Below are 66,124 nucleotides of genomic sequence, written 5' to 3' on the forward strand. Positions count from 1 at the left end.
TATTTACAAACACTGTGGCCTGAGTGTCATCCCATCAGAAGGGACAACTACCTTCAGCTGAAGGAGGGTCTCAGAGGCCCCACTGGGTCAGATATTGGGGTTCTGGCTTCTGGATCATGGGACCCAGACCGAGAAAAGCTATTTAACAATGGAGAAGAATCTTAATATTCCAGAAAACAGGTCCACTGGTGCATCCTGGTGACCAGCCACCTTGCCTCACTAGGCCCATATCACCAGCTGCTGCAAATGCTCCAAGCCGTGTGCATGTGTGTGTGCCCACAGGTTCACTAATTAGCAAGGACGGCCCAGTCTCTGGGGTCCAGCACACTCACTTCTTCCCAGTTAGGGATGCATAGGGTGTCTAGGGGCGGGGGACCATCTCTTAGCCAAGAGGCCCAGCACCTACTCCAGCTCCCTCTGGCATGGACAAGAGCCCGAACTGTGAGCCACTCCCCCGCTCCCAGTTTCAGGCAAGAACCCTGGATGGGGCCATGAGGTGCCCGTGAGTCCCTGCAGCGTGCCAGGCATTGTTCCAGGTGCTGATAGCTCTAGCTCAGAGCCCCCTCTAATAAACTCTGTTGGGAGAAGAAATCAGGGTAGCTGCCTGGAAGCGGCTGGTGCCTTGAATCCTGCTTAGCCAATGGCTTCTCAGAAATGGGGGAAGGGAGGCTTGGTAAAATATTCCCATTTCCAGAGATATCATTCCCACCAATTGGGTTTCTGCACCAACCACTCTCAACATCCTGAATCCCCTTTTGCTAAGAAAACTCCAGAGTGTTCTACTCCCCGGTGTAAGGAAGGAGCACAGCCTTTGGGTCAGGCTCAGTCACACACCTAAGCTCATTTCCCCCTCCATGAAGTGGGGATGCCCCTGGCACTGTGTGGAGCTGTTGGGAGGATGGAGGAGAGTGATCCATGAAGGCCCTGTACACAGCGGGGGGCACATAAAGTGCTCGATGGGGCAAGGGGAAGTTTGTGCTCAGTGGGATTTAGTCTCCGCCTGGCTGCTCAAATCTGACCTTCAGCAGGCCCAGGCTCACCTGGCTGGTACAGTCGAAACGGGTGCCCAGGATGGCCAGGTCACATGGCACCCAGAGGCTGCTGCTGCACTTCACTGCATTGAAGGGTGAGACCTGCGGCAGTACTTGGAAAAAAAGTACTGGGCGTGGCAGTACCAGCACACCCAGGTCGGCCACCATGAAGGCGTCTCAGCGGTCCCGCCAGGACAGGGAAAGAGGGAGAGAAGCTTGTTAGTAGGTTGTCTCACCTAATCCTCATGTACCTCTGTGAGGTACAACCTACCTTAAAGTTGGAGAAACAAAGGCCAGAAAGAGGCAGTCACTGCTCCAAGTCACATAGCAAGTACATGGCAAGGACAGAATTTGAGTCCAGGTTTCCAAGTCCAGGGACTTGCTTTTAACCACTTTTCTCTACTGCCTTTTGACTTATGCCCCTCTCCTTGGTAGGAAGGGGAGATCTGTCAAGCCAGGGAAAGGCTCTAGGCTACTTATTCTACAATCATTTAACAAAGATTTCCCAGCACCTACTCTGTGCCAGGCTCTACCTTGGCTGCTGGGGAAAGAGCAGTGAAGAGTACAAAATAAAATCCCTGCCCTGTGAAGCTTCTACTAGCTGAACCCGAGACAGGCAGGTATGAACTCATGCAACGTGTGCTCAGGCACGGCGCCAGGGGGCAGAAGTACTGTAGAAATTATTCCCATTTTGCAGATGCGGCCACTGAGGCTCTGAGGGCTGGTGTACTTCCCCCAAGTTCCCACTGCCAGGGAGCAGCACAGTGGAGACTCAATCCCAAGAATAAACGTCTTCAGCTGAGACCTGTACATCAATCTATTTTGAGATGTTGTCTATTTTTTTCCCCCGCTTCTCTCCTCCTCATTGATGCCAGTGGCTATTTCTGTAATTTATGCCCTCAGAGAGGTATGTGGCCAAGGTAAAAAGAGGCTGCAAGCCTTTCTGGCTTCCTTGGGGCTTAGCCCTTGATGAAAAAAAGTTGCTGAGCTGCAAAAAGAGTGTCTTTAGTAACCCTGATAGACGGAAAGAATGAGCCTATCTTCGTCACTCAGTGTTCAGGTCACATCCCCCCTCCCTGGCGCCACCCCCGCTCTCTGTGTGGACTGCTGAGGTCTCTGTGACCTGCTGGCCTTCCCAGGCTAAAGCCACCACCTTGGGACTGCGTTGCCCCTGGGATGTCAGCCCTCCTACGGGCTTACACCCCACCTCTGTGCTCTGACCAGAGCCTCTCCTGCGTGTTCCAGGAAGGCAATTCAGCCAGGAGCCTGCTCCTTTTCTGATGCTTCTGCTAGCCCTGCCTGGGCAGGGGGTGGCAAGGACCCAAGGATAGCAGAGATGGCAAGTCTCCTACATCTTGGTGGCAAAGAAATTGATCTCCACCCAGAAATGAACTCGCTGTGTGACCTGGACAGTATTCTCCCTTTCCTCTTGCTGCCAAGTGGCCTGGTATAGCAGAGGAGTTAATCTCGTGGGCTTGAAATCAGCCTGGTTTATTGCTCACTACCTGTGGCGCTGTGGGCAAATTACCTGACAGCTCTGAGTCTCAGTTTGCTCATCTGAAAAATGAGGGGCAGTGACCTCAAGGGGCAACGATGAGGATCAAGTGAGATAATGTACATAAGTGCTTCACGATTGCTGTTGGTGTCTGTGTTTGCCTTTCTGTCCCTATGAACTGTCTTCACCAGATTATGATGGCTTGAAGACAGGGACCGCATATTCTGCATTTCTGGGTCTCTGGTAATGCCCTCTAGGGTAAGACTTGGCACAGAATTTGCTTCAGGGAGTATTTGTAGAATAAGTAAGTAAAGGATGCCATAGCTAAGATATGTGAGATCTAGGATACAGATCAAGGTCTGTCTGCTCTACAACCCGTTTGGGATCCAGAAGAGAAAAATCAATAGGACAGAACTGACAGCCCAGAAACAAAACTCAGAAAAAAACATTTCACATACCACCAAGCCCTGAAAATCAAGTTTTTGTAGAACAGCTGGTATCGAGACAACAGATAGCAATACGGAAAATAAAATGTATTTATAACCTCACTTCTAACCAATACAAATGTGACATGATTTAAAGAGTCAAATATATGTTTTTAAACAATCCATAAAATATATTAAAAATATAGAGTCAATTAAGTGTCATATATTTGGGGGAAGGTGATGCTTTAAGCTTGGATGTGACAAAAGAGATCATAGTGTGAACATTCAGATTTGATGGCATCTGATTTATAAATTATGCACACTCATACACTCAGAACTCATTCTTTCTAGGAATCAGGAGACCTGTGAAGGGGTGCTGACGTGCAGATTAGCTAATGTGGCAATGTGACTTGAATAAGCCTGCCCTCTCAGGTTTAGAGTCAACTGTGAAACCCAAGAAGCAGTATAATGCAAAGATTAAGATGGATTGAACTCCATCTCTGGTCAAATTACTTTACCTCTCGGATCCTCTATTTTCTCATCTGTAAAATGGAAATAATATTAGGATAGGACCCTAGGGCTGTTTTGAGGATTAAATGAGACAATCCAAACCAGGCTCTTAACTTAAACCGGTTGGTTTAAATTACTGGGATTTGAGGACCATTTCTGGGGCATAACCTGGCCTCGAAAGGCACACCTTACCTTAGTATAAGCAGGTCCTCTGCAAATGGCTCTGACCGCCCTGCCTTCCTCTGCGGGCTGGGACCTGCGGGTGCAGAGGTCAGGTGAATACATGACCCTCCACACAGCCTGCCTGACCATCTGCATATTTTTTCTGGAACATCACTGTGGACAAGGGAACAAGTCTGGTACTCTGAACTCAGAATGGAATTGGAATATAAGGGGAATTACTGGGGTTAGGTCCTGTTAGATCCTGGAGTGGCCATGTGGAGATATGCCAAGGTACTTCAGATAGTCTTTGTTAAAGGTCATGAAGCTTCATGAAGCTTCTTGCCTTAAATATACCAAAGCCATCTGGTTTGTAGCAAGTCTAGAATCAAAGAAAGATAAGTCAGACCCAATGTTTCCATGATTCCCACAGAGGGGTTTATGAATATTTATGGAAACAAGAATGATTATCCTACCAATGCTAGTATGACTCAGACATCACTGAGAAAGAAAGCTAAATGACTTATTTTTTTTTAATTGAAGTACAGTTGATTTACAATGTTGTGCCAATCTGTGCTGTACAGCAAAGTGACTTAGTTATACACATTTACACATTCTTTTCCCATTATGGTTTACCCTGGGAGGTTGGAGGCAGTTCCCAGTGCTGTACAGTAGGACCTTGTTGTTCACCCATTCTAAACGTGATGGTTTGCATCTCCCAAGCCCAAACTCCCAGTGCAGCCCTCCCCACACCCTGCCTTGGCAACCACGAGTTTGATCTCTGTGTCTGTGAGTCTGCTTCTGTTTTGTCACTCGGTTCATTTGCGCCCTCTTTTAGATTTTAGATCCCACATGTAAGTGATATTGTGTGGTACTTGTTTTTGTCTTTCTGACTTACTCTTTTTTTAGTATGATCATCTCTAGTTGCATCCTTGTTGCTGCAAATGGCATTATTTCATTCTTTTTATGGCTGAGTAGTATTCCATATTGGAGAAGGCAATGGCACCCCACTCCAGTACTCTTGCCTGGAAAATCCCATGGACGGAGGAGCCTGGTAGGCTGCAGTCCGTGGGGTCTCTAGGAGTCGGACACGACTGAGCGACTTGACTTTCACTTTTCACTTTCATGCACTGGAGAAGGAAATGGCAACCCACTCCAGTGTTCTTGCCTGGAGAATCCCAGGGACGGGGGAGCCTGGTGGGCTGCTGTCTGTGGGGTTGCACAGAGTCGGACACGACTGAAGCGACTTAGCAGCAGCAGCAGCAGCAGCGTTCCATATATATGTACCGACTCTTCTGTATCCATTCGTCTACTCACGGACATTTAGATTTCTTCCATGTCTTGGCTGTTGTGAAGGGTGCTGCTGTGAACATAGGGCTGCATGTATCTTTCTCAACATAGTTTCACTATTTCTTATAGTCCTTGTAACAACCCTATGAAGCGCTGATTACCATCTGTATTGTACAGATGAAGAATCAGAGGCTCTCAAATATATGTATATATATGTGTGTGTGTATTTTTTTTTCAGTTCCCAAGCTTCTCAGAAGTGGCACGATTCAAACATGGGTCTGTCTGCTTCCAGAGCCCAGGCATTTCCCACTACTAGTTAACTCACTGAATATTCACAACATTGCAGAGTGAAAATTATGATGTTGGCTTTACAGATGGAAGCCTGAAGGTCAGAGAGGAGCAGGCCCTCACCCACCTGGCTTCCAGAACTCGCCGAAGTCATCTCAAGGACAACCTCAGATCTGGGTCTGATGAAGATCAGGGCAAACAGTCAATCTTGGGGGACTAAAATGGCATTCTGTCCTTGCCAGTCTCTCCTTCCCAACACCCACCCGACCGCAGAAGACTCTCCAGTCCCACTTAGCCCGCTTATCATATCCTTCTCTGTTCCAAACCTTTGCAGAAGTTTCCTGCTGCCTGAAACCCTTCCCCTCCAGCCTCCTAAGCTAATGTTCATCTCCAGTGTCCAACTCACATGGCTCTGGGTGGTAGTCATTAGAGTGAGCCATCAGCCATTCCCAATTCTCCTCTTATAATTGGTGAAATTATACTTCCCCACAGAATCAATCCATTTAAGCTAAGTTGTGCCACAATAAAAAATCATCCCCAAATCATACAAGTTCATAAACATAAAGATTTGTTTCTTGTTCATCTTATGTTCCCATCATGGGTCAGCTCTGGGTCTGTCCCATCAATCCAGGATTCATGCTGAAGGAGCAGGCACGTTTCTACTCAAAGATCAGTAGCCAAAACAAATCTCATGGTTAAGCTGGATGCCAGTGGGGAGAAGATCCCAATCCTTCCACAGAGCAAGACAGCAAATATCTTGGCAATAATGCAGTCCATCACAGCCTCCATTGCTTTGAAATTAGGCCATGTGCTTTGCTTTGGCTATTGACCTATATGCAGGTCAGGAAGCAACAGTTAGAACTAGACATGGAACAACAGACTGGTTCCAAATAGGAAAAGGAGTACGTCAAGGATGTATATTGTCACCCTGCTTATTTAACTTATATGCAGAGTACATCATGAGAAATGCTGGGCTGGAAGAAGCACAAGCTGGAATCAAGATTGCTGGGAGAAATATCAATAACCTCAGATATGCAGATGACACCACCCTTATGGCAGAAAGTGAAGAGGAACTCAAAAGCCTCTTGATGAAGGTGAAAGAGGAGAGTGAAAAAGTTGGCTTAAAACTCAACATTCAGAAAACAAAGATCATGGCATCTGGTCCCATCACTTCATGGGAAATAGATGGGGAAACAGCAGAAACAGTGTCAGACTTTATTTTGGGGGGCTCCAAAATCACTGCAGATAGTGACTACAGCCATGAAGTTAAAAGACGCTTACTCCTTGGAAGAAAAGTTATGACCAACCTAGATAGCATATTCAAAAGCAGAGACATTACTTTGCCAAAAAAGGTCCATCTAGTCAAGGCTATGGTTTTTCCAGTGGTCATGTATGGATGTGAGAGTTGGACTGTGAAGAAAGCTGAGCACCGAAGAATTGATGCTTTTGAACTGTGATGTTGGAGAAGACTCTTGAGAGTCCCTTGGATTGCAAGGCGATCCAACCAGTCCATTCTGAAGGAGATCAGCCTTGGATTTCTTTGGAAGGAATGATGCTGAAGCTGAAACTCCAGTACTTTGGCCACCTCATGCGAATAGTTGACTCATTGGAAAAGACTGATGCTGGGAGGGATTGAGAGCAGGAGGAGAAGGGGACGACAGAGGATGAGATGGCTGGATGGCATCACTGACTCAATGGACGTGAGTCTGAGTGAACTCCGGGAATTGGTGATGGACAGGGAGGCCTGGCGTGCTGTGATTCATGGGGTCGCAAAGAGTCGGACACGACTGAGTGACTGAACTGAATTGAACTGAACTGAACTGAATGACATGTGAGCTAAAGCGATATGTTACTGGCTTTAAGAGCCAGTACAAATCACCATCTTTTCTTCTATATGAACAATCAGCAGACGGTGACTACTCTACAACCTAGGTGCCAAAGTGAGAACTGTGTAGAACGGAGACCCCAGCCAACTCTTCCTGGACATACAGTTTGAGGAGAAAGCAACCTTATCCTTTAAGTACTGAGGTTTGAGGATTGTTACTGCAGCCTAAGCTAGACTGTTCATCTCCATACACACCTCCTTTGATTTCACTGTGCTGACAGAGGATGGTGGGGGATGCTCAGAACTGGACCCAGGGATTGACCAGTCAGAAAGCTGATAATTTTTAAAGGGGACTAAAACACCACAGAACATGTGACAGTTAAGCACATGGTATTTGCAGAATTACTATGCAGGCGTGTACAACATGTAATTCATTCGTTCATTCCTATATTGATCAATTGACCATATGAAGCTGCTCAGTCGTGTCTGACTTTTTGCAAGCCCATGGACTGTAACCTACCAGGCTCCTCTGTCCATGGGATTTTACAGGCAAGAGTACTGGAATGGGTTGCCACTTCTTTCTCCAGGGGATCTTCCCAACCCAGGGATCAAACCCGGGTCTCCTGCATTGCAGGCAGATGCTTTACCGTCTGAGCCATCAGGGAAGCATATCTTAATCAGTTAATTCAACAAATATTTATCAAGCACTTACTATGGGCCTGAAACAGTGTAGGCACTGAGGATACAGCAGTGAACAAACCAAAGTCTCCTCCTTCACGGGACTCTCATTGGAACGGTTGGAAAAGATGCATTGTTAAGTTACTTAGGAGAGGGGCATACTTGATGGCTCAGACTGTAAAGAATCCACCTGCAGTGCAGGAGACCTGGGTTTGATCCCTGGGTTGGGAAGATCTCCTGGAGGAGGGAATGGCAACTCACCTGGAGAATTCCATGGACAGAGGAGCCTGGTGGGCTACCGTCTAAGGGGTAGCAAAGAGTCGGACACAGCTGAGCGACTAACACAAACACAAGCGTCCTCAACATGGGTAAAGACAAGGCCTTTCCTCTGCAGAAGCAAGTGTAGGGAGGACCTGAAGAGAGAGAAAGCTGTGGGGAACCCCAGAGAGGGTGGAGAACCAGGGCATCTGGTGTCACAGAGTCTCTTTACACTACATACCCAGGGAGTAGCAACGAAGGGGCAATATGGACCAGATCTTCAGCATTTTTCAAAATCCTCTTGACAAACCAAAACTTTAAAGAAAAAAAAACAAAACCAATTGTCTAGTAAGCAAATGAAACAGTGCCCAACATCACTGGTCATCAAGAAACTGTAAAATAAGGTCACGTGATACCACTACATTCCTGCTTCATTTCATATTTCAAATATGAAATATCAGCTCAAGGAGCAAGCACTTCCTCAGAGAAGCTGTCCATCCCCTTCCGGGCAGCTTGGATCTTCTTGTCATGAAAAGTCATAGCTCTGGCTACTTTCCACCATAGGCCTTGACACATTTACAACTCCACATGTGTTTATGTGGCTGTTGGGTTTATGTACTTCTCCTCCACTGGATTACCAGGCATGATAATTATCAGACATCACTGTAGGCATGATGTCTGCTGCTGACCAGTGTGTCCTCGGCGCCGAAACAAGGCCGGCAGGCACAGGATAGGCGCACAATACATAGTTGGTGAATGAATGGATGGATGAATGGAGTGAGTGAGTGAATGAATGAGGAAGGCACTATCATTGCCATTTTACAGGTGAGAAACTGTGTCTCCAGTTCTTCAAGAAATGTGTCTAAAATCACCTTACTCACCTGTACGCATTACACACCTCAGGGTTCACGTCCTCCCAGAGAGTGGATCAGTTGTCCTGCCTCATTATTGAATGTCCTGAAGACTCTTAGCTGAGTGGAGGCATCTTAGACTGTGATCGGTGATCTTAAGCATTCTTAGAAAAGTCTGAACAGTACAGTAAGATGAGGTCAGGGCTCAGGCAGGCCTGTCTCCAGGCATTAGTTAAGATCTTAGGATTCAACTCAGAGAGGAGACTTACCCCGCATACATTCTGGCTTACTGCCTGAGGAGAGGTGGTACATGAGGCCATGGAGTCCTTCCCTCTTTCTCTGGACAGCCAGTGGCATGGTGTAGCCTCGTATCAGAGGGGGACATTCACACATTCACAAACACAATTTTAGTACCTGCTCCCACATGTGTATATACCCAAGAAATATGAAAACAAGTATTTAAACAATACTGTACATGAATGCTCATAGCAACATTACTCATAATAGTTTAAAAGTGGAAACAATCCAAATATTCATAAATAAAATGTGGTATATCCATACGCTGGAATATCTATCATTCAGCTGTAAAGAGAAGTGAGGTACTGATATATGCCACATCATGGATGAACCTCAACAACATTATGCTAAAGTGAAAGAAGCTAGACACAAAAGGTTGCATATTTTATTTCTACAAAATGTCCAGAATAGATAAATTCATAGAGACAAAGAGCAGATTAGTGGTTACCAAGGGCTGAGGGGAGGAGGGAATAGGGAGTGACTGCTTAATGGAGACAAGATTTCCTTTGGGGAAAATGAAAGTATTTTGGAACTAAATAAAGGCGATGATTGCACAACCTTGTGGATGTATGAAATGTCACTGAAACAAATACCTTAAAATTGTTTATTTCCTGTTATATTAATTTTACCTCAATTTAAAAATTTTAAGTATCTAAAATCCGACCATGGCTGTTATTAAGGAACATGCAATGAATTAATATATTCAAAGCATTTAGAAAAGTCCTCGTTTTATATTATATACTCAATAAGTGATTATTATTATTAACTACTTAATTTTCTATCCATTTTAGAGATGAAGAGACTGAGGCAAAGAATGATGAGGTGACTTCCCCAAACTTGACACAGCTGAAAAATGGACAAGCCTGGATGAAAATCCAGTCTTGCCTGGCTCCAGAGTCCCAGCTCTTTCTGTAACACAAACCTGTGACTCCCTGAAGGTTGCTATAGCAACCAAAGTTCCATCCAGAAAACAAAAGCCACTCTAGGAATTTCAAGCAGAAAGGAATTTAACACAGAGAATTAGGTGTTTGCAAAGAGGGAATCAGGAGTAAAGACAGGAGATGCCACCAGCTTCTAGGGTCAAGAGTCACTGCATAGCTAGATATGAAGAGTTAGAATGTTAGTGCTGGTACCTGGAGTCAAGAACTACAGGCCACCCTGGCCCACGATGCAGTCAGCGCTGCCCCTGCTGACCCGAGGCGGGAGACTGACAGGGGGATGGAGTCATCCAGTCGCTGTAAAAACTCACCTGCAGAAACTCAGACATCTATCCTGGCTACCAATGGAAGAAGGATGGATTCCACCCTTTTCCACCTTCCAAATATCATGTGAGCATATTTCTTCAAACACTCTGAATTGTACTCATAATCTTGCCGGTAGAAGAGTCTGGAACGTCTAGCTCCTGAGCTTAGAGACCAGGAACCCAGCAAGAGCACAGAATGGGGTGGTGTGGCTGCCAGGTGCCAACAGTCAAGTTCACGCACAGATTCCAAGGCCAGGCTCACTCTGTGACCACCCCTGAGATAGGCACATTAGTAAGTATCCTTTTACTCTTTCAACTACTGCTGGGATTCACTGAGGGCCTACTGTGTGCCAGGCCCTGTGCTGAGCCCTGGGAGTATAGCGGTGAAAGGGCCCAAGTGCCTGAAAAGGTTCCATGTTCCGTGGCCAAGGGAAGGAGGGACTCCCTCTGGGAGACTGACATGGTCAGGCATTGTCAGTCTAGCCAGCAGAGGAGTCTTCTGTCGAAGGAAATTCATCCACTCAACAGATATTCATGGAACATCTACTATATACAGACTGTGTGAGGTACTGGGGACACAGTGGTGAATACAACAGCATGCATGTCCATGTGCTTTTCTCTATTCACCCCCAGGAAGAATCATCCAGTCTAGCAACCGCACATGTATCTTTCATAAGTCATTGGCTTCAGCCCTGGCCTCTCTCCTAAGCTTAAGACTCACATCTATTAATAACTGCTGGCTTGGCCTCATCATCATAACAATAACACATATAATACATACTTGTCCCAAGCACCGCACATAAATTCACTCATTTCAATCCTCATTAATCCTATGAAATGAGTACCGTAATTACTCTTCATTTTACAGATGATAAAAGTAAGGGATTGTTTTAAAGTAGACTAAAGTAACTTGGCCTTACAGTTATTAAATGGTCAGAGACCCAACCCAGCCAGGCTGGCTCCGGAGCCCTTGCTCCCAACACCTGAACTACTCAGTCTCTCAACAGCTCCCCTTGGATGTTCTAACATCCCACACGGAAACGTGATGTCCTCTCCTCTCTGAATCCAACTCCAGTCGTCCACACTGTGATAGATGACATTCACCCGGCTGGTCAGGTCAAAAGCCGGGACTCATCTTTGATTCTTCTCTTTTATTCACACCCTCTTGTCTAACCTATCAGCAATTTCTATTGACTTTTCCTCCAAAACATTGCCCAGCTCAGCTCACATTACACCATCTCCTTTGCTGTCACCCTAGTTAGCCACCTCCTTCCCTGACTTGGAGAAGGAAATGGCAACCCACTCCAGTATTCTTGCCTAGAGAATCCTGTGGACAGAGGAGCCTGGTGGGCTGCTGTCCATAGGGTCGCACAGAGTTGGACATGACTGAAGCGACTTAGCATGCATGCATGCGTGTATTCCCTGACTACTCTGGTCATCTCCCGGATGGCCACCCTGCTCCGACTCTGACCTTCTTCCACCCCTTAAATCCTGCTGTCTTTTAAAATATAAACCAGGAACTTCCCTGGTGGTCCAGTGGCTAAGACTCTGTACTCCCAGTGCAGGGGGCCTGGGTTCAATCCCTAGTCAAGGAACTAGATCCCACATGCCGCAACTAAGAGTTTGCATGCCACAACTAAAGATCCCATGTGCCTCAACTGAGACCTGGTACGGCCAAATAAATAAATAAAAATAAATATTTTTAAAAATAAAACAAACTAGTCACATAATACCCTGCTTAAGGGCTTCTGATTTTAGGTACAGAAATGTGATTAAATATATGAATTAAATCATTTAAATGTGATTTTATTTTCATACTTTAGCATGATCTCCAAGGCCCCACAGATGCAACCAAGCCTATGTCATCCCCTCCCCTCTCGCCCACTCCTCTCCAGCCCACCCTGTCCTGACAGCTGTTCCTCAAACACTCCAAGCTCCTTCCAGCCTCAGGGCCCATACACTTGCTTGGAATTCTCTCCCCCAGGCCCTCCCTCCTCTACCTGCCTTCTTTTCCTTCAGGTTTCAACTCAAATGTCACTCCCTCAAAGAGGTTTCCTCCAACTCCTTCCTAACCCTGGCTCAGGAAGACAGTTTTCCAACTCTCCATCTGTTCCTTTCCTCCGTTTATTTTCAGAATGCTTTTCATTATCTGAAGTTGCCTGTGTGTGTGCTAAGTTGCTTCAGTTGTGTCCAACTCTTTGCGACCCTATGGACTCTATTCCACCAGGCTGCTCTGCCCATGAGATTTTCCAGGCGAGAATACTGGAGTGGATTGCCATGCCCTCCTCAGGGGATCTTCCCCACCCAGGGATTGTACCCACATCTTTTAAGTCTCCTGCATTGACAGGCGGCTTTTTTACCACCAGCCCCACCTGGGAATCTGTTGACCTGCTCGTGTGTTTCCTTAATGTTTACTGAGCCCCTACTTTGTGTCATCACATTATTGAACTTAAAAGTCAAACAGTCAGCTATTTTATCAGTAATGGTGGGTTTATGTGGGAAGAACAGAGAACTGCAATTCTGGATAAGCAAGCCACAGCAAAAATCACAGGCAAATCCAACAAAGGAAAGGAGCTTTACCTTACAGAGATAAAGGAGGAAACTAGGAGGGGTTGTTTTGAACCAAAGTCCACTGGAAAAAAAGTGAGAGTTATGGTGATGATGGTTTCTCATTGGCTGAGTTGCTGGAGTAGTTGGTTTCTTTTCTTTTCTTTTTTTTTGGCCACAGAGCATGGGGGATCTTATTTCCCTAACTAGAGGTCGAAGCTGTGCCCCCTGCACTGGAAGCATGGAGTCATGACTACTGAACTGCCAGGGGAAGTCCCCGTAGTTGATTTCTTCTAGGACAAGGGTCAGTTCCCAGGCCCCAGGCTACAGACGTTTCCCTCCAAGGCCTGTTAGAAACCTCACACACAGCAAGCGAGGGGACCTTCCACTGCTGCTCCCCATTATTCGCATTAATGCCCGAACCACCCCACCCCACCCTCACCTCGTCCATGGGAAAATTGTCCTCTGAAACCAGTGCCTGGTGCCAACAAGTTTGGGGACCACTATTCTAGGAGATGCAATGTACATCTTTTCCTGTTGGGGCCTGTAATTGAAGATTCTTCCCCATTGAAGAGAGTTCTGTAATTGACCTGGAGTGGTACTGCAAGAGCTCCCTCTTCTGGCCTCCCAGCTCCAAGCTGTGCTGTGCTGTGCTGAGTCACTTCAGTCCTGTCCAACTCTGTGCGACCCTATGGACTGCAGCCTTCCAGGCTCCTTTGTCCATGGGATTCTCCAGGCAAGAATACTGGAGTGGGTTGCCATGCCCTCCTCCAGGGGATCTTTCTGACCCAGGGACTGAACACGCAGCTCCTGTGCCTCCTGCATCGAAGGTGGATTCTTGACTGCTGAGCCACCAGGGAAGCCCTCCAAGCCGTGAGGTTACCTTTATTCATTTCCACAGTGTGAAGGGCTGTTATCTCCAGCAGCAAGAACAGAGCCATTAAATCTGTTGAGAGGAAGTGGATTTGTCCAGGCTCTGAGAGAACAGACATTGGTCAGATGTCAAGTGTCACTGGAGAATGAGAAGCACTTAACAGAGGACTCAGTCTAACTTGGGGGTCTGGACATTTGAGCCAAGACCTGAAAGATTTAGGTACAGAGATCAGAAAGTAAATATTCTAGCTAGTTTAAACTGAAAAGAATCTATTACAGAGTGTTCAGTTCAGTTCAGTTCAGTCGCTCAGTCGTGTCCGACTCTTTGCGACCCCATGAACCAACCGCAGCATGCCAGGCCTCCCTGTCCATCACCAACTGCCAGAGTCTACCCAAACCTGTGTCCACTGAGTCGGCGATGCCATCCAACCATTTCATCCTCTGTCGTCTCCTTCTCCTCCTGCCCTCAATGGGTTGCCAAGAGTCAGACATGACTGAGCAAGTTGCTCAGTCATGTCTGACTCTTGGCGACCCGTGAACTGTAGCCTGCCAGGCTCCTCTGTCCATGGAATTCTCCAGGCAAGAATGCTGGAGTAGGTTGCCATTCCCTTCTCCAGGGGATCTTCCCCATCCAGTGATTAAACCCAAGTCTCCTTCATTGCCAGCAGATTCTTCACCGTCTGAGCCCCAAGAGAAGCCCTAAATAAAAGACCTGAAATAAACAAATTTCAGACTGAGCTTTCAGGACTGACTCCCAAAATCACACCATGGAACCAAGTTACCAAGATAGCTGCCCTCACTGTGTACCCCTGCTGAAGCCACCAGGATCAGGGAGCCCCTGCATCACCACTGCAGTCACGCCATGCCTGTCACCATGGATTGGCACCACCAGTTGACCCACTGCCAACAGCACTGCCCAGCCCTGTCTTGAAACCTGGTGCCCACAAGCTGGAAACAGCCACAGAAAAAAACAAACATCTGTAGACAATGCTTGCCTGCAGAAACTCACTTCCACCTTCCAAAGGTCACGTAAGTGCTTCCAATTGGCTGAAGCGAAGTCACACCCAGAACTCTAGTTTTAAGTGGGAGGGAGTCTGGGAAACGTGTTCTCAGCTTTCTAGCTCCCGCACTAGAGCAGGTCCAGAGAGGAGGGGTGAATGGATACGAGTGACAGTCCATTGCATGCATCACTGTGTGCATGCATGTGTCCGTGCATGTATGTATGCTGTGTATGTTTGCATACGTGTACATTTGTGCCTGTCGGTTACATGTGTACGTGTGAGTACATGCTTGTGTGCATGTGTGCACATGCGATGGGCCACACACAGCTGGAGAAGTAACAGGCCCTCAAGACCAGAAGGAGGAGGCATTAGCAAAGAAGCCATCACAAGCATTTCTTCTGTGCGGACCTGGACCAGAGCTTCTGAGGGCCATTCCTCCAAAGTAGGAGAACAGGCTCTAACTGTCCAGTGGTTTAGTCTTACTTCCTTATATTACTGATGGGAAAAACAAAGCCAGAGGAGTTGCGTCCTCCCCTAAGTTTTGTCCTCCACACTGCAAGTTGAGGCATTGGCCTAAACCAAGCTTGGGTCTAATTAGCCAGAATATTTTCAGGCGCGCGTGTGCATGCTCAGTCGCTTCAGTCATGTCTTACTTTGAGACCTCATGGACTGTAGCCCACCAGGCTCTTCTGTCCATGGGATTCTTCAGGCAAGAATACTGGAGTGGGTTGCTATGTCCTCCTTGAGATCTTCCCGATCCAGGGATCAAACCCGCGTCTCCTACATGCCCTGCATTGGTAGGCAGGTTCTTTACCACCAGCACCACCTGGCAAGCCCACTATTTTCAGGTACCCACTCCTAACTCTCAGGGAAGCTGCAAAGTGACAGTTGACTTTCCTCATCTTTGTGAGGAGACAGGAAAGGAAGAGGGTTTTGGGAATGTCTGTTGGTTAACCACAGTGTTTGGCTCATGAAAGCACCATGTTTTGTGGTTTACAAACCAGCTACTACCGCCGTTTTACGGAAGCTGCAATGGAGGACCAAAGAGAACAACTGCGTTGCCTAAGTTCAGGCGGTGAGACAGTGATGAGATAGCTGTGGAGACAGAACTGGAGTCAGAGCCCTTCCAGCCTACCACCCTGCCTGTTTCCCCATGTGATCTGTGAGCTCTGCCCTCGCTCTGCCCAGATATTTGTTCCAAAACTGGGTCCAAGGTTGCTCCAGGGCAGGCTGGCTGAGGCTGCACCTGGTATCTCTGCAGGGACCGCAGCCCAGGTGTTGGGCAACAAGTGTCCAGGGACAGAGCATAGGCCCTGGGGGTTGGGAGCAGCCACTTCCTCATGAGCAGTCCAGCAGCGAAGCCCAGCCCAGCCCCACAGACCGAGAAAGTGACAAAGGAGAGTGAGAGGGGAGAGAGGGGAGAGAGGATATGAAGAAAAGTAGGAAGGACCTGAGGAACGAGGTGATGGAGAAGTAGGAAAGATGGGGGAGGATAGGAGAAAGTCACAGTGCTGCAGCAGGGGATGAAGGGGATACGGAAAACGGGCCAAAAGGCCGAGTGGACTTCCAAGCCCTGGGCAGGCACTGGCTCGGACCTGACACCACACTGACCACCAGCTGGTGGAGCGTGACCACTGTCTCCTCAGAGAGAACAGGGGCAGAGAGAACATGGAGGGAAAGCCCTCCCCACCTGGGGGGATCAGAAGTGGCTTCTCAGAGCCAAACTGGGGCCTGGAGCTCCTTTACCAACATTCAGGCTCTTCACTCCTGCCTCCTTCCCTGCCAGGTCCAGCCCAGCCCAGACCCCGGGACAACTCATGCTCAGTATGTGTTTGTTGAATGAATAACTGAGCAACAGAGATAAAAAGAATAAAAGTGCCCACTTAGACAAACGCTTGAAAAAGGTTATCAGGAGCACAATGTGGGCTTTTTCTCCCAAAGTTGAAATAAGGAAAGAAATGAAATCTTTTGTGTTGTGGGGAGGAAGGCCAGGCTGCTCCATGGAGAGGGGTCTCCTTCAGCTGAAAGCTACCAGGGACAAAACCATCCCTAAGGCGTGTCTCAGGGGTGAGAGGTGGCTTCCTCGGGCCCCCGCCCCACTCCAGGCTCCCACCGCCTCTGCCCCGGGCCTTGGTACCTGCCGCCAGCGGCTGCACTCTCCATTTCATCCCAGAAAATCTTCCCAGAATAACCATCTGACCATGTCAGTGCTCTGCTCTGCACCTTGCAGCACCACCCCTTGAACAGCTCACACCTTCACCACCTCTCCCCTGCTCAGAAACCCTCCATGGCTCCCCTCTACCCTGAGAATTATCTGGTCTCCTGTGAGACTCAGGCCCAGCCCATCTCTCCAAAGCCCACACCCGTTCCTGGCCCTCACATACTCTCAGCACACCAGCCTCCCTACTTTCTCACTGGTCTTCAAACACCTTGCTCTCCTTCTCTGGCTCACACGCCATGTCCTCTCTCTCGTGGGCATTTTCACTCTTGATCCAGCCGACTCCCGCTGACAGGTGCCGTGGCTTCACCTGCTTGGGGCTCCCATGCACTGATGCTGACCCCCCAGACTTCGAGCTCCTTAGAATTGGCCCGCGTCCCTGGCCCATCACATCCCAGCCCCCAGTGAACTACCCCAGCACATCAATATCTATCTGTTTTCCCCACAAATGGAAGGGGCCAATGACCTGGCGATGGACATCACGAGGGCAAGAACCAGACTCAGCGGCCCCCAGCCAGGAGCTTCTTCGTCCCCCTGCACTTGGCCGTGTGCCTTCAGAGATGAGCAGGCTGTTTCATCTGAGCCCGACAGCTGCCTTTTCCATCTGCTGAATGAGGAGCCAGGGCCTATAGGGGAATGACTTGCCCAGGCCCACAGGAGCCCCATGGCTTCTGCAGTTCAGCGGATCCGGGCCAGCTTGGCCAATGTTAGAGGACATACTCTTCCCCACTGCACCCTGGGGCCCAGAGCAGGTGCCAAGTCTGTAGCAATTAGTGGAGTGTGTGACAAGTGCTTCAGCAGACCCTGGAAGACCTCAGGGTGGGCGCTGGTAAGACGAGAGGCAGCCTCTCAGCCACCCACACGACCCCTCCCCCACAACTTGACTCTGGCCTCATCACTTAACACCGCTCCAGGGCCCCTTTTCTGACCCCCCAAGGCTCCCTTTCCCCAAAACCCCTCCTTCCTCTATAACCCCACCCTCAGGCTCTCCATGACCGAGTCGCAGAGCCAGGACCCTTCTGTCTGATCTTTGAGGTCCCCCATGGTCTGGCTCCTCAGCCCCCTCTGCCCTGACGTTGTTCCCAGCCACCAGAGTGGTCCCCAATCAGGAAGGGGCCCACCTAGAGGGGGAAAGGGCAAAGACATGGGAGGCACACGCACTGGCTTCTTTATTGGCAGAGTCTGCGAGACTCAGTAAGGCACGGAGTCCAGGAAGGGGATGGGCCGTCCCGGGGTGTGTGGTCAGGAAGACCGGGGCCTCAGTGCCGGGCACCCCATCACAGTGAGCACTTCCGCTCTGAGCAGCTCTCAGTGTTTCTCTCCTTCAAGACCCTCTCCTGGGGAGCTTTAGAACAAGGGGCCCTTTTTTCTCAAGAGGGTGAATGTGGGCAAGTAGGGGCAAGGGGAAGGAGGCGGCAGCTTGAGTGGAGAGCTGGGGCAGTGGCAGGGAGGGATCTGATGCTTGTCCTCCCTGAAGGCACTAAGAACAGAGGGGCCCAGCTCAGGGGCAAGCCCTGGAGGCGGGTGGGGGCTCAGCCTGCTATCACCAGCCCCAAGGCACCAGGTTGGACCAGCTGCATGGGGCTGCCTCAGCTGAAGTCGCGGTTGGGCAGGAGGAGGGGGGCTACCAGGGTCCACAGATAGAGGAGTAGCCCCGTCCAGCTGGCGCAGATCTTCACCCACACGGCAGTCCATGTGCTGATCATCTTCCGGGTCTCACCAGGTCTGGAACACACCATCATCCCAGTGAGCCTGGCCTCGACCTTAGGATCCAGTTGTGACCCCTGACTTCACCTCTGGCTCTCACCCTGTAGCTCTAGTCCTATCTCTGATATATTTGACACTTGGCCTTGTTGTGGTTGCCGTTCAGTTGCTAAGTCTGACTCTGCAAACCCAGGGACCGCAGCACGCCAGGCCTCCTCTGTCCTCCACTATCTCCCAGAGTTTGCTCAAATTCACGTCCGTTGAGTCAGACCATCTCATCCTCTGCAGCCCCCTTTTCCTTTTGCCTTCAGTCTTTCCCAGCATCAGGGTCTTTTCCAGTGAGTAGGCTCTTCGCATCAGGTGGCCAAAGAATTGGAGCTTCAGCTTCAGGCCTTAAGACTCCAAACACAGTTCTTGACCTTGTACTGTAGACCTGACCCTGACTTCAGTTACAACCCTGACCCTAGTCCTGGTGTAATATTGTGACCTGACTCTGGTCACTAACCTTGTGATCCTGATTCTGTGACCTCATTCCTGGTCCCTGACTCTGGGACCCTGAAGCACCTGACTTTAGTCTTGACTCTGAACCTCAATCCCATAATCCCAAGCCTGAGTTTATGACTACAGTTCTGGTATCTCTGACCTCAATTCTGACCCTTGGCCCTGTCCCCGGAGTCCTGGCCTCTAATCTTGTTACTCTGATCTTCGCTCTCTGACTTGGCTGCTTCAGTCCTGGCTTTCTGGCCTTGAAACTCCAATTTTAACCAAATGACCAAATCTGTCATTTGAGACAGAGTTGAGAGTCCCAACTTTCAACTTCATGACCCTGTTCTTGACCCTGTGACTTTGATTCTGACCCAACACCCTGCTCCTAACCCTCCAACCATGAATCCCAAATGTGATCCCACAACCCCAAACACTACGCCTGATCTGCAAACTTGGTCTGCCCTGCCCAGGCCCAGCCTCACCTCCCGTGAGCCCCACTTCTCAGGCATTCAGCGGAGGTACCAGCTACTGAGCAGACCAGGCACTGGCAGGGAAACTGAGGCAGAGATGGGGCAGGCTCCCTGGAGGGTCCTAGAGAGACACCTCCCTGCCCAAGTCTTGAGCAGGGGCCAGGAAAGCCCCAGCACAGGCCGGAGGGAAGGCATGTGGCACACACGCTGTGGGCAGGGAGGCTCCGTCCACGTACCTGTACCAGTTGGTGAGCGTCATCATGATATGGACAGAAGCGAGTACCAGGCACAAGTGGAAGAAGGAGTAGCTGTAGGTGACACCGTCCTGCTCGTTGTCGAAGGCCCGGCCCTCGGAGACCACCTGCTGCTGCGTGGCGTCCAGCACAGGCGGGCACTCCTCCGTCTGCATCAGGCTGTTCACCTGCCGGTGGTCTGAGGAGCGCAGACTATGGGAGGTGGGGGGAGAATGTGGGTACAGCTGTCGGACCATCACCACCAAGGTGAGCAACTGGGCAGCGCCAGGGGGCCTCACACACCATGGCACTGGTCACAGTGACCATGGGCACCAGGGTCCCTGAGCCTCGGGAGCCAGTGACCTGGTGGTTAGGCCCACAGCCCTGGAGTTAACAAATTGCCTTGACTCTCAACTCTACCCCTACTTCCTGTGTGACCTTGGGCAAGACACTTAACCTCTCTGAGCCTCTGATTCCTTGTCTATAAAATCAGAGGCAACAGTACCTCCCTTACAGGGCTGGTGAGGATTAAATGGAGTATCACTGTGAACTCCTAGCACTGTGCCTGGCACAGAGTAGACACCAAATAAACAACCTCTGTTATTCTGATTGTTTATCTGCCATTTCAGTAAGCATGCGTGGAGAATCTAGTATTGCAAAGGCTCATCCCACGTATTATATAGTGTTCGCAGTAATGCTCACCTGCTGTTACATTTGGTTTCCTTTTATTCATTTTAAGTAAGTAGGGTTACCTATTGCCTGCTTTTCATAATAAAAATAACAGTGATGATTTTTATCATTGCTTTTCTATAGTGAGGTCTTGACATTTTTAACTATATTGAATAGTTCGAGACACATATACATTTTGAAGACCCAACACATATCTTGAAAAAAAGTGAATGAAGACCTGGATTCCAGCCCATTCCATCACATTGAGAAAGCACCGCCTGCTGAGCTTGGTGTCCTGGCTCCCACACCCTCCCGTCACTTGTGGCTCAGGGCTCCCAATCATGATTCCTTCCCAGAGACCAGCCCCTACCCCCACCCTCTGCTTACCTGATGAAGACAGTGCACAGGATGAAGACGACGAGACCCACGATGCTTGGCGCGTCCCACCAGTGGGTCTCATAGCCCTCGGGGCCTGCCAGGACCGTCCCGTTGCCAAAGTGGGTCAGCAGGTGAGGGTTGCATTTCTGATCTGGGGATGGGAGCATGGTCACCCTCAGCCCACGCAGGCCAGGTCTGAGCAGCCAGGGAGCCCAGAAGATGGGCTCAGATGGACAGACAGGCACACAACCAACCGTCCAAGTCCTGGTGACAGCACTTAGACAAAACAACAGAGACAGCTCCAGTAATGATGGGGTCCTCCCCACTCCCAGAAGGACTGAGTCTTGGAATGGGCGGGGGCTGGGGTCCCTGACATCTTTGAAGGTCCCCAGCCTAGGAAGAAGACCAGGCCTCCCGGAACCCAGGCATCTACTCACCGGGGACATTGGACAAGGCCAACCAGGTGACAAACATGGTGTAGAGTGTGATGATCGAGGCCTGCAGCAGACCCGAGTTGGGCTGGGCATCCTGGGGAAAGCGGCCCATCAGTGTGACTCTTGCCAAACCCGGTACACCCCACCCCACCCCCACCTAGCCCACTCACACCCAAGCGGGGGACCTCAGAAACCCCCACCACCCTGGCACCATCCCACCCCACACCTTTTGGGAGAACATACCATCTGGGCCACCCACTGCCCAACCTTGCCCACCCAAAGGTGAAGCCCTAATTTTTTCTCTTAACCGATTACCCGACTTGTTCCCCCGCTGAGAAAACCCTTCAAGGGCGGCATCTCTTCACACTTCGAGTTAAAGCTCTCTTCCCTTTACCCCACCTCCATCCTCACCTGGCCACTACATCCCCCACGGCCCACCCTGTCCCCGCCACCCCCTCCCTGCTGACTGCTCCTCAGCCACAGCGGCCACCTCTCTGTCTCAGCCTCCGCCTAGTCCTCACCAACCTCAGGGCCTTTGCACTCACCATGCCCTCCTCCCAACATGCTGCTCCCTCACATCTCTGCACTGGCAGCCCCTCTAGAATTCAGGCTTCCGCTTACACAAGACCCCCCAGAAGGCCCTGAAAACCCTGACTGCAGAAGCCCTTGGCCCTGCCAGCCCACCTCCCTTTCAGCCCGCACTCCATTTATTTCTCTACATAGCACTTTCTACCCAAAGTTATCTCACCTGGCCTCATTTCCTCCCCTGGCTTGTTCCTTCCCAGTCCCCACCATACACACACACACACACACACACACACTTGAAAATATGAATCTGAACTCTACGATTAATAGCATAGGCCCTGGAGCCAGTCTGCCTGGGTTCAAATCCCAGTTCCACCCCTTACTAGCCATGTGACCTTAGGCAAAGTCTCTTTCCTCGGTTAAGCCTCTATTTCCTCATCTGGAAAGTGGGGATGACAATGGTGCGAGGACTGAATGACATAATAGATGCTGTTAACTGTCAGCTATTATTATTCCTCCTCTTGCTCACAGCTGTATCCCCAACATCTAGAAGAGTGCCTGGTACACAGTGAGTGCCCAAGAGGTATTTGCTGAATGAGTACTGATTGCTGTGTGACCTGGAACAGAGGCATCACCCTCTCTGGGCTTCCAATTTCTCACTGGCAAAAGGAAGCTCTGGCCCAAAGGAAGGTTCCCAACCTTTCTGCTGAGGACCCTCAAAGACTATCTAAGCTACCTCTGAAACCACCGATGGGCTGATATCCCAAAATGAAATACCACTGGACTCAGAAGGCCTCCTTTCTGAAGAACAAAAGATGGCCTTGGCAGCCCCCACCCATTATCCTAGACAGTCTGAGACTGGAAACTGGAACTGCACCTTCTACCACCACTTCTTGAGGTCACTTAGTGACCTTTCCTAATATTCTCCTGATTTGCATAAAAACTGATAGCACTGAAATAATGATAACAACAGCCAATGTCTGATGGATATCAGTAAGCCAGGCACTGTTTTGTGTTCACAAACACGGTCTCCATCTTGAGAATAAATCCAAAAACTGTTATTGTCCCCATTTAACATCTGAGATGAGAGAGGCACAGGGAGGTTAAGGCACTTTCCCAAAGACAGCCAGCATGTAAATGCAAGAGTCGAGACTCTCACCCAGGGAGGCTGACCTGGGAGCCCACGCTCTTGGCCCCAGCCTCTGTGATGGAGAGACCCGGCTCCCACCCCCCAAGGTTCCTACAAGAAATCCCACACACCGAGGGGCCTGGTTTCAGGTTGGGCAGAGACAGGCCGGGCTCTCACCTGGATCTTGGGCAGAACGGCAACGATGGAGACACAGACACAGAGAGTGAGGTTGAGGCCAATGAAAACCTTGCCCTCGTAGCAGGCACCGGGCTGGGTGTAGTAGACGAACAGCAGCGCCACGGCCGTGATCGACAGTGCGTAGAAGAGGAGGGTGAAGAAGAAGAGGCCTGGGAGGGAAGGGCAGCAGCAGGTGGGTCTGGAGGCACAAGGACCCCCGTCCCTCATCGGGCAGTCATCTGGTCTCGGGTCCCAGCTTCCTCCTCCAAGGAGTGCCTGCTAAACTTCCGTCCTCATCCAGTCTTTGTAAGCACCCACCCCACCCTGAACTAAAATGATTCACGTGCCACAAATAAGGTCACCATAAGTATAAAGACAATGAATAGAGAACAGTCTTTCAAAGCGTGAACTAGATGCGTGGTGATCAGGGAGGTGGGACAACCAAACCAACCCCAAGTGAGCCTTTCTTCTCGACCGATTCAGAAAATCGATCTGAAGAAGGACCCATTCTGCTGCTGGGGATTCAATAACCAGGGGTGATTTGAAGTCTGGTCTAGCTGGGTGTGGTCAATTCTGCAGGGCTTGCACCACCGGCCCCCTCCAGGGCCCTCCAGCGCAGCTCTCATCTGATCCACCTCAGCCGCCTGGATCAGCTGCCCTGCCCACACATACCCTTCTCTCCATCTGCCACGGATGGCTCCGTTCCTGTCCTAAGGCAGGAGGCAGCCTGAGATGCCCTCCAGGTCGCCGTCCTTCAGGGACCCCCCTCCTCAGTTAGCTCAGCCCCTGCACGAGGCCACGGGGTAGCACTGACCTGCGTACCAGGCGCGGGAGTCACGCTCCTCGGCCTTGCACAGCCAACGCTGGTTCCAGGAGTGCGCAAAGTCAATGAGCAGCAGTAGCTGGATGAGGAGGAAGATGAAGGAGCCCACGACACCGAAGTAGAACCAGACTGGGTGGGGAGAGGGGAGGGAAGCAAGGCGGTCCGGCTGTAGGGCAGCAGCCTAGGGCAGGCACCCTCCAGGGTCTCTTCTCACGCTCACTTTCACACATTCAACAGTCATTCATGCCACACCCTGTATTGATGTCCCCTCCCTCAGGGAGCCCCAGGCCACACACAGAGATGCTTTGTAGCAGGGTCAAGGCAGGTCCCCTTAACCCCCAGAACTGCCCAAAGGCCATGTGGCCAAGCACCAGAGTCCTGTCTCCTGGGTGCAAACAGCAGTACCCACCAGTGCTTGTTCCTCTTGGTAGCCCCCATCCCTCCCCACCAAGGCCACCTACTGTTGGAGAAGCAGCCATCGGGGATGTAGAAGGCACCCACAGTGATGCCCACGAAAATCAGGAACTTAAAGAACCAAAACCTATGGTGCAAAAATGGGTAGGTCAGACTAGAGAGCTGAATAGGGAGAGAGGAAAAGCTGGCCCCCCAGAATCCCACCCCCACAGGACAGGTACTGGGAGAGATGGCAGGGACTTTCTGATGATCTGATGGGCACAGAGAGTCTGTCCTGGCCTTAAAAAAAGTCCCGAGGGGCAGAGGGAAGGACCAATTAGGGGTGAGGATGGCCACCCGGGTTCTAGCCCTAACTATGCCACTGAATTGTTGTGAAACCGAAGGCATGTATCATCTTTCCTGGGCTTTATTTCCTCATCTGAGAAATGGGTATTGCTCAATGAACTGATCTCTGTGCTGCGTCCTCCTGGCTTCGGCAGCTCCTCAGTCTGAAGGTAGGGTCTGGAGACAGGCAGAGAATGGGGAAATCCACTGTGGGAGGGCCTCAGGGTGCAGGTGGGGCCCCCTCCTCACCCGTTCTGGATAGCAGCCCTGGGGTCTCGACTGCTGCGCACGCAGACCATAAGCAAAGAGAAAAGGAAGAAGAAGGCCGCCATAGCAAAGCACATGCGGTAGACGGCGCGGTGGCCGAGCAGGGAGCCACAGTCGATATGGCCCTGCAGGACGACGTGGGATCCGGTCCCCTCGTTACACACCCAGGGCAGCTGTGGAGACAGACAGAGCAGCTGGAACACCCCACCCCACCCAGTACCCAAGGTGACTCTGCCCAGGCCTCCCCCCACCAAGGCAAGAGGTTCTCCAGGCCTGGGCTAGACGGCAGTCTGTCCCTCCCACCTCCATCCACCACCCATCTCCATTCCCACCCACCTTTGCCGCTCAAGTCCCGTGAGTGAACCCCCCAGGGACAGACGTCCAGTTAGATCTTGTTAATTTCCCTACTATCATCTCACAATCTCAGGACTACACCGCACTGTCCAAGGCAGGATTTTCCAAAGCGCTCTCCCGTTACCAGTTACATCAGAATCCACTGAGGTCCCCTGTCCTATGGAGCTAGAGTCTCTAGGGTGGAGTTTGAGATTCTGCATTTCTAGCACACTCCCCAGGGGATTCATGCCTCTGTGCACACTAGCATGTCAGAACCTCTGGCCTCATTGTGTCACTGGCTATGAAATATTGAGACGGAGGGAAGACAAGACCCTCAAAACTGGGCTTATGCATCAAAGTGGGGAGAGCCTGCCCTGGGCCACTGTCTGGCGTGGGGGCAGTAACGATTCATGAGACTCCCCAAGGGGACCATGGCTTATGAGAAACGAGGCGGATCAAACCCTCCTCCCAGTGTGAAGAAACACCCCCCTAATGTCAAGCTTGGATCATTGGTGCGCTGGACACTCCTGCCCATCTTTTTTGTTTGTTTTTTTTTTAACTTTTTGGCTTTTTTATAAGCAGTTGCACCGCGGGCTCAAGGTTAACATGTTCCACCAAACATCAAACTGGTGTTTCTTGAAAACTGGGCGTCTGGCTAAAATGAATCTCCAGGTTCCCTGGTAATTGACAATAGTGTTCCTTTATGGATGGGGGGGCTAACAGCCAAGGATGGTGCCAGGATGGGGGTGGGGTGTGCAAATGGAGCTAAGGGAGAGGTGGGCTTTGGGGAACACGGAGGGGGTTTCATCCTCAGCGGTCCACTGGTTTTCATTTGTGATTCACTCCAAACCCTCCCTGTCCTGCCCACCTCTTGATCAGCTGGGCCCCCTGGTAGCTGAGCCTTTGCCAGGTCCCGCGGGCAGCTCACCTTGTAGAGCTGGCTCTCCACGCCAGGACTCAGCATGATGACACACACCAGCACCCCGAGGAAGAGGAAGACCGTGAAGAAGAGGCGGCTCAACGTGGAGTTGTGGCTACAGGGGCAGCAGCTGCACAGGATGCAGGGGGCAGAGCCGCAGAGGCAGGACGCCTGCAGGGAGGGCGGGGACGGCACCTTACTCTCTGCCTCCTCTCCCTTTTCCCGCCCGAGCACGCGGCATCCTCCTGGGGCCCACTGCCTGCTGCCTAGTCAATATCTCCAAACCTACACAGAGCCCTCCCATGCCACGCTATGGAAGGATTCCTATTCCCCACATGTCATCCCATTTAACTTTCAAGCCCAAGGGAAGAGGCAAAGCAGACAAAGGCTGGAAGAGGCTGGGTCGCCCAAGGACACACAGCCAGCAAGCAACAGAACGCAGATTCAAACCGGGCTCTATCCTCAGGGGTTACTGTGGCTTCAGAGAGAGAGCTGAGGTCACACTGTTTCTTATTTCAGATGAAGCAGAGTGGAAAAAAAAGTCCAGAAGGCCAAGCCTGTCGCTAGTTAGCCATGTAACCTTATACAGTTCATTTACTCTCTCTTAACCTCAGGTTCCTCTTTCATAAAATGGAAATCAGAGGGTAGCTGGTTCTCACATGGTAGTTTTAAGAATAAAATCAGGATTTTAAATTCTAACTCCCTCAGGCTCCCTGTCCTCCTTCCCTGCTTTTCTCCAAAGGACTTAGACAACCACCTGATTGGCTTCACATTGACTCACGGTACCTGCCTCTCACTGTTAACCTGTGAGCTCCACCAGGGCAGGGGGGTTTGTCTGTTTTGTTCATTGTGGAGGTGCCAGAAATGGGAACCAGGCCTGACATATCATGGGGAGTTCAGGGACTATCTGTTGAATGAGAGTTAAGTGTCTGGCATGGTACCAGACATATGTTAAGACCTCAAGAAACAGCAGGTGCTGATCACTCAACATCTGCTGAATGAACGGAATGAAGGATATGAGAGGTTGGGATTCCCGCCCTGGGGCTGCACCAGTTTGGACAGCAGAGACGTCCAACCCCTTCTGTCTCAGGCACCTCTGCCCTCTGTCAGCCCCTCCCTTCCAGGGCTTGGCTGAAATCGCTTAGGGGCTGGTGATGCCACTCCATTCGTAGCTGTAGCCTCACCCCACGGAAGCCAGTTCCACAGCCCAGCCTTGGAGGAAACGGGGCCACATCCAAATATCTGTGGGTCACAGTTTCTCTTCCTCCAAACAGCTCTGACTCCTCATTCAGGTATGTGAGAGTTGGGAGGGCAAGAGACACAGGTCCCACCCTCCTGGAGTTTTCAAGGGTAGGAAAGCGACTCACCACTTCCTTACACCTGTCATGGTAAGTGCTGCCATGAGAGTGACCAGCGGGGGCCTAGTTTAGATGGGAAGTGGCGAGTCACTGCCCTGAAGGGATGCCATTTAAAACTGAGAGCTGAACAGTGAGGACTCACTCTGCTGGCCAAGATGAAGAAAGAGTGTTCCAGACAAAAGGAAGAGAGCCTGCAGTGGCTCTGGGGGCAGGCAGGAGCTGAGTGTTGGAGGAAGGAAAAGAAGGCCTTGTGGCCAAAGCTTTAACAGCAAGTGCGTAGTGAGGTCAGCCAGGCTGGTGGGGCCTGGCAGCCACGTACAGGACCCTGGTGTTCTTCCTATGAGCAACGGGCCTCCATTGCCGTTGGGCACCACGTCCCAAGGAGGAGAGGGACAGGAACAGCCTTCTACTAAGTGACCAGCTTTGCAGAGAGAGGCTGAAAGGGTCCCTTGCTCCTCTGAGGCCCTGTCCCCCGCTTTCTGGACTGGTCTCAGGGGCACCGCACACTCTGCTCGTGGTGCAGCTGCCTTCCCGTCTCCTCCCTCCTCTCCCCTCAGACTGGAAAGGCCCCTGGGAATGCCCCTTGTAACCTATCTCTCTCACCCACAAAGCCAAGCACAGCATGGATGCTAAATGAAATGCCTGCAGAAGGAAATTCTCCCTTGGGGTCCAAATCATAACAATCCACCCATCCATCAATTTCTGGTTGTATCTTGCAAACCCCGCCCATAGCCCTGACTCCTATCCATGGCTACCTGGGGGGTGGGGTGGTGAGAAGATAAGCAAATGACAGAAATAGTGTTTTATAAGCCATAAAGAGCATTCTGAGATCAGAGAGATTAATAGACTTGCCAGAAATCACACAGCAAGTGGATGGCAGTAATAATAGTGATGGCTTCCGTTTATGATGAGTTACTCTGTCCCAGACACTGGTGAGCACTTTGTCTAGACTAAGCCTCACTGACACTATGAAGTATGCTGTAACCTCCCATTTATAAACGGGGAAACTGAAACTCAGGGAGATAGCACGACCAAGGTCACGTTGCAAGTAAGCTGAGGAGCTGGGATTTGAGATCAAGTCTGTCTGCACCAGGGTCTGCTAAGTCATGGATGGCAGTCTCATTTAATTTCAAATGAAAACAATGAAAGTTTTTTTTCACCCAGCAATGAAAACAATCCCTCCAGTGCCCAAGAAAACCAAGGGAGGCCAACAGGCACTGTTCATGGGGTTAAAAAGCAGAGACATTATTTTGCCAACAAAGGTCGTATAGTCAAAGCTATGGTTTTTCTAGTAATAATGTATGGATGTGAAAGTTGGACCATAAAGAAGGCAGAGTGCTGAAGAATTGATGTTTTTGAACTGTGGTGTTGGAAAAGACCCTTGAGAGTCCCTTAGACTGCAAGAAGATCAAACTAGTCAATCCTAAAGGAAATCGATCCTGAATATTCACTGGAAGGACTGATGCTGAAGCTAAAGCTCCAAAACTTTGGCCACCAGATGCAAAAAGCTGACTCATTAGGAAAGACCCTGATGCTGGGAAAGATTGAAGGCAGGAGGAGAAGGGCACGACAGAGGATGTTATGGCTGGATGGCATCACCAACTCGATGGACATGAATTTGAGCAAGCTCTGGGAGACGGTGAAGGACAGGGAAGCCTGGCGTGCTGCAGTCCATGGGGTCACCAAGAGTCGGACTTGACTGAGCAACTGAACAACAACAGGCACTGACCTCAGGAACCAAGTACCCAAGTACCCAGGTCAAGCTGGGCTCTGGCTTGTTACCATTTCCATCTGAGATGTTTGAGACACAAGAAAAACTGCCACACTGCAGTCAGGGAGGCTGCCTTTCAACTTACTCTGGTTCTTAGAGATCAAAATCCAGGTATTGCTGATACCTGAAATCTCAGGTTTCCAAAGACCTGGCTGGTAGCCAGAGAGACCAGGTTTGGGAGACAGAAATACACACAGCCCCTTCCTCCCACCCTGGCTGCTTCTGGAGCATCCTTGCAGTTGTTCATACATTCTGATCTCCACTCCCCACCTCTGGGGATCACTCCGACACAACTTCTTCCTATACAAATACCAGCCCACGGAGTAAAAGCAGACACCTGCACACACATATACACACGGATGTTCACAGTGACACTGTTCACATGAGGAAAACAATAGGGGGAAGCTGAAAATAACTAAATGCCCATCACTGCACCATGGTACTCCCCTCTTAGAGGGATCTCTCTATGGATGGAGCAGATGTGTTGGTAACACTTAAATAGGCACATGAAACTAAATATAGTTAAATGTAAAGTATATCCAATAAAGTTGATTTTATTATTAAAAAAAACCCAAAAATTTTAAATTAAGAAAAAAAAACTAAAATAGGCACGAAGCTTTACGTTGCATGAACTTATCAGAATATCAAGAAACTGCAAATGACCTCTTTGCCCCACACCAGCAGACAGTGGTGGATGACTGACCCCATGGAATGGTACAGAAGCAGGAAAGATGACAATCTCTAGATTGACAGCAACACAGGCTATGCTTGGGATGCAATGTGAAAGGCCAAGGCAGACTATTACACCGTTCCTACACTCAGATTACAACACAGCCCTCCCCAAATGCACTCAGGGGCAAGGCAGCGATGGAAAAGCACCAGAACTTAGACTGGTGGAATCATAGCACCAGCCAGACTCTCAGAAAGGAGAACTCAGAACTCAGGAAACCCTGGGCCGGAGCGTCTATAAGCTGCAAGGTTCCGCGGCACCCCTGAACTAGCTGAGCCACCCTGCTACTGCTGCTAAGTCGCTTCAGTTGTGTCCGACTCTGTGTGACCCCATAGACGGCAGCCCACCAGGCTCCCCCGTCCCTGGGATTCTCCAGGCAAGAACACTGGAGCGGGTTGCCATTTCCTTCTCCAATGCATGAAAGTGAAAAGTGAAAGTGAAGTCGCTCAGTCGTGTCCGACTCTTGGCGACCCCATGGACTGCAGCCTACCAGGCTCCTCTGTCCATGGGATTTTCCAGGCAAGAATACTGGAGTGGGGTGCCATCGCCTTCTCCGTGAGCCACCCTAGCCCGACATAAAACACAGGAGAGAAGAGGGCAGCCCAAAACTACTTCAAGCACACTTCTTTCCCCGACGCAATGTGAAGAGGAGAGGGCCCTGTCGTGCCCCTGCCACCAGCTGGCAGGATGACCTTAGACAAGTCTCTTTTCTCCCCTGTGGGACTCAGTTTCCTCAGCCATAAAATGGGCTTCCAGGCAGGGCAGTGAAGCAACTTGGAGCCCATCAGACAGCCATGGGTTTCAGCAGCTTCCCCACTTCCTCAAATGTGGTGTCTGGTGCTTTACCACTGGCAGGCACTTACAGAGCTGCCGCTGCACACCAGCTTCAGGCTAAGTCCCACAGAACCCTCCCGACATGCTGAGAGCTGGTACCACTGTGCACCCCACTTCACAGATAAGGAGAGAGGTTCTCAGTCACGCAGCTGAGAACAGACCAAGCCAGGATCCAGACCAACCAGTCTGATGTGAAGGTCTTTCATACTCCCTCACCTGTGGAAGGCCATCCCTAAGGATCTGCTGACCATCCAGCTCACCCTGTGCTGACCTGCTTGGTGACTCCCATCCCCAGTGGGTCTACCTTATCCCCTCCTGGCCAGGACTCACCTTCAGTCCAGCACAAACACTGACCAAGAGGGCCACTTGTGGACTTCCCTGGTTGTGCAGTGGACAAGAACCCACCCGCCAATGAAGGGGACACGGGTTCGATTCCTGGTCTGGGAAGATTCCACATGCCACGGAGCAACGAAGCCCATGTGCCAAAACTACTGAGCCGGCGTTTGAGAGCCCGTGAGCTGCAACCACTGAAGACCGCTTGCCTAGAACCCGTCCGCAACAAGAGAAGCCACCACAATGAGAAGCCCTTACTTGGTGACTAGAGAGTAGCCTTACTCTCTGCAACTAGAGAAATGAAGTTGCAGTTCAGCAATGAAGACCCAGCAGAGCCAAAAATAGATACATAAATAAAACTCTTTTTTTTTTTTTTTTTTTTATAAAAGAGAGAGCCACTTGCATTCCCTACTTGCTGTGACAGATTTGCATCTGACCAAGGGGACCCATGTATGCCAAAATGTTCCCCCTAAAGATGCCTGACAACCCCTCATTAGAACTTCAGTCCTCTCAGGCAAGTGTCCATTGAAACACTGTTATTGGTTATCCAGCAGTGCCCAACAGCACCACTTAGTACTACGTGGCTGTGGGAAAATTGTCTTCTCTCACTGATCCAGCTTCCTCAGCTGTGAATAATGTTAACTTCCTCACTGGGGTCGCTGTGAGGACTAAATGAAAGGATATATACAAAATGCTCACTACACCGCTGAGCTCTGAATTCTGGGCCTACAGTAAGGACCTAGTCAATGGCGGCTATCATCAGTATCACAATCTGCAAAATAAGTTAACTCTGTCATGGTGGGGGGGGAGTGGGATGGGTGGGTAATATGGCATGGGTGAAGGGCTCAGCACAGCACTTGGCATGCAGTAAGCAACCGGTAAACATCAGAATGCCAAGGGGAGGCTCCTAACAGGAGGGGCAGGTCCCTTGCAGACATTAGATACCTGCAACCTCCCGAACCTCCTGATTCTACTCTGGGCCAACCCTGCCCCTCAGCAGCCAGAATATGAAGGGAGGGGAGACGTGGGCAGAAGCCTAGACTAGGGATCAGATATTAATCCTGACTATGCAGATCTTCCTCCTTTCGCTGTGCAACCTTAAGCAAGTCGGCTAAACTCTCTGGGCTGCAGCCTCCTCATCTATAACCCATGGGTTGGCGCTCACCTGTCTGGTGCCTTCTGATTCAGCATTGCAGGAGCCTGACTCAGAGACCAGCAACTGGTTCCAGAGGGAATTCTCCACCCACCTTTTTAAAATGATAATAACAATAGCTCCGGTTTGGAGAGCTTACTGTATGCCAAGAACAAGGTGGGGCACTTTTAAATCTCGAGGGAGGCAGATGGAGAGACAGACGCACCCGGAAATGGCAGGTTTCCTTTCAAAAACCTCCCCCGCCCCCAGGCTAGCCCAGATAGAAGGAATTCTAGTCAACTCCAAGGAAACTCTCCCTCCCCAACCAGGAAGCAAACCCTTTCGGGCCAGAGCTCCAACCCAAACCTTGGTGTCACTGGGCAGGAAAAGACCTCAGGAATCAGCTCCTGCACAAGCACACGTGCATGCACACACACACATACACCCTTCACAGATGGGAACATGGAGGCCCAGAGGGGACAAGGGTCCAGGGACCCACTCTATAGCCTCTCTGTGCAGACACCCTTCTCGGAAAATAGCTGTAAAGTACATCTCTCTAGATCCCCAGCTGTGGGCCCCAACACCCCCATCCTATCATTCACACACATCGGGGACAAAGGAAAGTTAAGTCTGGGATTCAGCAGCCACCAGAACCCCCTCCCCCTTCCTCTCCGCTCCTCTTTGTGTAGGGCAGAGGGGGAGGGGGCTGCCTGAATGAACCTCAGATTTAATGAAGGGAAGAGGGAAAGGAAAGGGGGCTGGGAAAAGGAGAAGGGGCCTCCCTGCCGGGGTCTGGCTGACACTCCTCCCCTCTGCTGGCAGCAGCGCCAACTGAGCCTGGCTGCTCCCCAGGTCCCCGAGCAGACGACCAGGTAGTCCCTCCCCGCCCCCACACACCCCAACCTCCCTCAGGTCCTGGGTTTCCCCACCCAAAGTTGGGCGGGTGTTGGCCTAACCCGTAAGACGGACTCAAGCTCGCTCAAGATCGGCTTAGAAAGGCAGAGAGGGTCTTCCTCCCCACCCCCGACTTCGGCCCTGGGGCCTAGGAGGGAAAGGTCTGGGGTTCACTGGAAAAGTGCCCAGGAGTCTGGCCTGAGCCAGACTGAAAAGCAGGGACAAGGCACAGAGAAACTGACAGCCCGGACAGACACGGAACCATAAAGACAAACAATGACAGATGTTAAGAGGCTTCGGACGGACAAAGACAGTCGGACGAACGAACGGACAGATATGAGACACATACAAAGGGACAAACTGAGGCAGACGGGCAGGGACAGACAGCCTGACTTGACACACACAGAAACAGAGGACACCCGGCAGAGAGGGGCAGGGACCGGCAGGCACACAAAGAGAGCGTCCGGGAGGCAGACGAGAGGCTCACTGCCAGGACGACTCCAAGTTGGGCCAACTGGGGCTGCAGCGCCCATCCCCTCCCCGAGCTCTGGGCCTCAGTCTCCCCAGTTCCCTGGAGGGGCGCCCGCCCAGGACACTCCCTTCCCCCCGCCCCGGGGCGCCCCACCCGTTCCCCCGCGGTAACCCGATCGCCAGACACCAGCCGTCTCCGGCGCCCGCGGGCCCGGGATGGGGGTGGGGGGACTCGATGAGCCGGGGTACCCGAGGAGCGAGGAGGCGGGGTGCGGGCCCATAAAGACAAGTTTGGAGGAAGAAAAAAGAAGAAACTATTTGGAGGAAGAAGACAAGACAAAAGTGCGAGCCCGAAGAAGGGGCAGGCGGCGCGGGCGGGCGACGGGGTCAGGACTCACGCAGCTGAGCAGGGAGCAGGCGCCCAGACAGGCCCCCATGTTTGCGGCGGCGCGGGTCGCGGGGTGCGGGCCGAGGGGCGCCGGCTCCCGTCCGGCTCCAGGCGCCCGGGGTTGGCCCCGCCCCCCCGGCCCCGCCCTGGCCCGGCTCCGCCCCACCTGCCGAAACCGCTCGCGGCTTTCCGGCGGTGTTCGGGGCCTCCCGGGACTCACCTGGGGCAGGTGCGCTGGGCTGGACCATAAGGAAAGTGGGGGTACCGGGGATTCCAGCTGCCGCGCAAGCCGCGCAACTGGACTCACGTCCGGATACAAAGTGATGGTTTGGAAATAGGGAGACCTGGGTTCGATTCCCGGAGAAGGCAATGGCACCCTACTCCAGTACTCTTGCCTGGAAGTACTCATCCCATGGATGGAGGAGCCTGGTAGGCTACAGTTCATGGGGTCGCTAAGAGTCGGACACGACTGAGCGACTTCCCTTTCACTTTTCACTTTCATGCATTGGAGAAGGAAATGGCAACCCGCTCCAGTGTTCTTGCCTGGAGAATCCCAGGGACGGGGGAGCCTGGTGGGCTGCCGTCTATGGGGTCACACAGAGTCGGACACGACTGAAGCGACTTAGCAGCAGCAGCAGCAAGGTTCGATTCCCGGCGAGGCCACAACACGACCTCAACAACACTTCTCCCTACCCCAAGAGATGGTCACACGGGACTCCTCGGCGTTTGGCATAGCCTCTGCCCAATATCGAAGTGTTGCATGATTGGACAAAGAAATGGGCAAGTCACTTCTCCTCCCTGAGCCTCAGTTTCCCCGTCTGTGAAATGAGGATACCGTCTTCAAAGAGCCAAGTGTGTGCTCCCTGCCCCCGCTTCTAGGACACAGCCTTGCACCTGTCCTCCCCTCCATCCACCTGTTCTTCAAGCTCGACTCACTCCTGGCTTGGACCACATGCTGCCCAGAGCCCCTGCGCCTGGTGATTCATCACTCCCCAGAAACACCCAAACCTGGCCCCCAGCTAAGGAGCTCAGAGGGATGGGTGGGTCACATTCCTGCCAGACCATCCCGCAGGGAGGTGGGAGAAACCCAGAAGCAGGGCTCTGTAATTACACTCACTTCACCCTCCAGCCCTCTCTCCTCACCCAACCACAGGTAAGAAAATGTTAGGGAAGAAATCTGTGTGCCTCGAAGCTGGCCCCAGGGTCAGAGATCTGGGCCTGCCTACATCTTTGATGACTCAGCAAGCGCTAGCCTGAGCCATTCATTGTGTTGCAAACAAACCCTACACTTTCCCTCCTCCACACTTTTGTTCACAGGTTACCCTCCTCCTGAAAATTCCTTTTTATCCTCCTCTCAGCCCTTCAAACTCTTGGTCCTATCCCGTGTCTTCTCAGTGAAGAGGGCAGCCACTGCCCTGAAACCATTACCTGGCCCCAGTAGGGATAACTAGCCTCCTGCATCTCTGTGTTTCTAAAACATGGGACTCCTTTATGGCCTCACAGATAACTAAAGTTACCACACAGCTAAGCTCATACCAAACTCTTCCACCAGCGTGCTGCGTGCTCAGTCATGTCTAACTCTTTGTGACCCTATGGACTGTAACCCACCAGCTGCTCTGTCCATGGGATTATCCCGGCAGGAATACTGGGGTGGGTTACCATTTCCTCCTCCAGGGGATGTTCCAGACCCAGGGATCAAACCTGTGTCTCCTGCGGCTCCTGCATCAGCAGGCAGAATCTTTACCACTGAGCCACCTGGAAGCCCCAAACTCTCCCACCTATGTGGTCCCATTCAAACCCTACAGTAACCCTGAGAAGTAGATTAACTCCCACTTCATCCCATTTTACAGATGAGGAAACAGGTTCAAAGAAGTAAAGTGACGTGCTAGATGTAAACTGAGCACTTAATACAAATCAGCTATGACTACTGTGGTTGCTGCTATTGCTGCTTAAAGCCACACAGCTCAGAAGGGCAGCACTAGAAGACCACCCAATCTGGCCCCAGTCTCAGAACCCAAGGCCTGTCTCCGACATCCTATTGCCTCTGGGTGAAAGCAGACAATACCCATTGTGCCTATTTTTCTGTCCAATCATGTCTTCAGCCCTAGTCTGAGACCCTTAAGCGACGTTGAGCCACCCAAGGACTATTTGATTCACCTCTGGTGGGTCCCTCCCCTGACCTGGGCACAGCACAGGGCTTGGCACAGTAAGGCAGTGAAAGTGCCCCAAATGAATGAACTCCTGAATGTTTCCCAAAAGCCCAGTGTCCTCATTCTGCCACTCAGCAGTCTGAAGTGAATCCTTCTCATGGCCACCCTCCCCAGAGTCATCTCCTTTTGACATTTCTGCCCCAAGCATCAAATTTTCCATCCCTCAACCTCTCCCTTTCCAAGACCTGGTCTAGTAGAAAATGGCTAGTGGTCCAGTGGCTAAGATTCCACGCTCCCAATGCAGGGGGCACCGGTTTGATCCCTGGTTGGGGAACTAGATCCTGCAAGCTGCAGCTAAAAATCCTGCATGCCACAATGAAAAGATCCCACGTGCCGCAACTAAGACTGCTGCTGCTGTTGCTGCTAAGTCGCTTCAGTCGTATCTGACTCTGTTCGACCCCATAGATGGCAGCCCACCAAGCTCCCCGTCCCTGGGATTCTCTAGGCAAGAACATTGGAGTGGGTTGCCATTTCCTTCTCCAGTGCATGAAAGTGAAAAGTGAAAGTGAAGTCCCTAAGTCGTATCCGACTCCTAGCGACCCCATGGACTGCAGCCTACCAGGCCCCTCCATCGATGGGATTTTCCAGGCAAGAGTACTGGAGTGGGTTGCCATTGCCTTCTCCGGCAACTAAGACTCAGCACAGCCAAATAAATAAATAAAAATATTCTCTAAAAAAAGAAAAAGAAGGGCTTCCCTGGTGGCTCAGTGCTAGAGTCCACCTGCCAATGCAGGAGACACGGGTTCAATCCCTGATCCGAGAAGATCCCACAGACCTCAGAGCAACAAAGCCCGGGGGCCATAACTATTGAGTCTGTGCTCTAGAGCCTGGGAACTGCAACAAGAGAAGCCGCCTTGCAGAGAATCCTGCTCACTGCCACAGAGAGTAGCCCCGGCTGGCTGCAACTAGAGAAAAGCTAGTGCAGCACCAAAGACCCAGCACAGCCAAAAATAAATAAATATAAAAGAAATCGCCCAAGACCTCAACAAGCAACACCTGACACCCTGGTTCTGTCACCGCCTCTCATACCCTCTGCCGTCATGGAGGTCACTTCTCCTCTGAATTGGGCGTGATTATCCTGCTTAACCTCACAGAACAGTTGTGAGTGTCTGGAAAGCATTTTAAGAAATAGGCAGTCATCTGAAAAGAGGGAGGGATTAATATGCTTGCAAGTGTAGAGAGACAGCCCCTTCTGACTTTTTTAGATTGAAGCTTTCCAGAACAGGAAAAACAGAGGTCGTGCCCTCACCCTGCCCAAACTGGGCTCTCACATCCCTGCGTTGCCCCGGACAGAGGGGCAGACCCCTCCCCACCCCAAGCAATAAACTCACTGTGTTGCCTGGTCCTGGTGCCTCCTCCTCTTTCAGCCTCATCCTTCTCATCTGTAAAATGGAGATAATTGTTTCTGCTGCAGTTATCTCAGGGGACCAGTGAGGAGGTGGATAAAGAGGCTTCATTCCTCGGTATCCTGACCAACCCACCCACCTTTCTCCCAGTCTTAAATCTCTTGCGAGGGACCAGAATCACTCTGTCCTTCACACCTCCAAGGGCAAGACTAGAGTCAGCAGCTGTGTGATTCTGGCAAATCACTCATTCTCTTGGAGCCTCACTGGAGGGTTGGGATTCTGGATCACCACAGCTCTTCCAACCATATAATGCCATGTAAACTATGTCCATTGAGAGAAAACTGCAGTCATCATTTGGTCCATCCCCCTGTGCCCATCACCCAGCCGAGACAGATGCTAAACTCTCCAGATCCCAAGGAAGCAGGCTCTGGCTTCTTGGGCCACTCACCCCAAGAGTTCTCTTATCTGATCTCATTGGGGCTCAGTTTTCAAATGTGCAATATGGGAATAATCCCCTGATCAAGCCCCTGGTGCCCCCTAGTATCTCCCAACCATCCTTGCCCGTCTCTCTCACCATCCTCCCGTCCATGGGGACTCAGATGCACTCTGGCTTTGAGCCTCCTGTCCCCTTGCCTTCGCTCTCTGCACTGGCCTCCACTTCCTGCTTCTGACCCATTTACAGAGCAGGACTGAAGCTATCCCTTATGAATATTCACGTAGGTAATGAGGGCTTGGGATTGGGAGAGCATCTGGGGAGAGGCATTAATGAGACACCATCCACCTACTGTCCCCACACACAGCCCCCTGTCAAAGCTGCCCTCCCTCCCAAAGGGTGCTCGGGAGTTTGAGGCAAAGGTTGAAGTAACCGCAATAATAATATCCACAGCAACCATTTTCAAGTGCTTACAACATACCAGGCACCCTACTAAGAGCATCTCCTGTAAGACGCTTTTCAGATGGGAACTATTTTCCCATTTAACAGATAAGGAAATCGATGCTCCAAGAAGTAACACTCACATAAGTCATATGTGAAACCTGCACAGTGATTACATGCAGAGCAAGGATGGAACCCAGGTTTTGTCAGACTCCAGAACTGGTACTGTTAACTCGTGCCCCCCGTATGCACGGGGCCACACCTGGACCTCCCATCCCAGCAAATGTGCTCACGGTGGTCTTCAGTGACCAAGGCTTTAGGAAAGGGCTCAGGTGCTAGAAGTGACTCCATCTGGATAATGGGAAGACACGCAGACAGGCGTGAGACTGTGTGATTCACACACACACACACACGGTGCACTGTGAGTCTAGAGTGCGTTGATACAGGTAGAGTGTGTTGTATGTGCCTGGCAGTGAGTGTGTGTGACACAGATGCCCCTGAGGTTGCCCAGAGACGCACTGTTCTGCCACTGTTCCTTTTCCAGTTGACCAGGGGGCCTGCTGGGTGCCAGGTCAGGGCATGTGGTATGAAAAGGTCAACACCATCCGTGCCCTCCTGGAGCGACAGTGTGGTGGCTTTGTACCCAAATGTGGCAACACCGCAGAAGGAGCCTTTGTGGGAGGTCTTCTTCATTTGGGAGGTCTTTTTTGTGGGATGCGGCTGGAAGGTAAGGGACAAGACTGTGGGGAGAGCAGAAAAGTGGGACATACAGGAGCTACTGGGAACCCCCTGACACTTGCCAGAGGCAAGGGACTCTCCGAGGGTTGCAGGTCTGGAAGGTCTCTGGATGCTTCCCTCACAGATGTCAAAAGTCCGCCACAAATGCACATGGAGGCAGTGTGTGTGTATGCGTGTGTGCGCACGCGCGCGCGTGCGTGCACAGGTGATTATGTGTGATATTTGTATATGCGAGTTCATGTCAATAAGGAGAGGACATGCTTGAATTAGAGAACATGGGAGAATCGTGTGTGGTGTGTGTATATGGGTTTTGCATGTAGGGGTGTGTGTGTGAGTATGTGTGAGTATGTGGACAGCAAGAGTGTGTTACTGTCAGGGAAAAGGAAGAGGGAAAAGAGCATCATTCGACCCAGGCCTCATATTCATGAGCCTCAAAAATACATCAAAAGACAGATGGATGGGTGGAGGGGTAGAGAGATGATGGATAGATGGATGGGTGGATTCAGATGGACTGACGGGTGAATGGAAAGAGAGATAGATATGTGATAAAGCAAAGACTGCAAAATGTTCACTGTAGATTTCAGAAGGTGAGGATGTTAGTGTTCACTGTACGATTGTTTCAATCTTTCTAGATGCTTGAAATTTTTCATAATAGAATGTTAGAAAACAATGTACACACCAAGAAGACTGGATGTCGAGCTCCAGGGTCTCCTGGATAAGATGGAAAGAAGAGGACTCTCATTGTACGATTTAAAACTGTATCCCATCGCCAGACCACACAGCACTGTGAACTCATCTTTTATAATTCTGCAATTATCTTATGAATCTCTCAGTTGCATTGGATTTGTGAGTGTGTGTGCATGTTAAAGATATTAATTTATTAAGTAAAAATGTGTGTAGCACACCACAACTGTGGCCAACCTGTTTCAGCATATCTTCATTTTTAACTAACAAAGAGCCCCAAAAGTCAGGACTGGTTCGGGCCTCTCTTAGCCTGTGAGAGTCCCTGCTGTGCGGCGTGTGCATGTGAGCTTATGTGTGCATGTGCATACAAGCACATGTAAGGGTGTGAGTGCACGTGGGCAGGTGAGGCTAACGCCCACAGGAGCACCCACCCAGGAGCTCAGCCTCCTCGAAACCCCCATGAAGCCAACACTGTTCCAGGAGAAGGGAAGGGGAACCACCAGCCCCAGGGCAGCCTTGGGGACCGAGAACTCTGTCATCTAAGGCTTGGAAACGCTCAGGCCAAGCGGCGTCCCCTGGCCAGTAGTGGAAGTGTGGGCGGCAGAAGCTGAGGCATTTCCCCAGGAGAGAGGGGCAAGGCTGGGTGTCCTTCAGCCCCAGGGCACCTCCCTTCCTCCCCACACTCTTGTTGCCTCCTGTCTAACCGCTCTTCCTCCTTTGCCCAGTGCCTGTAGGCTCAAATGGTCAGCAACTCCCATTGTACAGAAGGGGAAACTGAGGCCTGGAGGGAGCCGAGTTGCCCAGGCCACATAGCAAGGTAGCAGCAGAGTCAGAACTGAGCTCCAGCCTGTGTTCTGTTCTCTGCGCCACTGCCGGTCACCTTCAAGTGTCCCACCTTCCGTAGGGGGAGGGGGGAGGGGCAGTCACTGTAGGTGAGGGTCCAGGCCCAGCAGACTGGGCATGGAAGGCCCTAGAATGCCCCTCTGCCTGTGTGGATCACATACAAGATCCAGGAGGCCACGTGGGTACCAGAGACAGCCTGGCTGGGAGGCTGGACCTGCGTTCTAATCCCAGCTCTGCCATAGACCCTGTCGAAATGGCCTTGGACAGCTCCCTGCCCCTCCCAGGGCCTCAGTTTCTCCATCTGTAAATGGATCTAGGTGAACTACAGCAGTGGCTTTCACTTGTTTGGAAGCAGAACCTCAAGCAGCAATGAGAGTTGTTGCCCCAATCAATATGCAGGGATGGCAAATAGGTACCCAGCCAATGGACCCCTTCATTTCCCCTCCACCAAGGAGCTAAAGGAAGTCCCACCCAATCGCAGAATCAGGGGTTAAGAGATCAGGCTCCAGCATAGAACAAGGCTGGACCACTTACCAGCTGTGCTTGGCTCTCCAAGCTTCAGCTTGTTCCTCTGTAAAAGGGGGTTAACAGTATCAACCTCCTAGGGCTGTGTGAGGTTAAATGAAATAAGTCATGGCCAGTGCTTGACACGTGATGAACAGATTAAAACTTCAGGCAGGGACTTCAGATGCATGGGTGGAGGGGTAGAGAGATGATGGTCCAGTGGTTAAGAATCCGCCTCCCAAGGCAGGGGATGTGGGTTCAGTCCCTGGTTAGGGAACCAAGATCCCACATGCCATGGGGCAACTAAGCCCACACGTTCTAAATCCTGCACGCCACAACTAAAGAAGCTCCTGCGTGTCACAACGAAGAGCCTGTGCACTGCAGTGAAGACCTACTGCAGCCAAAATCACACACACACACACACACACACACACACAACTTCAGGCAACAGCAGCTCTTACTACTAGTCACACCAGATGAGAACCATGCATAAGCCAGCTGGCTTCACCGTGACTTGTATCTGTTGTTCTGGCCCCAAAGCCAGCGCATTCTGGCAGCTGCTACCCTAGATTCCTCAGCCTGCCTGTCTCTGCAGCTGCTCCGGAACAGCTGGGCATGCAGAAGCTGCTTTGAGGCCAGGCCTGGCCCTGGGGAGGGAAAGCAGAGGGTGCCCTGTAATCAGGACAGGCCATGGCGCAGGGTCTGGTTCATCCGGACGACCAAGCCTCTGGTAGGCCATCATTAGCTCCCCTGCCTTGCCCCAGGCCCTGACCCGGCTCCTGAAACCCCAGAGAGAAGGCAACAGGTATTTAGTCAAAGCCTTTCATTCTCAGGGCCACCCCCCAGCTGCCTAGTGACACAGGCAAGAGGGAAAGTCTGCCTGAAGCCAGGGGCCTCACCCACAGGCAGCCATCAGCTCCGGCAAGGACAGGCGCTTGGAACTGGGAATCCTGCGATGTTGGAGCTGAAGGAAACTCAGAATCACCTAACGTGTAGAAATACATACAGTGGAATATTATTCAGTCTCTGAAAGGAAGGAAATTCTGACACATGCTGCAACATGGATGAACCTCGAGGACATCGTGCTAAATGAAATAGACGCAGAGGACAAATGGTATACGGTTCCACTTACATGAGGTCCCTAGAGTAGTCGAAGTCAGAAAGACATAGAATGAGAGCTTCCAGGGGCTGGGGAGAGAGTGCAGTGAAGAGTTATTTAAAACAAACAAAAAAACACTTCTGGGGTCTGCCCTTATTTAACAAGTGGGGGAACCAAGGCTGAGATGTGGAAGGAGCTTACACACATGCACTCAAATGGGCGAGTGTTAAGAGACGCCCCCTGACTTTCTGCTCCTTCCCAGGCAAGCCCCACTCTCACCCCCACCCCACCCCCAGCTGCCCGTTCCACCTCCTAAACCTGACTCCAGCTTCCAGCTGGCTCTTTGGCACCCCTTCCAGTGCAATTTCTTCCATTTAAAAAAAAAAAAAAAACTTTCCTCCTTCACTCCAGGCTTTTTCCTCCCAGTTATAAAATATCCCTGTCCCATAGCAAAGAGGGACCTCATCTGTTTGTTTCACCCCAGGATCCCATCTCCCAGATTTGTGTCAGGCAGGGCATGACCCAGGCTGAATACATGAATTTCAGAAAATTTGGAAAATACAGGAATACTTGAAAAAAATAAATCACCTGTGGTCTCCCACCTTCAACATGCTTTAATGTATCTTATTCTTTCTTTAAATTTATCTTATTGAAGTATAGTTGATTTACAGTTAATTTCTGCTGCACAGCAAAGTGATCCAGTTATACATGTATATATATATACACATTCTTTTTCACGTTCTTTTCCATTATGGTTTATCACAGGATACTGAATATAGTTCCCAATACTATACAGGCTTCCCAGGTGGAGCTAGTGGTAGAGAACCTGCCTGTCAATTCATGAGACTTAAAGAGATATGAGTTCGCTCCCTGGGTGGGGAAGATCTCCTGGAGGAGGGTATGGCAACCCACTCCAGTACTCTTGGCTGGAGAATCCCATGGACAGAGGAGCTGTTCTATACAGTAGGATCTTGTTTCTTACCCACTCTGTATATACGAGGCTGCATCTGCTAATCCCGAGCTCCCGATGCCTTCCTCTCCCATCCCCTTCCTCCTTGGCAACGAGTCCACTCTGCGCGTCTGCGAGTCTATTTCTGTTTCACAGGTAAGTTCGGTTCTGTCATATTTTAGAGTCCACAGATGAGTGATATCATATGATATTTGTCTTTCTCTTTCTGACTGACTTTGCTTAGTATGATACCCTCTAGCTGAATCCATGTTGCTGCAGATGGCATCATTTCATCCTTTTCATGGCTGAGTAGTATTCTATTGTATATGTGCACCACCTCTTCTTTATCCATTCATCTGTGGATGGGCATTGAGGTTGTTTCCCTGTCTTGGCTATTGTGAATAGTGCCGCATTGAACACAAGGGTGCAAATGTCTGTTTGAAGGTAATATATCTTATTCTAAGCGCTAATAACACTTAAACACAATTTTAAAAAAAGGTCAGCACTCACGACATGAATAGTTTTGTGTCCTGACTTTTTCACGTACCATTTCACCATGAGCATTTTCCTGGTCATTAAGATGTTTTCTTGGGGAGGGACCACGTGGGGTCTGGCGGAGCTGAATTTCTGGCAGTCCTCCAGTTGGGGGCTAGGTTGGAAATATGGAGTTGCTGAAGGAAACTTTACCCAGCCTTGTGCCCCTGGCGGCCTGGGACTGGAATCTTCCCCTTAATGTGTCCACCTGTATGGAGCATCCATTGGAGGCTGTGAGGTACTGGTCAGATCGGGTGTTCCTGCTCCAGTTTGCAGCTTGAGTTTCCAGCTTGAGCAGCCAGCTGCTGGGCTGGCTCCCTCTGGCCATTTATGGACCTTTGTGCTGCCCCCAAGGAAGGTTTCTACTCCACTGGAATCCAGACAGAGGCCAGAGAGGCTGACCTCACTTGATACCATCAGAGCCAGAGGTATCCTAGTGGCTTCCAGCCCAGGTGCTGTTGACCTGTGGGCACTGGCTGAAAATGAGACACTCGTTGGCAGCAAGTTCTACAAGTACGAGCAGATCACGTTGTGTCTACAGGGTCCCGGGCTGTGGCACAAAAGCTGTCAGAGGAAACAAAGACTTCTGCATCAAGATCCGGGACCTTGCTCAGCAGATGGTTCTGAATCCAGACCAAGCTCACTCTGGACGGGTCACCTGTATTGCTGCCTCTCCCCACAAGGACTCCATGTTTCTTTTCTTTTAACTATTTTTCATTTATTGGTAACTCACATCATTCTGAATAGCATTTGAAGCCTTGCTTCAAGCAGTGTTAGAAGCCAACCCAGTAATAGTTGAGATTTATGATGTGCTCACTGTGGTTTAATTTTGGCCAAAGGTCAGTTTTGAGCTATTACAAAAAGAAAGCTCAAAGTAGTCATGATACTTGGTAACTTTTGTATTTCCCATTAATCTAGTGAGGGAGTCCATGTTCACGCAGTGAGGACAGCAGACTTTTACTGTGGGATCCCCCTGTCCCAAGCCAGCATCACAGATCGGCTGCGGTGCCTCTGCCCACCTTCCTACCTCCCTGGCTTGGCATCCTCAGCAGACAGAAGTCTTTGTCTCTGGTGATGAGAAGCGATTGTTTCCCTTGTGGACACCAAGAGTGCAAGCCGTGTCCCCAACACAGCTGCACACTCCCAGGGCGTCACTGGGCTAGTGTTCTCCCCACACAGGGCCCCCTTCCTGGCCTCTGTCAGTGAAGCCTGCTCACCCAGGCCTTTCCAAGGTGTTTAGAAGCTGAGCCCACAGAGACTTTGTGAGCGATGCTATTTGGTCCCTGCTCAGTCACTCCCTTCTTACTGCAGGGGGCTGGGACCACCAGGTCACCCACCATATCCTGCCCACAGAGCCTCTCCTAAGAGTGTTGCCAGGTAGACTGGATTTTAGACAGAAAGCAAATCCCCTATGAGTATCCACTCCCTTTGCCCCTATCCTCTCAGCTTGTGAGACAACACAAGAGCCTCATATAGTATGTGGGTTTCGTTTTTGTTTTATGATTTATTTGTTCATGGCTGTGCTGGGCCTTCATTGCTGTGTGCGGGCCTTCTCCAGGTGCTGTGAGCTGCGCACCAGTTTCAGTGCACAGGCTTCTCATTGCAATGATTTCTTCTGCTTCAGAGCACAGGCTTTGGCACACAGGCTCCAGCAGTTGTGGCACGTGGGCTCGTTGTTGAGGCTCCCAGGCTCTAGAGCACAGGCTCAGTAGTTGTGGTTCATGGGTTTAGTTACCCTGCCACATGTGGGATCTTCCTGGACCAGGGATTGAACCTGTGTCCCTTGCACTGGCAGGCGGATTCTTTACCACTGAGCCACCAGGGAAGTCCTATACAGTATGTTCACATGCCAGATCTGTGCAGTTAATAGGCATCATCTCTCAGACTGGAGGAGGGCTGGATTCTGGGGTCCTGTAGTCCTGGAAGAAAAACATCCTTGAACATGGATATGTATGTGTATGGGTATACACATAGGTTTTTTTTTTTTTCCAGGGGGAATAAAAAGTCCATTCCGCATCTCTCCCAGGCCCAATTCCCACCCCCCAAAGTCAGCAAAAGGTGTTTTGTTTTGTTTTTTTAAATAAAAAAGATTTTTATTTTAAGCCAGACTTTTTTTGCTTGTTTGTTCTGGCCACACTGCACAGCATGTGGGATCTCAGCCCCCTGCCCAGGAATTGAACCTGTGCACCTCGTGTTGGAAGCACAGAATCTCAACCACCGGAGCACCAGGGAAGTCTCAACAGACGGTTTCTTTGCTTCACATGTAGCTATGCATGAGGAACTGGCCATGTCTGGATGGGGTATGAGATGTGGGCACCCCTGGGTTCTTGGAAGCAGCTCATAGACTACTCATAGAGATAGGAGCAACTTTATAAATATTTCTTTTTTTATAGAGTCAAATTCAGCTCTATCATGGGCAGCGCTCACATTCAGCCCAGCTCACCTTGTAGAAGAGCCAGGACGCTCACCACAGTTGTGCTCATCTCCCTGCTATGAAACTGAGCCAGAAGCCTAGTTTCTGGCTGAATAAGAAGTTTGGCTGGCACCTGTGTAATGGCCACCCCTTACTCCCATGGAGCTGTGTATACCCTCAAAAGAGATGAGTGTATTTCTGCCACAGATGCCACTGAGAAAAGTTTCAGGATGGAGAGCTTAAGGGCTTTTCAGTTAAAAATGACACAGACGTGCTCAGGAATGTAGGCCGCTGCCTGGGCCCTGACACGCTTTGCCCCTCGGCCCCTGCCTCTGGATACAGGAAGCCTGGATGCTATTTGGGCGGACTCTCAAGATTTTAAATGCAGCATCAGAGAGAATCGGAAGTTCTGGTCAGTGAAATAAAAAGTTGATTCACTGTTGTTGTTGTTGTTTTTTCAAAGAAAGGATGTTTTCTTAACAGCACTGAGAGTGGCTCTGTCAGTGGGTGTCCTTCACTCAGAAGCCGCCTCCTCAGCAAGGCTCCTAGGACCACTCAGCTTAAAGTGGCCCTTTACTCAATCACCTTATTTTCTTCATGACGTGTCTTACTATCTGAAATTATCTTATTCCCTTATCTGCTCACTAGTGTCCTTTTAAAATGCATTTAATGTATCTATCTATCTATTTGGTTGCACCTGGTCGTAGTTGCAGCATATGGGACCTAGTTCCCTGACCAGGGATCAAACCCAGGCCCCCTGCATTGGGAGCTTGGAGTCTTAGCCACTGGGCCACCAGGGAAGTCCCCTTCACTTGTGTCTTATTTGTCTGCTTATAAAACTAGCCATGAGGCAGTTGAAGCCCTAGGACAAGAGGAACGAATGGACCACTGGCACCTAGCATACAGCTCCCCTTACCAAACATTCATGGGCTGTGTGCCAGGCAGAGTCCTGGTTCCTCAGACCACAGCAGTGAATGAAAAGACAAAAACCTTTACACGTCACTGGGGAATGAATGAATGAAAGGATGAACGAACTGGATGAATGGATGGATTTACCTCCTGTTGTTAGATGTTTAGGTCAGTGCACCTTAAACTTTCCCCTGATTTACCTCTCAGGAAATGTCTTTAAATTCTCGCATTTGATCATTCAAATAAATGTAAAGTTTGTATTCTACGCAGAGTGACCAACTTGTCCTGTTTTGCTTGGGACTTTTCTGGTTTTCCCACTGAAAGTCTCTTGTCCCAGGAAAATATTTAGTTCTGAGCAAACTGGGACAGCTGGTCACCCTAATTCTTCACCCTATTATATTCATGATTAAAAAACAAAACAACCAGCTTTATTGAGATATATTCCACGTACCGTAAAATCCACTTGTTTTAAAGTGACAAATCAGCGGGTTTTAGTACAATCACCACCACTATCTAACCCCAGAACATTTTTAGCACCCCAAAAAGAAATCTTGTACCCAAGAGTCCTTCCATTTCTCTGCTGCTTTTGGCCATTTGTGGACAACACCTCCTCCTGGATAACGCCCAGGCTCACCTACCCACTGCATGGAATCACTGATGGATTCAGGGATGGAATCTGTGAATTCCGTCACAGTCTGATGGAATCACTAGTTCTTGGGGTCACCTTCCTGGGCACACAACCTCTGAAGAAGAACCCCCTGGTTTGGAAGGGCCCCTCAATTGGTTTAATGCTCTGCTGTCACCACTTTGAAATTCTGAATGATTTTTTTAACAAAGGGTCTCACATGTTTATTTTGCACGGGGACCTGTCCATTATGTAGTCTGTCTTTCTTGTTTACCTTCCGCCTCTCACACAGGTTAATACACTCCTTGACCTCAGACTCTGTCCTACCCTCTCCGTGCCCTAGTGCCTGGTGGAAGCTGAATGAATGACTACTCAAAATGCATGAATAAAATGAATGAATCACAGGAAGAAAGGAAGGAAGGGGGAAAGAAAAGGAGGAGAGAGAAAGAATGAAAAGAAGGAACGAACGAATGAAGAAAGAAAGAAATTCACCTATTATACCTTGAGGAATAAGGTAGGAGGAATTTTCAGTGTAAACAGAAGTCGAAAGAACATTCCAAGCAAGGGGACAGTGTGGGCAAAGGCAGCCATGGGTGAAAATTTCCAGAGGGCAGGAAGGACCAGGAGGCCCTGGGAAACGTGGTTGCACTGGTCTCAGCTGAACCCCAGGATTCTGGGGGAAAGAGAGGGAGGCAATGGCTGCTCTCTGAAAGAAGCTCTTTCCCTGACTGGGGGCAGGGAGAAAGCCCTGGAATCCAGAAGAGGGGTGCTAAATAGTGCCTCCAGAGGGGCCTCTCCTGTCATGGGTGGTTGGAGAGGTCAGGCCAGGAAGTCGAGGGGAGCCGGTGGGGACAGCGTGGCTCAAATCTAGGCCATCAAGGCTCAGTGATCTTAGTGACTCCAATTGAAACGCCTTTGCCACCACTGGGACAGACGTCAGGGCTTTGACTCAGGGCTCTGCACCTCCTGCCTGGTGCCCTAGCAGCAACAAGGCTTCTCAGGGCCCCAGGCCCCCCACTCCAGCCCACCCTTGGCAGCTAGATAGTTCTCAGGGTCCCAGGACTAGTGAGAGGTCAGAAGAAGCCTTGGCAGGGGAGTCCCAGCTGCCTGCAGGGACAGGAGATAATGACCTCTTGGAGTTTATGGGCATAGGACTTGGCCCTGCCAAGTTCAAGAGAAGAGGCCCAGATAGCTGCAACCCGCCTCCGCGCCACAGAGTTTAATATTGCTAATCTGGGTCCGTCTACTCCTCCCCTCCCCTCCTGACCTCCCAGCCACAGTGACTTTCTTTCCGGCCCTTGATGAGTCAAGTTCATTCTCGCCTCAGAGCCTTTGGACTTGCTGTTCTCTCTGCCTGGAGCGTTCATCCCCTAGATCCAGGCTTGCCTGCTTCTTATCATTAGTGGGGTCTTGTCTCAAACTCCACCTCCTCACTCTGGAACGTTGGAAGGGTCCACTCCAGCTGGACCCATGACCAGTCCTTTTCCACTCCATGACCTTGTTTAATTTTCAGACTGCCAGGCTCAGAATCCTCCCCACTATTATCTACTAGCTGGGGCAAGTTTCTGAACCTCTCTGCTTCTATTTCCTCACCTATAAAATGGGGATAATAGTAACACTTATGTCATTATGTTGTTGGGAGGAGTGAGATGGCACAGGCACACAGCAGGATTCCATAAATGGTAGCCCTTGTGACCATCACCGTCTGCCCGCCCCAACTCCCCCTGAGAGGAGAGCCTGTGTCTGGCTTGCTCATAGCTGCAACCCCAGGGCCCAGAACCATGCTTTGTACAGAAAAGCCATTTCAGCAATAGGTTTTGATGTAACTGATCTCTTTGTTTCTCTCTTAATATTTTCCCTTTTCCTATTCTCCCCACTCCCCATGCAAGAGAGGCTGTTAAGCAGACTAAAGGCCTCCCAAGGCTAGAATGAGAGGAAGGATGGACAGAGTGATGAGAGCAGAGACATCGTGGGTGCTGAGAGGTCCCTGCAGGTGGCAGCCGGAGCCCAAAGGACGACCTACCAGGACTCCCAGACCACAGTGTGACCCCAACTCGGCAGAATGATTCTGTGCCCTCCACAGAAGAAGTGGAGAGGGGTGTTGGCCCCCAAAAGCACCAAGGCGACCCATGCAGACTCATGGCTGGAAGACCCACGGGCCTACCCAAGCCTTAGCTCTATGTACATTCCTCTCCCTGACACCAACTCAGACACACCCCTGGGCTAACGAGAGAGAAAGTTCTACTTCTCACACCCTTGAGTCCTGGCCTGGCAACCATACCTGGCCCTCAGCTAGGAAGTTGCATCATTGTGGCTCACTGACCTCTCTGGGTCTGTCATCTGTAAGGGGGAGGCAGTTCCTCCCAGATGCTATTCAGTTTTCAGGCTTGATAAAAAGCCTGGAAAAACTTTATGTGCTATCTCATCTAAGCCTCTCAAAACCCCTGAGAGATCAGAACTACTATATTCTCTGCCTGACAGATAAGGAAACTAAGGCCCCAAAAGACTTGCAACAAAACAAACCTGGTCTGGGGTTGAGTGGCTGATCTGACCGGAATCCACTTCACCTAACCCCAGGCCCACCCTGGGTAAGCAGAGAGTGACAATGTTTTCTAAACCACACAGACCTGTGCTAGTGACAGGAGGCAGTGGGGCGGGGCGGAGGGGGGGGAGGGGCACGGGCCGTACAGAACAGGAAAGAAGCAGAGTGTGACTCAGCCCTGGCCAGTGTGTTGCAGGGAGTATGTGCAATGTCATGCCACTTGGGGGGTGTGGCGCAGCACAGCCTGGTCTGAGTGGTCAGCAAAAGGGCAGAGAAGACTCGCCCCCTCCAGGCCCCAGTCAGCTGCCCAGGGAAGGCACCTGACTGGTCTCAGGAAGCCTGGATCAAGTGCCAGCTCTGCCTCTGGCGCTCAGAGTGACCTCTGCAAGTCTCTCTCCGCCCAGGGCCTCAGTTTTCCCACTGGGCCCAAGTACACAAGAACCTTGGCTGGAGGCTCAGAGAGTTGACAGCTATTCTAGTTGGGCTCTCTATTGCCCCCTAGTGGACAAACTGATGCATGCTTCCATCAGTTCCTAGGTGAGAACCTGCAGAATCGCCCCTCCCCAGTCTTGATCCCTGACCTTGAGTAGGTAGAGGCGGCACCCACAGTCTCACTGTCAAGCCTCAGAGGAAGGGAAAGGTCCAAAGGAGATCTGGATGGGGCAGGAGAATTCCCACGCCCTGGTTCTGCTCCTCAATCGCTGTGTGAGCTTGTACTCACCTTCCTTTCTCTAAGCCTGCTTCTCTAAGGACGAGAGTTACAGGAAGAAGCCTGATCTGGGAAGCATAAGGCTTGGTTTCCATCCTTCTAAGGAGCTGTGTGTGTGTGTGTGTGCTAAGTCGCTTCAGTCGTGTCTGACTCTTTGCGATCCTATGGACCATAGCCCACCAGGCTCCTCTGTCCCTGGGATTCTCCAAGCTAGAATACTGCTGTGGGTTGCCATGCCCTCTTCCAGGGGGTTTTCCTCACCCAGGGATTGAACTCTACTGAACCCGTTTCTCTTATGTCTCCTGCATTGGCAGGCGGGTTCTTTAGCACCAGCACCACCTGGGAAACTCTTAATGAGCCATGTGAGCTCAGGCAATTGCCTGCACTTCCCTGGGTTTCAGTTTCCCCATCTGCACAACAAGCTGATGGGACCACATGGTCTCAGGACCTCTCTGGCTCTGACATTTAGGGATCTAAGTGGGAAATATGTGTTTAGGGAGATTAAGAGGAGGTGCAAGGGGCCGCAAGGAGAGCTTCCTTGAAGGAAGGACTAGGTCAAAATTATCCCCCAGGGCTTATAGAGGGTCACATGGCATTGAATATATATTCAGGTTTTATATTTACTGAAAAAACCCACACCTAGGACCAGACCCTGTACTGGTCACTGGTCATACGATAGCATACAAAACAGACACAATCCTTGTGCTTGAGGAAAAATTCACAGCCAAGTCAGGGGCACTGATTAGTAAACAAACATTCGCACTCTTGTCTGAACAGGGACGATAAGATTATGGACAAGTCATAGCCATAGCAGTGTTGGAAAATGAAACATCAGAAGGGAGGTAACATGTGAGTAGGGTTTTGAAAGGTGAGGATGAGTAAAACAGGTGCTGAATTCTTCTAAAATTAAACAATTTTTCCTGTCACATTGGCTTGTGCAAAGATAGTGATCTTAGTGAAAATTCTGCTTTTACCTGGGAAAGAGGGACAAGCAAGTTGTTGATGGAGACAGAAAAATCTAACAAAAAGGGCTTCTTCTCTGGGTGCCTAAGTTGAAAATAGATATCAACAGACTGTGACAAATGAAGTGAGTCTCAGACACAGAGTGGGATGCAGAGAGGGGCTGAGGTCAAAGGTCAGAGATGTCTGGTGAGCCTTAATAATAAAAGAGAAACCTCATATTTTGATATGAAGGACTCAAAATGGCCAAGCCAAACTGGCTGTGTCTATGTGGCCTTGAATTTGACAGAGTCATTGCTTCAAGTTTCTTCCTCTGCTCCAAGGCACAAGCCAGCTCAGATTTTCCAGGGTAAACAGCTTCACCACAGTCTCTCTAGTCATGGGGCCTCTTTTATTGGCAATGTCCCATGGGATGTGTTTGGATGCGACAAGAAAAGCAGCACACCCAGCTGGCTCACACCAGCTCACAGGAGTCAGCTGCTAGAGTTTTGGGAATTCTGCAATTTCAGGTTGTTGAAGAGTCATTGTCTTAAAAAATTAAATGATATGAATTTACAATTAAGAGATATTAAAATACAGATAAACAACAAGGTCCTTTTGTATAGCAAAGGGAGCTATATTCAATATCCTGGGATATACCAGAATGAACAAGAATATATATAATTGAATCACTTTGCAGCATGGAAGAAATTAACACATGGTAAATCAACTACAATTCAGTTAAAAAGAAGAAATGTTAAAATAAAGGTAATACTCAAAACTCATGACTTCCTAATGATTTTACTACACTTTACTATGCTTTTAAGGTTATCTGCATCCACTGTAGCTAAATAGCGGAACTCTGGCATAAAGATGTACTTCCGCACACCTCTTTCCAAGTCAGCTTGGTGATTCATTACATTGGTAACTTGAAGTTGGCCACAGTGGGAATTGGCAAATGTTATAAATTGGGACTTGATTTGCTGTTTTGTTGACTTTCTGGATTAAAGAAAGTGATGGGCAAAATATTAACAAAAGTGCTGAAGCTGAAAGAGGTCTCAGTTTAATGAATGTATTTAGAGGGGACTGAGAGAGAGTAGCGTAACAGTAGATCACATATCAGATTTAATGACAATAAATTTATTGGGAGGACAGTTAGCCCCGCAGACTAAAATGCAACTCCATTTCAAACTGTGGTTGAATTGCAACCACAGATTAACTAGACATACAAGAGTTCAGCTCTCTCTCTCTTCCTCATGCGTGGGCTCTCTCTCTCTCTCTCTCTGTCTCACTCTCACTCTCTCTCTCCCTCCCCGCGCACTCCTCCACTCTCTTCTCTTCAAGTCTTTGGGTTGGCATGCCCTCACACTTCGAGAATGGATTCTCCTGCTATCTTCTAAATAAAATAGAGCTGTAACACTGATTTGCCTAAGAGCTATAACACGGTTTGTCCAAGACCCGAGAGCTGTGACGTGCCGAGGACTTTAATGTCTGTCGCTCCAATTCTTTGTTGTGATGAGAGAAAGAACCGAGGAACATACACTCGCATGACATCTATGGTGCCGTGACTCGGATTTAACCTGGCTGAAACAACCTCTGCACGGAAGAGGCCAAGCACAGCAGGAGCCCAACTCAGCAAAGCTCCCGCACTAGAAGCAGAAGGCGAAGAAACCCAGCACAGGGGAAGGCCCATCGTGCTGGAAACCAGGACGGCGAAAAACGAACTCAGCAGAAACCTCACATGGCCCAGTCTCAGATTCCAGAAGACCTCCCGTTAAGATGGGAAATAACCAATCCACTTCCCAGCAGATGCCCTTGAGATGCATCCTTGATAACTGGAAGCTGTTCGACTCTCTAGCTCTAAGGAGAAGTCGTTTGAAATTCTTTTGTGCCACTGTGTGGCCACAGTATCCACTGGGGGACAAGGAACACTGGCCTGAGGATGGAACTTTAAATTACAATACCATCCTGCAATTAGAATTATTCTGCAAAAGACAAGGGAAATGGACAGAGATCCCCTATGTCCAAATTTTCTTCCGACTAAGAGATATGAAGGAACTCTGTCTTAAGTATGGGATTGTTGTATGCCCTAAAAGTGAGCCCACTAGGCAAATGGTGTTAGGCACAGGCAACCAAGAAAAGGAACCCCCTCGTGAAGGCTCACCTCCCACAGGTCCCGAGTTGCCTAGTGCTCCTTCCTCATACCCAAATGTGCCCCCATATCCAGGAGCACCCCCCTCCACAAAAGCCAGCTCGAGTATGTCCCTTAGTTGAAACTGGAGGAGAATTAGGACCAACCCAGATGGAAGCAATCTAGATGTCCATCAACAGATGAATGGGTAAGAAAGAATTGGTTTCTTTCCACAATTGTGGTACATATACACAATGGAGTATTACTCAGCCATTAAAAAGAATACATTTGAATCAGTTCTAATGAGGTGGATGAAACTGGAGCCTATTATACAGAGTGAAGTAAGCCAGAAAGAAAAACACCAATACAGTATACTAACGCATATATATAGAATTTAGAAAGATGGTAACAATAACCCTGTATACGAGACAGCAAAAGAGACACTGATGTATAGAACAGTCTTTCAGACTCTGTGGAGAGGGAGAGGGTGGGATGATTTGGGAGAATGGCATTGAAACTTGTATAATATCATATATGAAATGAGTTGCTAGTCCAGGTTCGATGCACGATACTGGATGCTTGGGGCTGGTGCACTGGGACAACCCAGAGGGATGGTATGGGGAGGGATGAAGGAGGAGGGTTCAGAATGGGGAACACGTGTATACCTGTGGTGGATTCATGTGGATATATGGCAAAACCAATACAATATTGTAAAGTTAAAAAAAAAAAGTTCAGCAAAAATGAAAACCTGGAGAATCAATTGACTACATGGAATTTACAATCAAGAGTTCCTACATTGTGCTATTTGTACATTATGTTCTGCACATCCATTTTATCAGTAAAATTTATAACAAACATATGTGTATATGTATATAATGTATACACTTGGATTTCTGAAGAATCAGTTGTCAAATATGTGCTGGCACACCCTTGGACAGCCCAAGTTTAATAAAATCCTTTGCAAAGCACATTTCTGAAACTGAGCAAAGGGCTGGCGTGCTAGCAATGCAGAAAGACAAACTCTGACAGAGGAAGTTTGCAGCAAAGTAAGGGTTTATTTCAGGGCATCAAGAAGGAGGGAGAGACAAGACTCAGATCCACCCCAACATGGTCTTTGAGTTAGGGATTCTTTTTAAAGCGGAAGAACAAAGAGGCTGGGATTAATCATTGCCCAGTGAAGGTTCTTTGTGCCTCAGCTGGTAAAGAATCCACCTCCAATGTGGGAGACCTGGATTGGATTTCTGGGTTGGGACGATCCTCTGTAAAGGGAAAGGCTACCCACTCTACTGTTCTAGCCTGGAGAATTCCATAGACTGTATAGTCCATGAGATCGCAGAGTCGGACATGACTGAGCGACTTTCACTTTCAGTGACGGTTCTGTAGCATTTCTTAATTGTAGTTTCGGAAGTCAAGATGTCTCTAGTTTATGATTATTTGACCAGGTGGTCCACAGCTGGGGTGGAGGTAGGGGTCAGTTGACTCATCTTACCCTGGAAAAACAACCTAAATTTGTACATTAATGAGCATATCTTGTAATGACAACTGTAGTACATTAACAAAATGTTATTGACTACAGCAGTTTTAGTCATCTGACTCTGGTTGATGAGTGTTCAATTAGCACAGGATTGACGTCAGAGGGAACAAGAAAGGGAATAAAGTTTTGGACAGAGATTAATCATAAACTCGATAAAGGAACTCGGCTTCATTTCCACTTGGGGAAGCCCTCTCCACAATGGGAAGCATTTTCAAGACAAAAGACAGATGACTTCATGCTTCCACTGGGGACACTCCCAGGACATAGGGTAGCTCTGTGGCTTTGGGATCTGTCCTCTTCAACAATGACTATAAGACCAACACGTTCAGGGGCTTTGTGGTACTTTGCCGTTTTCCAGTTTAAACTTAAATAAGGCTATGTGGCTGCACGTAACAGCCATTTCTCAAGCTAACTCACACGACAGCAAGAGTTATCCTAAGGATGAACGTAGGGGAGGAAGCGGTCATTAGCAGAAGGGGCAGCTCCCCTTTCCCTCCACTCATCCCTTGGAGGCTACTTCATCCCTCTCTGCCCCTGTACACAGCTTCCTGCATCTTTTCTTTTGTGCAAACAGCAGTGAAGGTGAAAGCAGCTGGTGTAGTCTACAAGTTTACCTGTTCTTAAGTCAGAGATCATCCTGAGTGGATTGACAGGCGGGTCCACAATTCTCAAAGGATCTGATTGGGTGGCTTGGAGCGTGTAGGCATTCCTGGACCAATCAGTCAAGGCCAGGGGTACGGATGGGCGGGGCCAAGGCTTCAGACCGGGCCTCAAGGGCCACACTGAGTGGGGAGCGTGAGCAGGGGCTGTGCAGACTCCTAAGTGATATTTAAGGAGGCCAGTTGGATGCCCAGGACTCACTGGCAGGGCGGGTTTCCCTTCATTCCAGTTCGTGAGAAAGTCTTCTAGATTAATTGGCCGCCACGTGGGGTCTACGATCCAAGCATGTAACTGACACCACTGTCGGTGAAAATGCCTTCATTACATGTATGATGTTTTTCTTTGCAACAAGATTTTGAAAAGGAGTAAGTCTCTAGCTCAGGCATCTTCTATATAGTGAGCTTGGAATAAGGACAGTCATCTCTATGTGTCTGCAACCTGGAGACCATCACGGGGCTTCCGGGGTTGTCCATGGATCCCAGTCAAGGTGATGCTACATCATAATCATCTTTTTTCTTCATTTCACAGGAGGCCCCAAGAGCCCTGGGTCCACAGTGCCTGGTACATTCCTGGTCCAGCACCATGGCAACCACTGACAGAGAAGGCTCTCTGGAGCAGACAGCCTGGGCTAAAATCTCAGCACCCTTACTAGCTGAGTGATCTCAGATAGGTGACTCAACTTTTCTGTGCCTGAATTGCCTTATATGTAAAATGGTGATACATGACCGTACCTCTCATCAAATTGTGAGGACTAAATGAGTGAATATAAAGTGTTAGAAGTGCCTAGCACATGGTAAATGTTTAACAAGTGTTAGGTATTATTGTTACTGGCATTTCAACATCAGCTGTGCCCTTGCAGGCCGGCACACAGCATGGGTAGAGGAGCTGGCTTTGCCCTCCTATCATTCACCCCCAAGCCCGCAGGCAGAGTGGTAAGTGCAGGGGGGAGTTGTGTGGAGTAGGAAGGGTAGGAGAATTATGCAGCCCAGATGAAGGGCGGCTGGACCTACCCAGCTGGGAGGGGCGCTGGCTCAGTGTGAAGCTCAACAACCCAGGGGCCGGTGCTCTTGTGTGTTTCTGGAGGGAGAGGTGTGTGTGCCTCGGCGGTGGTGGGTCTAGGCATGCAGCCAGCTCCCCAGGTGTGAGACCTATGCAGCGCAACAGGGCCCTGCACTCAGAAGGACCTCCCTTGTGGTTTAATGCTTGGAATTCTTACTAATTTTATTTTTCTTTTTAAATTTTCTTAGTAACTTTTTAAACAAGGGGGCCACTTTGCATTGCTCCTGCTGCTGCTAAGTCGCTTCAGTCATGTCTGACTCTGTGCGACCCCATGGACGGCAGCCCCCCAGGCTCTGCTGTCCCTGGGATTCTCCAGGCAAGAACATTGGAGTGGGTTGCCATTTCCTTCTCCAATGCATGAAAGTGAAAAGTGGAAGTGAAGTTGCTCAGTCGTGTCCGACTCTTCGCGACCCCATGGACTGCAGCCCACCAGGCTCCACTTTGCATTGGGCCCTACCAATTATGTCACCAGTCAAGGGTTGGGGATATGTGAGCAGGCGTCTGGGTATGTATGTGAGGTCACATGCAGCTGAGTTACTGACGGGTTCCTGGACTGTGTCATCTATAGCAACTGATAAAGAGGCCAGATGAGAAATTCAGGCAAAGTTTTACTGGGACTTGTGCTGCAACAAGAGGGAGCAAAAACAAGAAACAGGTTCCCTTGCTCACTCCCTGAAGGAGGGCAAGCTGGTCCCTTAAATGGGGTGAGGGTAGGGGTAGGTTCATGGGTCAGGTCAGAGGGGTGGCTTGGGTGGTCTGCTCACCCACCTTGGTGGTGCTGTGTGCAGGGACTATGCACAATACCCTGATTTTTGCTCTTGACACCTCAGATGTAGCAGCTGGGTTTCTGGCATTTTTGTATCTTGTTTTTCATAATTTGCCCCAACTGTGCATGTACACAGTTATTTTTAGTCTCTTATGGTTTGTATTTTGTTGTTTGAGGAGACATTTGTCCAGGTATAAGCACTGCAACAAAGGGTCTCAGGTCCCTGGTCCCAGGAGTGTGTGTCTGAGGTGTCTCTTCCTCTGGACTTGGGGACTAGAATGGTGGTCTTTGTGAGAATTTCAGAAATACACAGAAGAACTATAAAAAAGATCTTCATGACCCAGACAATCACGATGGTGTGATCACTCACCTAGAGCCAGGCATCCTGAAATGTGAAGTCAAGTGGGCCTTAGGAAGCATCACTATGAACAAAGCTAGTGGAGGTGAGGGAATTCCAGTTGAGCTATTCCAAATCCTAAAAGATGATGCTGTGAAAGTGCTGCACTCAATATGTCAGCAAATCTGGAAAACTCAGCAGTGGACACAGAACTGGAAAAGGTCAGTTTTCATTTCAATCGCTAAGAAAGGCAATGCCAAAGAATGCCCAAAGTACCTCACAATTGCACTCATCTCACACGCTAGTAAAGTAATGCTCAAAATTCTCCAGCCAGGCCTCAACAATACGTGAACTGTGAGCTTCCAGATGCTCATGCATAGAAAAGGCAGAGGACCAGAGATCAAATTGCCAACACCTGCTGGATCATTGAAAAAGCAAGAGAGTTCCAGAAAAACATCTGCTTTATTGACTATGCCAAAGCCTTTGACTGTGTGGATCACCACAAACTGTGGAAAATTCTTAAAGAGATGGGAATACCAGACCACCTGACCTGCCTCTTGAGAATTCTGTATGCAGGTCAGGAAGCAACAGTTAGAACTGGATGTGGAACAACAGACTGGTTCCAAATAGGGAAAGGAGTACGTCAAGGCTGTATACTGTCACTCTGCTTATTTAACTTATATGCAGAGTACATCATGAGAAACACTGGGGTGGATGAAGCACAAGCTGGAATCAAGATTGCTGGGAGAAATATCAATAACCTCAGATACGCAGATGACACCACCCTTATGGCAGAAAGTGAAGAGGAACTAAAGAGCCTCTTGATGAAGGTGAAAGAGGAGAGTGAAAAAGTTGGCTCAAATCTCAACAGTCAGAAAACTAAGATCATGGCATCTGGTCCCATCACTTTACGGGAAATAGATGGGGAAACAGTGGAAACAGTGACAGACTTTATTTTTGGGGGCTCCAAAATCACTGCAGATGGTGATTGCAGCCATGAAATTAAAAGACACTTACTCCTTGGAAGGAAAGTTATGACCAACCTAGACAGCTATTAAAAAGCAGAGACATTACTTTGTCAACAAGGGTCCTTCTAGTCAAAGCTATGGTTTTCCCAATAGTCATGTATGGATGTGAGAGTTGGACTATAAAGAAAGCTGAGAGCCGAAGAATTGATGCTTTTGAACTGTGGTGTTGGAGAAGACTCTTGAGAGTCCCTTGGACTGCAAGGAGATCCAACCAGTCCACCCTAAAGGAAATCGGTCCTGAATAATCATTGGAAGGACTGATGCTGAAGCTGAAACTCCAATACTTTGGCCACCTGATGTGAAGAACTGACTCATTGGAAAAGACCCTGATGCTGGGAAAGATTGAAGGCAGGAGGAGGAGGAGACGACAGAGGATGAGATGGTTGGATGGCATCACTGACTCAATGGACATGAGTTTGAGTAAACTCCAGGAGTTAGTGATGGACAGGTGTCAGGAAGCATTTAACAGGAGGCTTCCTGTGTGCTGTTTTGGATCTGTCAGGAATTCTCTGCTCCTTATTAATTCCTCAAGCCTCTCCCAGGACTGAGGAATCCAGGCATTTCCTTCATTAGCGTTTCTATATGGTGATAAGTACCCTCCTCCTTTTTGTCAACCATACAGTAAAAGTGATTGTTCACAAATCTCTAATATGGATTGCCTATGTTTTGTAAGTCTGGAATTTTAATCTTTATCTTTGATGGTATATATGCCCACACCATGTTGATTAAAAGACCTTTGCTCCATCAGAGCACTGGTCCCCGTCTGTGTGTGTCTTTCTCTCTCTCTTTCAGGCTGATCCCTGAGTTCACTTTCCTGCCCGGGCTTCTAAGACCCTCTCGAGAAGGTGCTCAACGCCTTCACCCCATCGAGAGGGCACCTGAGGCCTTCATGAACAGAGCAAGCCCCGTGCCAGGGGCTTTACTGGCTTTCTGGAATATCAGAAACCAAGGAATATCAGCCTCTTTCTCTCCTTTACTTTCCTATCGTCGACTCCAGACCACCAGGTTCCAGTCCATTAAAGGACCTCAACAGATAGGGAGCCTGGCATGTTGCAATCCATGGGGTCACAAAAAGTCAGACACAACTGAGCAACGAAACTGAACTGAACAAGGAGGTAACCACCCCAGCCCAGACACAGGGAATAGCCTGTCTCCAGTTCCTCCCTACACCCCGCAGCCCAGACTCACCCCCTACCTCTGTCTCTGCAAAACTCCAGTGTCCCACAGCACCCCTCCTCCCACCCCTGCGGGAAGATAGGAAGGGCAATGGAACTTAGATCACCAGTCCCAGGGAGAGAGAAGCGGAAGCCATGCTGGCTGGGCTAACATTATGTGCCATCATCTCCAGATGTGTCACCTCTGTCCTTCCCATCTCCCCCGCCCCAGAGATCAGGGAAGAGCCTGTCTCCCCACTTCCCAGGTCGCTCTGTACCTCTTGATCAGGGCTTCTTATGGAGAGAAGCTGAAACAGGTGATCAGGAGTCCCTGTTTGGGGCCTGGCTTCGTCCCCAACTCATTCTGGGACCCTGGTTGCCCTTCTGGAAACCCAAAAAAGTTGATATTATAACCCCGAAATTCTCTTCAATAGTTGCATCTTACCTGACTCTTGGGTTCCCATGGCCTGTGACAGCCACTCTCGGCTCTGGACAGTGGGACCCTGACCCCAGGCCAGCTCCAAATCCCTGCCCAGTCTGACCTAGACAGTCACTGACTCCTGGATCTGACAGCACCCGGTCCCCTTAGACCGGGAAAGTGTGGTCCTGAGAGGGAATGTGGTGGCAGTGGCTTAGTTGCTAACTTGTGTCAGACTCTAGTGACCCTATGGACTGTAGCCCATTAGGCTTCTCTGTCCATGGGATTTCCCAGGCAAGAATACTGGAGTAGATTACCATTTCCTTCTCCAGGACATCTTTCTGACCCAGGGATCGAACCCACGTCTCTTGCATGGCAGGTAGATTCTTTACCACTGGGCCATGAGGGAAGCCCCTGAGAAGAAATAAAACACCAGTTTAGTTGCAGAGCCCAGGCTCAGGGTAAATCTTCCTGCCAGACCACCTCACCCCACCCCACCCTCTCCAAGCCTCTGATGCCACACCCACCATCCCTGCCTCTGAATTCCAAGCAGGATCCCATCTCTCTTGGGAAACCCAGCGCCAACAGCACCATCTCCAGCCCCACCCCCATCTTTCCTCCAGTCACGGAGGGTTCAAGGACATCACTGCATTCATCCATTGGACAGATGGGAAAAATGAGACCCAGAGAGGGGCAATGGTTGCTCCAGATCACCACTGGGGGTACCAGGAGGCTCCTGATACCAAATCTTGTGGCTCCCCTTCATTTCTCCTCTCATCCTCTTACGTGGGACTCTAAATCCAGTTAAGCATCCAGACACCCTGGAATCCAAATCCCTCCCTCCAGCACAGGAACTCGGGGTCGGGGGAGGGGGGGGCAGGGAACACTCTATCTTTGGGAGTGGGGCTGGGACAGAAAGGTAACCCGGGATGGGCTCTGCCTCTTCTTTGCCAAAACACCTTAGACACCCATCTCCCCACCACCATCCCCGCCCCCACCTCCAGGCTGCAGGAATAACAGGCAAGGGTGGGGCAGCCAGCCCTGCCAGGCCCAGAGATCCAAGTGTCCACCCTGGCACTCTTTACATCAGCCTCGCTAGCCCCCTGGACAACACAAGTATGTACCAGGCCCCTTCCCGGCTTCCACCGGTTCAGGTCCCTTTTACTTGTTTCATCTCCTGGACTTCTACCTAAAAATGTGTTTGCCGTGTTCTCTGTTGTAAAATGGCTCTTAAACCACATTGCCTCCTCATGCTATTCAGATGGGGAGACCACTCCAAAAGGCAAGTGGTTTGTCCCAGGTCACAGAGCAGAGGGTGCCTTGTCTGGGACCCCATCTCCTGCCTTCCAGGGCATGCTTTCCTCCCAGGGCTGCCTTTCAGATTTTCCCCTAAGCAGAGTCTGGAAGCGTGTGTGTGTTTGGGGCAGCAGGGGTTGGGGGGCGCATAGAGGGCTTCATGACGGCCAAGGATGCTGCTGAGTCAACCAATGAACTCTGACAGCAGATCTGTTTTCTCTGGGGGACTATCGGTGCCCTGGAAGAGGACAGAGGGATCAGGGAGGCACAGCGCCTGCCCTCAGCAAGCTCTGCACCTGGGCCTGAATATGGGGAACAGGAGTCTCTCCAAAGCTAACTCTAGACACCTCCCCACTCATACTAAGCTTCTCATCCCTGCCCAAGAGCCCTCAATCTTACCACTCTGCCTTTTTCCTGAAGTTGCTGTATCTTCCTCCCTCCCACTCCAATCTTTCTAGGCTCTTCTCCTCTCCCTCCCACATCAGCGTTTATCCCACCCTGTTTCACAGACAGTAGCCTGGGAAAAGGAGCACAGGCCAAACAAGGGAAGAGGTAGGACAGGCAAGTGGCCCAGCAGGACCGGACTGCAACGCCCCCACTTCCCAGGAGGGGGCGCACTGTCATCCACAGCCACCCATCCCTCCAGGAGCTCAGCCCTGCAGGTGCAACCCAGATTCCAGAGCCAGGACCGACATCTTCACAGTCAAGCGGCAGGAAGGCAGGGATAAGCTTCCAAATGGAAAGACCCAGGTCCAGAGAAGGGTAAAGATGGCTGGAAACCTGGAGTGACAGAGCAGGTATGAGGCGGAGTCCATGAGCCCTGCTTCAAGTGCCCTGGACTCAAAACTACCTACCTCCTCCCGGTCCTGGCAGATCTACTCCTGCGAGTGGGACTCCATGCTGGGCTGCCTCTGGAGCTCCTGGGTCCAGGGGTACTTTTTCTTGAATTTCTTGAAGGGTACGTATTCTTGAATTCCTTCCAAGACTGACCTTTCTTTTCCCAGGACCCAGAGGGATCTCAGCTCTGCCAGGGGACTCAGGCAGCACCTATTCCCCAAACACTCGCTTCTCTCAGAAGCCAAAGACAGCCCTGGGGCCTCACTATGTACCAGGCTCTGCTCCAAGACATGTGTTAGCTCACTGAACCCTCAGGTGAGGCGCAGAGAAGGCAAGTGACCTGCCCACATGGCCAGTGAGTGGCAAAGCAGGACTAAAAACTCAGGAAGTCTGATTTCAGACAAAGACTGTTAACCACTGTGTCAGAGACCTCTGGCCCCCGGATACCCATTCTCTCCTGTTTCTAGACTAACAGGCAGTCCAGAATAACGACCACGTTTCTCAGTCTCGCTTGCACATGGATGCGTGGCTAACATCTAACCCAGAGAGAGGAGATGGTGTAGCTGTCAGGTCGCACCGTTAATTAGGAGAGGCGTGTCCACTCTGCTTCTCCTCTTCTGGCTGTCTGCTGGCGTGGGTGAGCAGACTGACAGCTGCCACAGCCTCACACGAGTGCCAGAAAACTCCTCCCTTAATATGAGTCAGATTGTTGTGCTGTCCTACCCCCAAACCTTCAGTGGCTTCCCATTCCTTCAGAAGAAAAGCCACTTCCTTCATGATGGGCAAGGCCTTCTCCTGCCTAGCCGTAAGCTATCCTCCCTTCCCAGATCAATCAGCAGGAAAATCTCACCCTTGTTTAACTCTCCCCACGTCTCCTGCTTTCCCAATTCCTTTCCCCACCCAGAAGACACTGATGTATTCATCAAGGCCCAGCCCAAAGGGTATCGTGGGATATCATCTATGTGAAGCCTCCCCTGGCCCTACTGGCAGAATGAGCGACTCCCTCCTGTGGTCTCTCATGGTCTGTGTACAGCCCGAAAGAACAGTGACAGTCTTTCTGTATTGTCATAATCTGTAGATGCATCCACTTCTCCCATCTCTCAAGAATGAGAGTTAAGTCTGGGATATCTGTTGGTTGTCAGTGACCTGCACAGGCCTAGCCATCATGCCAGTGGCAGTCAAGTTCAATGAGTGCGAGAGAGAAGGATACGGGGTGTGAGTGTGTGTGTGTGGTGTGTGTGGGTGCCCTGAGCTGGCTGAAGGCCCAGGCCAAGGAGACAAAGAGGACGCTTAGAAATAGCCCTATCCTAAGCCCCAGGCCAGGCCTGGTGCCCAGATAGGCTGACCCTGAGTAAGGAGGTGGGGGCCCAGGATGGGTGGGTAGAGAGGTGTGGCTCCAGTGGGCTGTGGCCCTGCTGTCCTCTAGAGTCTGCAAGCCGAGGCAGATGGGCTCTGCCTGCCTGTTGTCAGGTGTCCTGGCACTTGGATTTCAGTGACCGCCCCCTTCAGTGACCAGCGAGTATTTCAGGCTGGGGCTAAACATCACCTGTTCCCTTGGCCCCACAACTTGTAGGGCAAAGGGGAATCCACCAGTCCATCCACTAAGGAGGGCCAGGGTTGGGGCAGAGATTCTGGAAAAGTTTGTCCCTTCATCCCTCTAGCCCCACCTCACCCTCTTCCCCACTTGGAAGTTCCCTTCCTGAACTACTGACTGCCAAAGGTTGAAGGATTAAAGAGATCACCTGGCCCAAGTCCTGCCATGGAGTTGGGGACACTGAAGGGAAAAGCCTGGCCCAAGGCTGCAGAGCGAGACAGGGCAAAGATGGCCACAGGGAAAGGTGATGTGGAATAGCAGTTAAGTCATACAAACTCTGATGCTGAAGCTCCAATACTTTGGCCACCTGATGCAAAGAGCTGACTCACCGGAAAAGACCCTGATGCTGAGAAAGACTGAAGGCAGGAGGAGAAGGAAGCAACAGAGGATGAGATGGTTGGGTTGAATGGTATCAGCAAATCAATGGACATGAGTTTGAGCAAACTCCGAGAGATGGTGAAGGACAGGGAAGCCTAGCGTGCTGCAGTTGATGGGGTCGCAGAGTTGGACACTACTGAGCGACCAAACAACAATATACAAACTCCAAAGAAAGTATGCCTGGGTCCAAATCCTCACTCTCATGTGTAAACGGGTGATGGAGACAATGCACCTACATCCCTGAATCGTCGTGAGAGTTGTAAGAGCTGAAAGATAGAAAGTTGTTAAGTCCAGTGCTCAGCACTTAGTAAGGCTGCACTGACTTTAGCGGTCATCTTCTGCACCACAGTTTACAGCATACAAAGCTTCTCAACACCCACAGTCTTATTTGCTCCTTCCAGCAACCCTGAAAGGTAGGTATTATGAGCCCCATCACACAGAGAAGGAAACAGGCACAGACACTGACGGGCCAAGTTCACACAGCTGACATGTCTCAACTGCCCACCAGTGGTCTTTCCATACCCAGCCCCCTGCCTCTGGCAGTTCATACACTGGTTCATCAAGTAGAGACGGCGACATGGAGAGCTGGCCCTTGGCTCCTGACGCCTCCCTGGGCTCGTCTTACCCCTGCACTGGATGACCCCAGTGCAGGGAAGACTAACGTGCTCATCTGACATCCCTTCTGCCTCTGATCCCAACCTTCTAATTCTTAGTCTTGCCACCACCCGCCCCAGAATGGGAAACCTCTCACTGCGGGCTCTGGTCCTGGTAGTCCCCCAGCCAACCCAGACCTTCCGACAAAAGGCTCTCTCCTTTTCCTCTCTAGTGT

The 66,124-nt window shown here is 50.3% G+C and overlaps 1 protein-coding gene and 1 pseudogene across 3 annotated transcripts; one reads left to right on the forward strand and one right to left on the reverse strand.

Moving 5' to 3' along the window:
• Positions 1-18,134: 18,134 nt before the first annotated feature.
• On the reverse strand, positions 18,135-37,777 carry SERINC2 (serine incorporator 2). 3 transcript variants are annotated; one of them, XM_027517776.1, is made up of 11 exons: positions 34,196-34,316; positions 32,466-32,547; positions 26,284-26,445; positions 25,005-25,195; positions 24,479-24,558; positions 24,009-24,146; positions 23,195-23,364; positions 21,367-21,457; positions 20,939-21,080; positions 19,886-20,095; positions 18,135-18,714 (listed from the first exon to the last, which is right to left on the reverse strand). In XM_027517776.1, the coding sequence occupies exons 3-11, from the start codon at positions 26,317-26,319 to the stop codon at positions 18,579-18,581; spliced, it is 1,194 nt and encodes a 397-aa protein (XP_027373577.1). In that variant the 5' UTR covers positions 26,320-26,445; positions 32,466-32,547; positions 34,196-34,316; the 3' UTR covers positions 18,135-18,578. The 3 variants fall into 3 exon arrangements, with proteins under 3 accessions (XP_027373577.1, XP_027373561.1, XP_027373569.1); XM_027517760.1 differs by lacking the exons at positions 32,466-32,547; positions 34,196-34,316 and adding an exon at positions 37,727-37,777; XM_027517768.1 differs by lacking the exon at positions 32,466-32,547 and having other exon boundaries at positions 34,196-34,322.
• Positions 37,778-43,774: 5,997 nt separating this feature from the next.
• On the forward strand, positions 43,775-45,620 carry LOC113877573 (annotated as a pseudogene).
• Positions 45,621-66,124: the final 20,504 nt, after the last annotated feature.

Source organism: Bos indicus x Bos taurus, chromosome 2 (assembly GCF_003369695.1).
Source record: "Bos indicus x Bos taurus breed Angus x Brahman F1 hybrid chromosome 2, Bos_hybrid_MaternalHap_v2.0, whole genome shotgun sequence".
NCBI lineage: Eukaryota > Metazoa > Chordata > Mammalia > Artiodactyla > Bovidae > Bos > Bos indicus x Bos taurus.

Excerpts from the sequence above, each read along its gene's own strand:
- SERINC2 (XM_027517760.1), bottom strand. The coding sequence starts at position 37,777 with ATGAGAAGGATGAGGCTGAAAGAGGAGGAGGCACCAGGACCAGGCAAC. Across the intron at positions 26,446-37,726 it reads CACCAGGACCAGGCAACACA|GCGTCCTGCCTCTGCGGCTC; the intron begins GTGAGTTTATTG and ends CCCTCCCTGCAG. Across the intron at positions 24,147-24,478 it reads CGATGGCTGCTTCTCCAACA|TCTGGTTCTACTTCGGTGTC; the intron begins GTAGGTGGCCTT and ends CTCCCCACCCAG.